This window comes from Medicago sativa, chromosome 8 (genome assembly GCF_051527215.1).
Source record: "Medicago sativa cultivar Bolivia chromosome 8, Bolivia_mono, whole genome shotgun sequence".
NCBI classification, from domain to species: Eukaryota; Viridiplantae; Streptophyta; class Magnoliopsida; order Fabales; family Fabaceae; genus Medicago; species Medicago sativa.
This window is the reverse complement of record NC_140756.1, coordinates 18491006-18563094: the sequence shown is the minus strand read 5'-3', so window position 1 is coordinate 18563094 and position 72089 is coordinate 18491006. Positions and strand designations below refer to the sequence as shown.

Genomic DNA, 72089 nt, shown 5'->3' with positions numbered 1-72089 from the left:
GCCAGTGTAATTAATGTGTCTGTTCTGTGTGTTAATATTACCAAATTGTCCTTTGTTTGTATGTGTCTAAAATTTGACTTTTCATATTTCAAGATAAGTTAGTAGTATTAATTAGGGGTATGTTTAGGAAAAAATAATAAATGCATCTAGTAATTTGAAAAGGGGTTTACATTTAGGGACAAAAATAAAGTCAAATGGGTGCTTAGATATAGGGACGGAGGGAGTATAATTTAGCTATTTTTTATTTTGTTTTGTGTTTTATTTATGGTTATTGTTGAACATCTCGTTGATCCAAAGTCAAACAATCTCAAAGCTTTTGTTGATGTTTTGATTGATTTGAAACCAACTATTGATTCTAAACAGAACATTGTTAAACTCAATGTTTCTAAACAAACGAGCTGAGCTGGTCAGGCTAGGCTTTAAATAGGCTAGGTCATAGGTCTCTGCCAGACAGTCTAGCAAGTAAATATTGAAGGTGAGAAAAACACAAGAAGGGGGGTTGAATTGTGTTTTGAAAAAATTCTTCGTTTCTCCTAAAAACTGAACACACTGATCAGAAGCTAGGTGAGACAGCTTCTGAAGTGATAATCAGAATCTAAATGCAGCGGAATAAAACAGAGAGAGAGAAGAAGAACGACACAAAGCAATTATACTGGTTCCTTCCACAATCCGGAAGTAGTCCAGTCCCCCTTGCACTTCCAAGGAGATTTCACTATGAGTAATATCTGATTACAAATGCTCAAGCACACAAGCAAGAGACTTCCTTTGCTCAAGAACACAATCAAGAGACTTCCTGCTCAAGCACAACTGCAAGAGACTTCCTAACTAAACAAAATTACACAGAAAATTGTTTAAGGTTGAACACTTGATATACAATCAGAGGTGCTCACAATACAAATCAGATACAGACTCAATGGACTTAAGAATTTCTAAGATATGACTTTGAGACACAGAAATTCTAAGTGAATGCAGAACAATTTCAGCAGAGGTTTGGTACTTGTGAAAATCTTGTGAGTCTTTCGTTCAGCGTTCTTGCATTACCAAATCTCTAGGTCTTCACTCCTTTATATAGAGGTGTGAAAGAGACGTTGTGAAATTGCCAGCGCACCAAAGAGTCGTTATTGAAGCTTGATCTTTCACCAATGATCTTTTGCCTGATTTGGTTGTTGTCCTATGAAGAACCAATTTGAAATCCATTCCTTATCCAAAGGAACATCTATGCAGGCGAAGTTGTATTCTGGAGCTGTTTTCTTGTCTTGTAGCGTGGACACAAAACAGAGTAGTGGAGAACGTGGTTGTACAATTCGTACAAAGTACAATGTCAACGCTTTCATCCAAATTGCAAGCACAAGCCTTCAAACACCTTTGAAATGACCGTTGCAAATTTCACTAATTCTTTGTTTGTGTTTTCGAATCCAATAGACAGCTTTTGCATTGATAATTCTTCAATTCTTGAATCTTTTGCAAATCCAGTTGAGATTCAGCTTCTGGTGAAATGACTTCTGATGAGGCAGCTTCTGATGATGCAGCTTCTGATGATGCAGCTTCTGATGATGCAGCTTCTGATGAAGCAACTTCTGCAGCTTCTGATGGTGCAACTTCTGATAATGTGGCTTCTGGACCTCTTGTCTTTAGAAGCACTGTTCTTCAGGAGCAGCTTTACTTCAGGAGCGCCATTTCTTTCAGGAGCAGCTTGACTTCAGGAGCGCTTTGCCTTCAGAATCATCTAAGCTTCATTTTCTTTTGCTCTTTATTTGCTCATTCAGAACCAATGATGATGTAACTTTATAATTATGGTCCTGTACACTTGAACAAATATTAGCTAGTCCAATTTACAATTTTTAATACCTTGTTATCATCAAAACTCTTTAAGGTTCATTGTTAAACACATTTTGTTCCAACAATCTCCCCCTTTTTGATGATGACAAACAAAAGTATTTAAAATTGATCAATTGTTGTTAATCTAATTAACAAGTTGACTTTGGGGTTCTGAGGTTTGTAAGCTCAAAGTCTGAGGTTTGTAAGCTCAAACTCCCCCTGAGTCTGATAGTCTTTAAGGTGAGGTTTGTAAGCTCCCCCTAAGTTCTATCCAGGTTAATTAAATTCATTTTTCGCACAATAAAAATATCAGAGCTTTTTTTAAAAAAAATTGAATCATTGAAAGAATTAACTTATAGAAAAGAAGAATGGTTCAATTAATTTTACTTGAATTTTGATACTTCTTCGTTCGTTCATAGCTTATACCAATAAGGTCAAAATGATAGAAGTTTTTCAAAAATTTCAAATGCCATTAATGGGGCTCAGAGCCTTTAAATACTTGTCACATATACTCCCCCTTTTGTCATTATCAAAAAAAATGAGATAAACAAATAAGCATAAAAGACAAAAAGATTTGAGAAAAACTCAAACAAGAGAGAGTATACAAGAAATAAATTGAATAAAACAGATCAAAATATATGAGCATGAATATCCAATTATCAGAAGCAGCTAAGCAGTCAGAAGCAGTAAGCATTCAGAAGCATAAAAAAATAAAACAAGATGGTTTCAGAAGCAAAGACTAAAAATTTAAAACAAACAACAAACAAAAGATAACACTAAGGTGTGCAACTAATGGTTGGTTTGTTGTTGTTTCTTCATCTCCTCCATTTCTTCAATTTTCTTCTGCAACATTTCTTCAAGCTGTTGTTGCCTCTGGAGAAGAGCCTGTTCCCTTTCTCTAGCCTCTTGCTGCTGCTGTGCCATCTGTTTCTTTAGAAGCTTACACAACCTTGCTTCTCTGGTCAAGTAATCCGTTTCTAAGAAGAAAGGCTGGTTTGCCAGGAGCAGTGTAGAACTTCTTACTCTAAGACTCTGATTCAAATGCTCCATTAGCCTTCTGACTGAAGCTTGCTTGACTCTGATGCATTTAGCCTTGATATCTTCAATAAGCTCAGCTGCCCGGTTCTGAAGAGATGCCCAGGAGTCTTCATATGCACTTGTGAGATCAATTGTCCTTCTTTGATCCACCAGATTATGCAATTGACTAAGGATTGTCAGAAGCTCAGAATTAATATATCCAGATTCCAGGATGTTTGTGGGTGGTTGTTCAAGGGTTTCAAGATCAGAATCACTGATTTCCAGGTCTTGAACAGGGTTAGGAACTGGAATGGTAAGGTGTGTTTGTGTGTTTGAAGATGAAGGCTGGTCAGAAGCAATGTGTGTGGTAGAGGTTGAAGCTTGAACATTGACTTGAGAGATGTCAACATCCATAGGAGTTGGTTCTGGGGAGTGTTCAATTTCAGTTGGTGGTTGTTGTGGTGAAGTTGATGTTTGAGTGTTGAGTTGGGGGTCAATGGTAGCTATTGGTGATTGTGGGGGTGATGTGGGTTTATGTGGTTCAGGTGTGTGTTGATGGGGGTTTTCTGAAACAACATTTTCAGAAGCAGCTGCTTCTGGAGTTGTTTCAGAGGCCTTTTCTGAGGTGAATTCAACATTTTCTGGAGGAATCATGTTGAGGGGTTGAATGTTAAGGGGTTGAGGGTTAAGACGAAAGATAGTATCAATGATTCTTTCTCTCTGCTCAGCCATTTCAGCCAACTTCTCATTAATTATATGACCAACTGGTTCATAAGTAGTTGACTGAGAGGGCTTTGTGTTGGTTTTGGTTGATGTTGACTGGCTTTTTACTGGTTTTTGAAAAAGTTGGGCTAAGGGTATATCATCATCAGAATCTGAAGATGATGATGAGGATTTTGAAGAAGGTGAAGGAGAGTCACTGGATATCTCATGTACTACAGGTTCTGAGTGTGTGAAAATATTACCTGTAGTAGAGGGTTCTGAGCAATCATCTTTAGTAGTGTCAGGAATTTTAAGAAGTTGTGATGCTTCTGTTATTACCCTCTCTTGAAGTTCAGAAGCAATCTCCATAGCTTTTCCAATAGCTTCTGACACATTAGTAGCAGCTTCAGTCTTCTTAGAAACATGAGGAAAGTTCTTGGTCCTCCTTACTGCTTGCTTTCTTTTCTTCTTTGGTATAGCAGGTTGATCAAGAGTAATGCCAACATCCATGATCATCCTGGAATCCATGTCTTCAATGGCTTCTTCAATTGAAGGTACTGATGAACTACCAATCTTGAGCTTGTCAGTAGCAACTTTTGCCTTTTTAGCAGATTGTTCAACCTCTAGATATTGCTCTGCAGTCATCTTTCTTTTTGACTTTCTGCCTCTGGCTCGTGGCAGAGCACCACCATACATTTCCTCTGGAATATCTTCCAATCTGATTCTCTCATTGGTTGCCTCAAAATGTTCCTTGATATAGTACATCTGCACTTCAATGGGATCCTTCTTGCAGATGGGTGGAAAGTCCTTCATAAGATCAGACTTAACAAGTGATTCACTCAAATCTGTATGAAGCTTGGTGACAGCAGGGATCAACTTCATATTCTTGAGGGTTTGTGCATTAATGAACTTTCCAGTTTTAGTATCAAGCAGCTCATCTGTGAAGGCTTCAGCACTGCTTAGCTTGTCCAAGACTCCTCCTTGATAGAATATTTCTGACAAGAGTCTTCCATAAGGTACCCGGGTTCTATTCTGCAGCTGACTCTGTTTCAGACACTCTATCAAGTATTTGAACATATATTTTGGCACGTTCACTTTCTCCTTCTTAATGAAGTGTTGAAGAAAGACCTTTTGTGCCAAATTGGGTTTCTCACTTCCACCACATGGAAGTAAGTCCTCATTCTGAATCTTCAAAAGCAGCTTCTTATCCATGCTTAGATCAGCATACTTTCCTGCTTGTGTTGAGTTGTACAGGGCCAAGTTTACTTTCTCTTTCCAGAGGCGTTCTTCAGCTGTACTTGAGAGATCAATTCCAGAGTATTTTCCAGAGGCCTCTCTACAGAGTACAGCTTCTATCTGCCATTCCGCAATTCTTACTGGAATACCACAAATACTTGACCTGATTTCAATACCTGTAAATGGCTCAAGTCCCATTTCTTCTCTGGTCTTCCCTTCCAGTTCGGGATAAATCAACACCATTTGACTTTCTTTAGTTATAGACGCAGCTTTGTCATAAACCTTAGCCCTCACCCAGAAGTGTCTTACCAATGCTTCGTATGTTGGTCCATTCAACATCTTGAAGTAATGCATAAGTTCCTGCTTTTCGTAGTAGCTTCTGATCCAACACTCATGGAAGGCGAGTGATTCAAAATCCACCGGATTTTCTATTTGAACCTGTAGTTCCCATTCTTCCAATTTCATGCTTCTTCCTTTGTAGTCATATTCAGGGATCATCCGTGAAGTAGATACTGAAACTTCTCGTTGCGAGCTTGATGATGCCATTTGATGATTGACGAAGATTTGAAGAAGATGAAGATTTTAGGGTTCTAAGGTTGAGAGAATGCGCTTACTTCGCAAGAGGTTTGAGAGCAAATGTGTTTGTTGTGAGTGAGTAGTGTGTGAATTGTCAAAGTGTTAAAAGTAAAACGATTGCAATTCAAAAGAGACAAACAAACATAACATTAATGACAAAATTGGGGGCGCGTGAAAAGTACTTTCAAAGCTATTAAATCATCATTGCCCTTTTTAGTTACACACCAACACATACAGGCCACGTAAGAAGTTCACAGAGTAACTACCAAGTTAGTGGGCCAGAAGTTATTTTTTAAAAGGTAACTTCCAACGTTTCCACTAATTCAACTATTCAGAAGCAACAAATCCAGCTTCTGGACTTCAGATGCTGACGTCATCATCAGAAGCGAGTTTTCCTCAGAACCTCAATAAAGAGCTTCTGATGGACTACCGCTTCTGAACTGACTTCAGAACCTAAAACCCTATTCAGGAGCAAGCAAGCATTTTAATCAGATACAAAGTGCATGTTCAAATTTTTCTTTATAAAATCAAATCTTTCAACAGTTAAAGGCTTAGTAAATATATCAGCCCATTGATTTTCAGTATCAATGAATTGTATATCTAAAATTCCTTTTTGAACATAATCTCTGATAAAATGGTGTTTGATTTCAATGTGCTTCGCTCTTGAATGCAAAATTGGATTTTTAGACAAACAAATAGCAGCAGTATTATCACAATAAATGGGAATACTGTTAGCAGTTATCTGATAATCTTCCAACTGATGTTTCATCCAGAGTAGTTGTGTACAACAACTTGCAGCTGAAATGTATTCTGCTTCTGCTGTAGACATAGCAATAGTTGTTTGTCTTTTGCTAGCCCAGGATATAAGATTATCACCCAGAAATTGACAATTGCCACTGGTTGACTTTCTTTCAATCCTATCACCAGCATAATCAGCATCACAGAATCCAATTAGCTTATAATCTAAGGATTTCCTATAAAGGAGTCCAAGATTAGTTGTTCCTTTCAAATACCTGAAGATTCTCTTGACAGCAGTCATATGAGATTCTCTAGGATCTGATTGGAATCTTGCACACAAGCATACACTGAATAAAATATCTGGCCTAGATGCAGTGAGGTATAACAAAGAACCAATCATACCTCTATACAGCTTCTGATCTACTTTAGCTCCTTCATCTTCTTTGCTTAAGTTGCACGTAGGGTGCATTGGAGTGTTCATCACTTTACAATCTTCAAGTTTGAACTTCTTCAGAAGCTCCTTTGTGTACTTTGATTGATGAACATAGACTCCATCTTTGCATTGATTGATTTGAATGCCCAGGAAGAACTTCAGCTCTCCCATCATGCTCATTTCAAATTCATCCTGCATTAACTCAGAAAATTCCTTGCAAAGAGATGCATTAGTAGAACCAAATATTATATCATCAACATATATTTGCACAACAAGAATATCTTTCTCAAGGGTCCTTCTGAAGAGTGTAGTATCAACCTGTCTTCTTTTAAAATCATTTTTGATTAAGAAATTACTTAGTCTATCATACCAAGCTCTGGGAGCTTGTTTCAAGCCATATAGTGATTTCTTCAGTTTAAAAACATGGTCAGGATATTTAATATCCTCAAATCCAGGAGGTTGCTTGACATACACTTCTTCTTCTATGACACCATTTAGAAATGCACTCTTGACATCCATTTGATATAATATTATGCCATGATTAACTGCATAGGAAAGAAGTAACCTGATTGCTTCCAATCTTGCAACTGGAGCAAACGTTTCAGTGTAATCAATGCCTTCTTGTTGACTATACCCTTGTGCAACAAGCCTGGCTTTGTTTCTTGTTACTTCACCTTGCTCATTCAGCTTGTTTCTGAATACCCATTTTGTTCCAATAATGTTCTTGTGCTGAGGTTTGGGTACCAGATCCCACACATCATTTCGTTGAAATTGATTCAACTCTTCTTGCATAGCTAGGATCCATCCATCATCTGAAAGTGCTTCATCAACTGTTGTAGGTTCAATCATTGAGATTAGTCCAATCATTGACTCTTCTTGTCTGAAATGTGATCTTGTTCTTCTTGGACTATCTTTGTTTCCAATGATTAGCTCCTCAGGATGTGAAGACTTGTGTTTGAATGTGTTTCTGGGAGGATCTGATTGATGTGAGCCATCTTGTGCTTCATCAGAAGCAGCTTCATCTTGTGCTTCTGATGTGGGTTCAGCTTCTGGACTATCTTCAGACTCAGCTATCTGATCAGGTTCTGGAGTAGCTTCAGGAACCTGTATCTCTGCAAAACTTTCACCTTGCTTTGAAGTTTTATCTTCAAGCTCCTTGTCATCAAATTTAACGTGCATAGATTCTTCAACACAGAGTGTTTCTGAATTATACACTCTGTATGCCTTTGACCTTTCAGAGTAACCTAAAAAGATTCCTCTTTGGGCCTTGGCATCAAATTTCTTTAGGTAGAGCTTGTTGTTCAGAATGTAACATGTACATCCAAATTGATGAAAGTAAGAGATATTGGGTTTTCTTCCTTTAAAGAGTTCATATGCTGTTTTCTCCAAAATAGGTCTAATATAGATCCTGTTTTGAACATAGCATGCTGTATTCACTGCTTCTGCCCAAAAATGTTTTGGTAAATTGTTTTCATGAATCATGGTTCTGGCCATTTCTTGTAAAGTTCTATTCTTTCTCTCTACAACCCCATTTTGTTGTGGTGTTCTAGGAGAAGAGAATTCATGGAAAATTCCATGTTTTTCACAAAAAGCTTCAAATGGCTCATTTTCAAATTCTCCACCATGATCACTTCTGATTTTCAAAATTTTTGATTCTTTTTCAGATTGAATTTGAGTGCAGAAGCTACTGAATACATCACACGCAACATCTTTACTCTTTATGAATTTCACCCAAGTCCATCTGCTGTAATCATCAACAATGACTAATCCATATCTACTTCCATATAAGGATGCAGTACTCACTGGTCCAAATAAATCAATATGGAGTAATTCTAAAGGTCTTGAGGTTGAAACAATGTCTTTGGTTTTGAAAGATGATTTCACAATTTTCCCTCTCTGACATGCACCACAGAGTGCATCTGAATGATAGTCAATGTCTGGTAGCCCTTTCACAAGTTGTAACTTACTAAGCTTAGAGATTAACCTCCAGTTAGCATGTCCCAACCTTCTGTGCCACATCCATTTCTTATCATTCACTGATAGTAGGCAAACCACCTTCTGATCAGCCAGTTCAGAAAAATTGATTTTATAGACATTGTCAACTCTCTTTCCCTTGAACACAATGGATTTGTCTTCCTTGTTGATTACTGTACAGTTGGGTTTTTCAAAAAGCACATCATAACCATTATCACAAAATTGACTAATGCTCAAAAGGTTATGTTCAAGACCAACTACCAACCATACATTATTAATTGAGGTAGAGGAATTACCAATAGTTCCTGTACCTATGATCTTGCCTGACTGGTTGCCTCCAAATTTCACATTTCCTCCCTCTTTCATTGTTAGGCTGAGGAACATGGACTTGTCTCCTGTCATGTGTCTTGAGCAACCGCTGTCTAGGTACCATGATCTTTGCTTTGGCACTGCTCTTAGACATACCTGCATCATTGACATTTTTAGATTTAGGTACCCATTGTTCTATGGGTCCTGGAAGGTTAGTACTTAAGGCTTTACTCTTCACTTCTTGTACCTTGTGCTGTGAGTTGGGTTGCTTCTGATTAACCATCACCTTAGGTTTTGGTACTTCAGAAGCAGTAACTATCTTCTTCTGAAACTTAGACTTCAGAACCCCAGATTTTGGTTTCACCAGACTCTGAGGAATAGGTTCTGATCTTTTCAGGATCCTGACCTTTGAAGTCTTGGAATCAGATTTGATCATAGCCTTTGACTTAGAGTTCTTTGGCGTTGAAGTAATCTTAGCCTTAGGACTAGAAGCTTCAGGTTCTGATTGAACAACAGTTTCTAACTCAGCCCCTTCTGGTACAAAGAATGTTTTCAGACCTTCCTTGATGCATTCACAACAAGATTTTAGATTGGTTTTCTCAAGTTTCACTTCTGGAAAACCAATTCCTCTGCCATTGTTCTTGTAAATGCTATAAATCATAGAAGCTACTCTGCTTCTGTCAATGCCAGATATAATAAAATCTTCAAGAGCAATTTCATGGTTACTTAAAGGTTTTTCATTACACTTTTCTTGTAGCTTCTGACATAAGAACCTGAGCTGATCTTCATATGTTTTACACATGAAGTCAAAGCCCCTAAGTCCTTGTTCAGAAGCTTTCAGATCCAATAGAGTTGATTTTTGCTGTTGTACCAAATCAGCATATTTTTCTTTTAAATCCTTCAACTCATTGGTTCTTACTTCAAAATGTGTAAGAAGTTCTTTAAGTGACTCAACAAGTTCATCTCTGGGAATTTTGGAATATACCTCGTTTTCATCTTCTGAGTCTGAATCTGATCCAGCTTCTGAAGTTGATGTTGCTACCAACCCAACAGCCACCTTTGCATCTTCATCAGCTTCCTCTTTATCAGATCCAGATTCACTACGCAAATCATCCCAGGTTGCCATTAAACTCTGCTTAATCTGCTTCTTGAGTTTGCTTGGTTTGAATGTAGACCTCTTTGACTTGTCCTTTGACTTTTCTCTTTGAAGATCAGGGCATTCAGCAATGAAGTGTCCAGGCTTCTTACAGTTGAAGCATCCCTTCTGATCTTCTTTCTTTGAGCTTCTGGAGTTACCCCTTCTGGAGAGAAACTTTCTGTTCTTCTTGGCCAGATATTGAAGTCTGTTTGAGAGCATGGCCATTTCAGCAGCATCTGGTTCAGAATCTGAACTTGACTGTTCTTCCTCTTCAGATTCAACTACTTTGAGAGCTTTTGATGACTTGCCTTTGGATGGAAGAGCTATTGATTTACTCTTCTTAGTAGACTCATGTTCATTAAGACTTAACTCATGAACTTTGAGGGAACTAACAAGATCTTCGACACTTAAAGTGTTTAAATCTTTAGCTTCCTCAATGGCAGTCACCTTTGGTCTCCATCTGGCAGGTAAGCTTCTGAGTATCTTGCTTACATGATCAGAAGCAACATAGCTCTTCTTTAGAATCTGTAGCCCAGAAACTAAGGTTTGAAACCTTGAGTACATTTCCTCAATAGTTTCATCATCCTTCATCTTGAATAACTCATACTGATGTACAAGCAGGAGAGCCTTTGCTTCTTTGACCTTCTTGCTCCCTTCATAATTTGAACAGAGAGAAGCAAACATAGCTTTAGCAGTGGATTTGTCACTCATCTTCATGTATTCTGCTTTGGGTATGGCAGTGACAAGAGCTCCTCTGATAATATGATGCTTCTTGTAAAGTTTCCTCAGTTCTGGAGTATGTTTCTTTCTATCCACAGCAGCTCCTTCTTCATCAAGGACTAAATCACCAACACCATCTTCCAGAATATCCCATAATTCTTCATCTAGGCTCATGATGTAACTGTAAAAGTTGGTCTTCCACCAAGAGAACTCTTCAGCATCTCCATTGAACTTTGGAACTTTTCCAACACTGGATTTCTTACTATCACTATAATCATGTGAGACATGTTTATAGCTAGTATCACTAGGACCAGTAGGAGGAGGAGTAGACATGTTTTTCTCAGATCTTTGACTGTTGCACGGTTAAGTGATACACAACAGACCAAGGCTCTAGATACCAATTGAAGGTGAGAAAAACACAAGAAGGGGGGTTGAATTGTGTTTTGAAAAAATTCTTCGTTTCTCCTAAAAACTGAACACACTGATCAGAAGCTAGGTGAGACAGCTTCTGAAGTGATAATCAGAATCTAAATGCAGCGGAATAAAACAGAGAGAGAGAAGAAGAACGACACAAAGCAATTATACTGGTTCCTTCCACAATCCGGAAGTAGTCCAGTCCCCCTTGCACTTCCAAGGAGATTTCACTATGAGTAATATCTGATTACAAATGCTCAAGCACACAAGCAAGAGACTTCCTTTGCTCAAGAACACAATCAAGAGACTTCCTGCTCAAGCACAACTGCAAGAGACTTCCTAACTAAACAAAATTACACAGAAAATTGTTTAAGGTTGAACACTTGATATACAATCAGAGGTGCTCACAATACAAATCAGATACAGACTCAATGGACTTAAGAATTTCTAAGATATGACTTTGAGACACAGAAATTCTAAGTGAATGCAGAACAATTTCAGCAGAGGTTTGGTACTTGTGAAAATCTTGTGAGTCTTTCGTTCAGCGTTCTTGCATTACCAAATCTCTAGGTCTTCACTCCTTTATATAGAGGTGTGAAAGAGACGTTGTGAAATTGCCAGCGCACCAAAGAGTCGTTATTGAAGCTTGATCTTTCACCAATGATCTTTTGCCTGATTTGGTTGTTGTCCTATGAAGAACCAATTTGAAATCCATTCCTTATCCAAAGGAACATCTATGCAGGCGAAGCTGTATTCTGGAGCTGTTTTCTTGTCTTGTAGCGTGGACACAAAACAGAGTAGTGGAGAACGTGGTTGTACAATTCGTACAAAGTACAATGTCAACGCTTTCATCCAAATTGCAAGCACAAGCCTTCAAACACCTTTGAAATGACCGTTGCAAATTTCACTAATTCTTTGTTTGTGTTTTCGAATCCAATAGACAGCTTTTGCATTGATAATTCTTCAATTCTTGAATCTTTTGCAAATCCAGTTGAGATTCAGCTTCTGGTGAAATGACTTCTGATGAGGCAGCTTCTGATGATGCAGCTTCTGATGATGCAGCTTCTGATGAAGCAACTTCTGCAGCTTCTGATGGTGCAGCTTCTGATGATGTGGCTTCTGGACCTCTTGTCTTCAGAAGCACTGTTCTTCAGGAGCAGCTTTACTTCAGGAGCGCCATTTCTTTCAGGAGCAGCTTGACTTCAGGAGCGCTTTGCCTTCAGAATCATCTAAGCTTCATTTTCTTTTGCTCTTTATTTGCTCATTCAGAACCAATGATGATGTAACTTTATAATTATGGTCCTGTACACTTGAACAAATATTAGCTAGTCCAATTTACAATTTTTAATACCTTGTTATCATCAAAACTCTTTAAGGTTCATTGTTAAACACATTTTGTTCCAACAAATATATGAATTATCAAGTCTTTAGGGAGAAGCAAATTTGAAATCCCTTTGAAATTATTTGAGTTTTGATTCATATTCTTCATAACAAATGAATTTCTCTATGGATTTGACTGCATATATAGTTATATTTGAGTTAAAAAGAGAGCTAAAACGATGAAAAGCATGCAGTCTATGATTTATAGGGTTTGAATTGAATAACAAGGGTTGTGAGAGAAAAATAAAATAAAAAGAAGAGATAATCGAGAATGAAAACAACTAGTGATAAAAATTGATAATCATGTTATATTAATGGCACAAACAAGGAATGAATGAATTGAGAATAATCGTATATATTAAAATATGGGAGATGAATGAATAAGTGATAACATCATTGAATGACTGAGTGATACCTAAAGAAGAAGAAATAGAAGAAGCCCTCAACTCAGCCGCCGTACTCGCGTCTCTCTTTCTCGTTTTCTTCACGATTGCTTTTCGGTTTTTAGGGCAAATAACCCCTTTTTTTTCTGAGAGGAGGGCAACAACCCCTTATTTATTTATTTATTTTATCTAAGAAAATTGTTCGATAGGACCCTTCATTTACTCACAGGCCCCTCAAAAACTCAATGCCCCTTTTTGATCGTAACTCGATCGTAACTCTCAATCCTACTTTTATTTTTATTTAAATTTTCATTTATGAAAGGATCGAAACTTACGAGCCGATCTGTTTGGGGTTAGCACCCAAACCTTTCCTCCATCAGGCTCGAACAAAATTTACATGACTCTAACCATGATTTGACAAGCAATTTCACATTCAACAACAAAAACCAACAATCATAATTCAACAACGATAATTAACACTCATAATTCAACAACAATAATTTAACAACAGAAATTGACAACAAAATTTAACCAAACTCTACTGACACTTGCAGTTTGAACAAACCTACAGATATATCACTCTTCAGACACCATCCAGGAAAATATGACGCTTACGTCATTATCATCTTTAAGAATATTTGGATAATGAACCACAATACCTTTGTTGTTATCATCAATCAGATCTATGTGTGGGACTTGAACAGCAATATGAGACACAATTTGATTTTCACAAGCATCATGAAAGAAACAGTTAAGTTGTCTCTCCAACTCAGTCAACTTGTCAGTGGAAACTACATACATCACCACCGTCTTTTTCAAATATGACATGAGCTTTGATTGGAGGCATGCTTGAGATATGTGGAGAGAAATTATCAAAAGAAAATAAAAGTTTGTGAGTTCTAAATTTGATAGAAACATATATGATTATAAAAACGTTAGTGAAATATTGGCAACAAAATTTGTTGATGCACTATGCACCACATAAAAAACGAATAAGATAATGGACATTTTAGAACATTTAATGGTGATAAGCATTCATTTGAGCATATATTTATATAAGTCATATCATATCTAGTGAAATCGCTTCTTGATCTCCACTATCCACCAGAATCATATTGTTTGCATTTGTTACTTTAGATGGTCGGTCACCGTTTTGAATTTGCATATGAGTTCTTCAAACAAAAATGTCTCTCCACAAATTGATCCTCTCTTTTTTTTTTTTTATTGTTTCTACTCCACACATGTGGGAGGTACTTTCAACATGATATGCACTACAAGAAAAATGCTTATTTTATACCAAAATCAATATAATTTTCAGCAAGGCTTTGTGCACTCTGTCGGGGGAAATAAAACAAAACACAATTAATGGCCTAAATTATAGCTCTTCGAAAGGGTTTTCAACCAGAACTTCAATAATGAGTAAAAACTTCCTAGTTCCTATCAATGAAAATTTTGCTATAGGAAATTTTAAAAGTTATTAAAAGATATGTTAAAACACAGCTATAAATCATGATAAACTCAGCTAGGAAATCAATTTAAAAATTGGTTGGCATTTATGGAAATACATATTAAATCTCAATCTTTGTGAAGATATTTTTATAAAGAGCATTTTTATATCCCGCAACAGCATATCTCGCGAATTTCACACGAATGCCTATTTGCATTACATTGTTTATAGGAAGAGAAATGCATTGGTAACCATACAAGGTAGGAGTCGGTTGAAAAGTCAAGAAATCAAATAACAACCCTTATCATGATTTTTTTAATGAAACACTTGTCATGGTTGCTGCATGCATATCACCTCATCGTGTGCAAAGCTCAAATAAATTAAAGTGGCAAATAATATGGTGTCACATCATTAGTTACCCATTGCAGTGCCATGTCTAGCGAGAAATAGCAACCCGAGAGTCTCGAATGACATGACACTGCAACAACGGTGTAAGTCTCTCTCTCTCTCTAGCCTTCCATTATTTGTCTCTTGTTTTCTTCCATAACCGCTTAACATCCCATGGTAGCTACTGGTGTGTGCATGTTTTCATGACACAATTTTCAAACCCAAGTATCAACCCACTCATCAAATCCGCCTCAGCCTGTCATGCAACACATTTCCGCCACCAACACAAACGACCCAAACCCATCTTTCCTTTCTCTTTCTTCAGGAAGTGATTACACACCATTTCCTTCGACTTAGTTTCACACCCTCCATATCTCTTTTCTATTTCACACCCTTATAGAATTTGCTTGTGGAACAAAGATGTTGAAGTGTTTGAGGTAGAGTTTTGAGAAATCATATTCGAATTAAAAGAACCCACTGCCATGGAAGAAGACTAAACAAAGATGTTGGATTTTAAAGAGATGGTGGATGGGTTGTTAAAATGGGTTGTCTAGATTGGGTAACATTGTCGGTGATGTTTTTCCTTGTGCTTTATGTTTGTTTTTTAATATTTATTTTAAAAAGAAATAGAAAAAACTTAAAAACATGATGGTATTTGTTGTTCGCGAGAGATTCGTGATTGAAATCTTCGCTGGATATAGCAATATCTTTAAAAAATCAGCACTGCTATTCATAGCGAAACAAAAGATCCCAAGCCTCTCGCGAAAGAATTGATGCCGTTAGATATGGATGGGTGGAAATCATGGAGGGTTAGATATAAAACAGAGAGAGTGCTTCAGTTAAAAAAATAAAAATAAAACTTCCAAAGCGGTCGTAATGATTTCGGGATAAAGTTTCTCGCGAGAAGAAGCATTTTCGATAAAAAATATCAACCCAGGGATATGGCATTCTACGTGGTCATCGTCTACAATATAAACATATTATAACTTCTATGATAATTATAAAGTAAAATCTGTAGTCAGAATTTAGTTTGTATCTTCATCCATGTGAGTAAAGATACCTACTATACAAAGTCCATGCTATAAATACAATCAATCGTAGAACAATCCTCTTTTCTTTAGATTGGTCTAAATTTCTCTGATATGTCATAATTTAGATTTTTTTTAGTCCTTAAATTAAATAAAATTTGTGGGGTTTTAGTTTTACTTAAACCTATTTGACTACAAAGTGTTAGTTTTTATTTTCAGATCAATTGAAGCATTGACTATGGATCCCTTGCTGTACCAAAGTAGTTGTTACAAAGCCTTTGGAATTTGTTGATTTATGGCCTGTAACTCTAAATAAATGATTTGTCTACTATTGTAGGCTATAAGTAGACCTCATTTCTGAGGGGGAAAAACATCACTTCATACTTGTAAACTTACTTCAAAGTTGAAATCAATATCCTCCATTTTTCTTAAGCTTTTGTTCTTTACTTGCATTTCTTTACTTTCTTGTCTTTTATTTTATGTTCTCTACATTTCCAGCAATTTATATTTCAGTTCTTTATTGCTCTCATTACGTCATTTACTTTATTGTTATTTAGTTTCATGTTTTTATTTTATAATTCATTGTCTACTATGATCATGTGTGAGTAGACTTTTCTAGTCTTAGGATTGTTGGAATAATCTAATGATGTAATCCTAATCAAACCCAAGTTTTAACTATATTTTTATATGAATTTATGTTCTAATCAAAATCACTCCCTCCTTTGTACAATAATTTCCTTGCCATAATCCATCACAATCACTCCTTCCTTTGTTATGCAGTAAATACCATTGCCACCACTATAAATAGGTTGCTTTAAAAAGCACCGCTTAAGGGGAGCTTCTTTTCTAGCTATCTCTTTCCATGAGTTATCTATTCCAATTCTTAACACATGGAAAACATACCATAAAACACCTGAAACCAGAAGCACATCTACAAGGAAAAGCTTGAATTTGGAGGTACGAGGAACACGTGTTATAGTATGTTGACGGCTATATAAACATGTTGTCGAGAAATGTGAAAATTAGGAATTCTAAGCCATCACTTAAGGATGGGATTCACAGCGAAAACTTGTCCATACTTACTTGAAAGCAACCAAATACCATCACAAGTACTAGTTATATGTCCCATTTTTTGACGTGTTCCCAAATCAGTCCTTTCAAATTGGTCATTCACGTCATCTTTAAATTCCAAGAAATAAGAACTACTTTTTTTTGTGCAATTTTCAATGTAAAGACCAGGTTTAGAACGTGCACGACTTTCCCACATTTTAACAAAAAGGGAGCTTGCAATAGTAGCAGCCCAAGGTTTGCAAACATACTTTGCAGAGTTAAGCAGACAATTAAGAGGAACCAAAGTAAATATATTAAACATCAAGTCTTGAGGGAGAAGTGGGCTTGAAATCACTTTACAATGCTTAGTACTATTTGAGTTTGGGTTCTTCATTTTCTTCTTGTCGGCATGACCATGTGACTTAGAGCTTGAATCAAAGCAATTGCGATTCTTTATGGATTAAACTCTTTGTTTCTACGTCTATCCATTTCTTTGGCTTTAATGTACATAATATCCCAGCAAACTCGTTAGTTAAACCATCAGTTATATGAACTTGCTTATGATTGTACCCACTTTTTAATTTTATACATTAAAGAAGGACCAAAAACAAGCAAATTGTACATACGTTAGCGTTATAACGGTACTACCTGGTGATTACAAATATTGAGAATGATCATCATATCATATAATATAACAATAACATTGAAGAAGAAGAAATAGAAGAAGCATTAGGAAAGATGATGATACCTTCGATTACCGCCTTCACAGATCGCAACTTGAGTGCACAGAGAATTGCATAAGGATTCTATTTTGTGTTTTATGTGTGCTGCTCCACGGTAGGGTTTAAGCCCGTTAATTTTCTTGCCTTTGTTTTTTCAAATTCAAAATGTTATTTTTCTTGCCCTATTCGGATTTTAAAATTCAAAATGTTTCAACTTCTCTTTTTTAGAGGTTTTGTGAATTAGAGCTTTCGAGATTTACCTCCTGAACCATCCGGTAGTTATATACAAAAAGTTATTTTTTTCCTAAGTTTTATTTCGCTATTGTTTAGTGTTTTAATGCATTTTTTACACATTTTATTTATTTTTATATATACATAGATATGGTTGAACCTGTTTTTGTTCGAAAATCAGATACAAATGTCTATTCCATTGATGTTGTAGAATATTTAGTTCCTAAAGATAAAAAGAAATATGAAGATCGAGAAGAGATGATTAATTGGTGCCGTTGTCAAAATAAAGGCATGATTTACGCTTATAATAGATAGATCCGATAGTGGTTCCGGGCGTAGAAAATTGAAGCTTTTTTTGGGTTGTGAAAGAAGTGACGAGCATAAAGGAACAAAGAAGAAGTTCAAATAAGAAGACATAGGTTCAAGGAAATGTGGATGTCTCTTTAGGTTACGCTGTTTAAGGGTTTGGAAGACAAGAACTATTTTTCATTTATAGAACGGTCGGTGGGTCAAAAACTGTTTAAGGTATATATTTTTGCACATCCTGAATCTGTTAAATTGTTTGACACATTCTCTACTGTATTGTTGATGGATTCCACTTATAAAACCAATCAATACAAAATGTCATTGTTTGAGATTGTTAGGGTGACAGATACTAGACACGCCTTCAATCTGAAGTATTATGAGAGACATATCCAAGGGTGTGCACCTAGAATGGTTGAGAAAATATAGGATCGAAAAGCATGATTGCATTTCGAAGATCATCTCAATGTTGGAAATCAAACTGTGATTGAAATGTAGAATCTAGACCTTGAGTATCCACATAGTCCATAATGACATCCCTTATGGATTATCCTAATAGGTTCAGTCACTTTATATATATAACAAAATTTTATTGCTGTGTATTTTTCTCGGGTTTTTTCTTTCACATATAGAAACTTATTAGTGAATAGTTGTAATATCAAGGATAGACTATCAACTGCAAACCTGATTTGCTGGTGCAAATAGCAATCTGGAACATTTTAAATCATATGTATGTATTTATTTATTTCTATAATAAGAAATGAAACAGAGCACAAGATTTATCTCAAGTTCAAGTATAAGTCATAATTAATTAGAATCAGCTAAGTTAAATATATAAAAATAAAAGCCAGACTAACTCAACAAAAATGCATCAAGTGTTTCCAAATCAAAATAGAAACATATAAATACTTGTTTTTCAGCTAAGAGAAATATAAAATATGAATACTACTATATAATCATATGCTATAACAAGAATATTAGCTATGGCGGAGTACTTGACAATGAAACTAGACTATTAGCGTGAAGCCATACTTTAAAATCTCCCACGTCAATGTCCTCAATCTTTGTCAATTGTCTGGTCTTCATATTGTAACCAAAATGCATGTTTTTAATGCCTTTAATTGTTTTGAATATTTGATTTTGATATGGAGCCACTCGAAAGATGATTTGATCGTCGGTCCACAAACGGAATGCCTCAAACGAAATAAGTTTATGGCCAGAAGCAGTCACACAATCAAAAAGTTTCATCTGATGATAAAAAGACCATTTTCTTGAATCAAAATCCAAAATGTGGATATTATATGTTTTATTACCAGGATCTTTACACACAATGCAAGAAAGGCGATTTTCCATCCATAAATATGTTGGATCCTTACCACTCACCTGGGGAAGTGGATATTCTCGTAGAATAATTTCCTTGTCAACATTCATCACAATCACTTCTTTGTTCGTTATCCAGTAAAGATCATTGCCTCCATTGTAAAGTAGTTGGCATAAAGAAAGTTGTTGAAAGAGTTCTTCTTTTCTGGCTATCTCTCTCCACGAGTTATCTATTCCAATTTTTAGCACATGGATAACATACCAAAAAGTATTGGAAATATGAAGGAGATCTACAAAGAAAAGCTTGAATTTGATAGTGCCAGGAACATGTGCTATTGCACATTGAGGTCTAAAGCTAAATGTATGTCGCCCATAAATGGGAAAAGGAGGAATTCTAAGACAACACTTGAGGAGGGGATTCACAACGAAAATATTATTAATAAATGAATTCCAAAGCAACAATATGCCATCACAAGTACCGATTATATCTCCCATTTCTTGAGGTGTTCCCAAATTAGTCCTTTCAAATTGGCCATTCACCCCATCTTTAAGTTCCAAAACATAAGAACTACTGTGTGTTGTGCGATTTTCAACGTAAAGACCTGGTTTAGAACGTGCACGACTTTCGCACATTTCAACAAAAAAGGAGCTGGCAATAGTAGCAGCCCATGGTTTGCAAACATACCTTGCAGAGTTAACCAGAGAATTAAGAGGAACCAAAGTAAGGATATGAAACATCAAGTCTTCATAAAGCAACACCTTTGAAATCACTTCACAATTCTTAGCGGCGTGATCATGTGAGTTAGAGACTGAATCAGAGCAAATTCCCTTCTTCTTGGATATATTTTTCTTGCTTCTACGTCTACCCATTTTTAATTAATTAATGTTATCCTGCGACGATCACTGCATATAGTATATTAAAAAAGTTAAAAGGGAATTAAAATAAAGTTTCACACAAAAAAAAAAAAAAAACATGAGAATAAGATGCATGCTATGAAAGATGAACAAACTAAATAACAACGTTGAAGGAATTGAGTTGCTGCCCTAGCCGCCGGACTCCCGTCTCTTTATCTCATGATCGTAACTTCACTCTATTTTAATTTATTTTATTTAAGTGAAATGTGTGTTTGTGTTGCTTTGTGGTTAACCTCAAGCCGATTTTTCTTACTTTATGGTTTTGTAACTTTACCCTCATAATTAACAAAGAAATTTGTTGGTAATAAAGAAATTAAAAAAAGGTTGCTCAATAAGGGGCCAATGGCATGGTCTCTTTAGGCATGGTCTAGGCGGACTTGTTTATTAAAAAAGTTAGACTTAGTTTCTTCAAAAATTTATTTAAGTAAATAGGTCAGACATAAACTATCAAAAAAGCATGCAAAGTCTGATATATCGACATTTTAATGCATATCTGTTAAAACTTGGATCAGATCCTAATGTGCATGGCGTTCACACATTTTAACAAAAAGTAGTAGCGGCCCAAGATTGACATACATACCTTGCAGATAGGAGTAGAAATGGGATAGACTGGGCCGAACTTTGTAAGGTCTAAGCCTGACCTACTTCAAAAATTATAGGTATGAGTCTAACTTATTACTCGTGAAAGACTCATTTTTAAGTTCTCCCTTGACCTTTTGAAACGTTTGATGAAGTATGAAAGCCTATTTTATGTTAAGACCTAACAATATCTATAAGCTTACTACTAAATAGATCAAATCTTATGAAGGTTTAAAGCACACTAAGAGGTCTACTGCTAAATAACGAAACATTACGAAGGTCTAATTACACTAATATACATGCTACTAAATAACAAAATCATATAAAGACTTGAATTTATAATAAAATTTCAACAATATCAATAGTTGAAGAGATATTATATATAACAAGCTTAATAGGTTTTTTGTAAGCCTAAGTCTGACCTATTTAATTAAGTAGGATTTATAAAAAAAAAACTTGAGTCTAGCCTTCTTCTTAAACAAGCTGAGTCAGGTCATGCTTTAAATAGGCTATTCATAGGCCTCAGTCGGGTGGCTGGCTCTTCCCACCCCTACTTGCGGTGTTAAAGAGACACTTAAAGAACCAAAGTAAATATATGAAAAAGCCTTTAGGGAGAAGCAACTTTGAACTCCCTTAAGAATTATTTGAGTTTTCATTCATATTCTTCATAGCAAATGGATTTCTCTATGGATTTGACTGCATATATAGTTATATTTGAGTTAAAAAGACAGCTAAAACAATGAAAAGCATGTAGTCTATGATTTATAGGGTTTGAATATAGGAAAATAGCTGAATGCTTTTCATTGATAATATGAGTACATTATATACATCAATTTGCTATCATTCTCTTAATGACTAATGAATAGAAAATGAATACAAAATGAATGACTAATTAATACAAATGAATACCTATTAATATTCTTTTAATAATAAAATTACATGACTAAATAACACATATTCTATCACTCCCCTGCAGTTGATGCGGGAGGTTGTCGGATGCTGAGATTGTCCCTAAAATCTTGAAATAAAACCAACGGGAGACCCTTAGTGAAGATATCTGCAATTTGATAGCGGGATGGAACATGTAGGACGCGGATGTCTCCACGAGCTACTTTTTCACGAACAAAATGAATGTCCATTTCGATATGTTTTTTGCGCTGGTGCTGGACGGGATTTTCGGATAGATATATGGCACTAACATTATCACAATAAACTAAAGTAGCCTTGTGAATGGGGACATGTAATTCCAAAAGCAAGTTTCGTAACCAACAAGATTCAGAAACCACATTGGCAACTCCTCGATATTCTGCTTCAGCACTTGAACGAGATAAAGTAGGCTGTCGTTCGGAAGACCATGAGAGTAAGTTGTCACCAAGAAATACACAGTAACCAGAGGTGGATCGTCTGGTATCTGGGCAACCTCCCCAATCTGCATCTGTGTAAGCAATCAATGAAGATGTAGAAGAAGAGTAAAGTTGCATCCCATACTTACGTGTGCCTTGAATATATCTCAGGATGCGTCGAAGGGCGTGCATGTGATCATCCATCGGATTGTGCATAAATAAACATATTTGTTGCACTGCATAAGAAATATCAGGCCTTGTGAAGGTGAGGTACTGCAGGGCGCCAGCAAGGCTGCGATATAGAGATGGGTCTTCAAATGGGGTGCTACTTTTGGCGCTCATCTTTGGTTTAGTATTAACCGGTGTAGGACATGGTTTACAAGAAGCCATTCCAGCACGTTCAATAATTTCTTCTGCATACTTTTTTTGAGACAAAAATAATCCACCAGGACGACGTGTGACAGCAATATCCAAAAAATAATTCAACAATCCCAAATCTTTCATAGCAAACTCAGAGCTAAGGAGTGATATGATAGACTTTCGAAGGTCATCAGAGGAAGCAGTAAGAATGATATCATCTACATACAGTAGGAGGTAGGCCAAATGAATACCTTTTTGATAGATGAAGAGAGAGTTGTCAGACTTATTTTGAGAGAATCCAATAGAAGAAACATAATCGGCAAATCGTTTGTACCATGCTCGAGGGGCTTGTTTGAGCCTATACAATGATTTTCGCAGAAGACATACATGATGTGGACGCTCAAGGTCCTTGAAACCTAATGGTTGATGCATGTATATAGTTTCTTTAAGTTCCCCGTGCAAAAATGCATTCTTCACATCAAGTTGATGGATTGCCCATGCTTTGGATAAAGCAAGACTAAGAACGGTTCGAATGGTTTCCGGTTTAACAACTGGGCTGAACGTTTCTCCACAATCTACACCAACCTGTTGACCTGCACCATCACCTACAAGTCGGGCTTTATGCCGCTCAAAAGAACCATCAGATTTTTCTTTATGCCTAAAAATCCACATATAACGAATAACATTAACATCATGAGGACGGGGCACTAAATCCCACGTCTTATTTTTAATAAGAGCATTATATTCGTCAACCATAGCCATTTTCCAATTCGAGTCTTTGAGTGCAGACACTGGGTTACGAGGTAGGGGTGATTTTGTTACATTAGTATGAAGACCATAATATTTTTGATTTGGTTTAAAAATACCATGTTGGCTTCTCGTAACGGGTTTGTCGTCTGAAGTCAATGTTGGTTGGTAAATGGGAGGAAGGTGGTTCATTTTGAGGGGTGTTTTGGTCTGTTTGGTGATGGTGTGTGTTGGTTTGAGAGTTGGGCTGGACTATGTGAGGAGATATTGGGGAACGTTCGTTGTTTGATGTGTTTGATGTGGGGGGCTGAGGTGTGGTTGTGTGAATAGGTTGGGACGGGGAAGGAGCAGGTATGTGTGTGTCAGTCTCTTCTAACAAATGGTTAATCATATATGGTGATAGACCAATGTCAAGAAAGTTGTAAGATGTGGAAGAGGGAGTATGCAACTTTGAGAATGGAAATTCATTTTCATTAAACAAGACATGACGACAAATGATAATTTTATTTGAGGGTATATCATAACATTTGTGTCCACGATGATTTGATGGATATCCTAAAAAGACACATGGGGCTGAACGTGGTTGAAGCTTATGTATGGTAGTGGACGGGAATAAAGGATACCATAAGCAACCAAAAACACGTAAGTGAGAGTAAGCTGGGTCTTTTTGATATAGGATTTTAAGAGGTGATTGGTAATGAAGATTTTTACTTGGTAAAATGTTTAAAAGGTATGTGGCCATTTGCAAAACATGATGCCAAAAAGACGGTGGTAGTGAAGCATGTATTAATAATGTTCTAATGATATTATTAATAGATCGGATTTTTCTTTCAGCTTTACCATTTTGTGATGACGTATGAGGACACGATAAGCGAAAAGAAATTCCTTTTGCTTCACAAAGTTTTTGAAATTTACCATTTACATATTCTCCACCATTGTCACACTGAATGTATTTGATTTCCCGTTGAAATTGAGTTTTGATATATGCTCTTAATTTTTTGAAATGTTGAATAGACTTGAGATTTGTTTGAAATCGGAAATGTCCATAAAAAATTTGAGTAATCATCCAGAAAAAAAAACATAATATTTGTGACCAAAAGAACTCATAACGGGAGAAGTTCATACATCACTATGCAAAATATCAAATGGCATATTTGTAAAATTATGAGAATTAATAAATGGCAATTTAACATGTTTACCAAGAGGACAAGAATTACAAAAAGATGAATTCAAATGCGGAATTTTATTACATTTGATTAATTTATTTTTCCTAAGGGAGTCTAGAACAGGGGCTCCCGGATGACCCAATCGATCATGCCAAATGGAAGAAGACAATGCTGCAAAAATAGGAGACACAACTTTATTGGTGGTGGTGATAGGATATAGCTCGCCTTGACTCTCACATCTCATTATAGGCATCTCAGTCTAAAAATCCTTCACAGAAAAACCAAACGGGTCAAATTCAACAGAAACATGGTTATCTGTAGTGAATTTACGAACAGAAATAAGGTTTTTTTATTAATTTAGGAGCATGTAGAACATGGTCTAATACTAATGGTGGATGAGGGATGGGTAATTTAGCACTACCAAAGCCACGAATAGGAATAGAATGACCATTGCCAACAATTATACCATTATTTTTGCTCAAATTAAAATCAGACGAGAGATTACCATTGGTGGATGTCATATGAGATGTTGCTCCAGTGTCCATGTACCAAGACGGATCGGGTTAAGCCATACTCAGAGTGTGCATCGTCTGTTCTATGTCTGTTGGACTGGGGGGTGCCGCGGCGGTGAAGGCAGCTTGTTGAGGTCTTGAGCCAAGAACGCCTGGTTGCTGAGTATTGTTTGCAACATTGGGCCTTGCCCAATTATATGAAGGATAAGGGCATGGAGGCATGTTCCATGGAGTCCACTATTGCCATGGGTTGAATTGTTGCCAAGGTGGGTTTTCACCACGACCACCATTCCCAGAGAAAAATTGACCTCTGCCACCGCCAGAATTATCAGTACCATTCCGACCACCTCTGCCAGAGTTCCGGGCAGCAGAGTTTTTCTGATTTTTCTTTCCACGATTGTTGTGTGGGTTGTTGTTGTATCGAGGATACTGATTCTGGTTACCTGGGAGGAGGGTTGGGTAACCGTTTCATCAGGAGAGGTTGGTGTTTTGGCAACAAAAACTCCTGGTGATGAGCCGGATTCACGAGCAACTCGTTGAATCATAGTGGACTCCTCGAGTTCCAATCGCGATCTCGCTATTGCGAAAGTAGGTAGCGGGTCATGTTGAATATAAATAACAAAACCGGCATACGAGTCTGTGAGCCCGGAGATCATTTTTAGGACCAATCGAGTGTTAGTGACAGGAGAATCAACATTTGCTAGCTGATCGGCTAAAAGCTTCAGGCGAGTGCAATAGGCTTTGGTGGATGGGAAGTCTTCAAGATTGGTGTTGGTGAATTGATTTTCAAGGTGGACAGCCCTCGAATGTTTGTTGTCGTGAAACAACGGAGCAATTCATTTCCAACATTCTTCAGCTGAGTCATTGATCACAAGAACAAAGTTGAGAATGTCTTGTGATACAGTGGCGTAAATCCATTGAAGGACGACTGCATCTAGCCTACTCCAAAGATCAGGATCATTGGTTTTGACATCAGCGGCGATCTGCATAGCCTTCACATCAGTTGGGGGGATGATGTGATCAAGCACATTATGAACACGTGCTTGAACCATGAAGAGGGCAGACCATGAAAGGTAGAGGCTTGAATCGTTGTCCAAGGTTACAGGAATGATAGACTTCACGTTGTTGATGGTGAAGGCCGAGTGAATTTTTGATGATGGTCCCGTTGAGACAGATGTGCCTGTCACGGGAGAGGAATTTGTTGAGAGAGGGGTTGATTCAACTGTTGTGGAGGTAGCCATGGATGGCGGTTGATAGCGGAAGTATAGAGAAGAAGAGGTAGTGATGGGCGGCTAGGAGAAGTAGGAGAGGATCTAAAACCTAGCTGATACCATATAGGAAAATAGCTGAATGCTTTTCATAGATAATATGAGTACATTATATACATCAATTTGCTATCATTCTCTTAATGACTAATGAATAGAAAATGAATACAAAATGAATGACTAATTAATACAAATGAATACCTATTAATATTCTTTTAATAATAAAATTACATGACTAAGTAACACATATTCTATCATTGAATTGAATAACAAGGGTTGTGAAACAAAAATAAAATAAAAAGAAGAGATAATCGAGAATGATATCAACTAGTGATAATCATGTTATATTAATGGCACAAACAAGGAATCAATGAATTGAGAAATGAGAATAATCGTATATATTAAAATATGGGAGATGAATGAATAAGTAATAACATCATTGAAGGATTATGAATGACTTAGTGATACCTAAAGAAGAAGAAACAGAAGAAGTTCTCTACTCGCTGCCGTACTCGCGTTTCTCTATCTCATTCTCTTCACGATTGCTTTTCGGTTTGAAAATTGATGTTCACACATTAGAGAAGGCTGGGACACACATGTAAAATACGCTTTTGCCCCCTCGGCAGTTAACTGCCGAGGAATTTGAATTCCGGCTGCAGTTAACTGCCGAGGAATTCCTCGGTAGTTAACTGCCGAGGATTATGTTTCGTCAGATGAAACAGGAAACCTGCTCCCCCTACACACTATTTTCATCAACCTCCATACCATTTCATCCATTCCTCCCCAAATTCAATAATTTTTTTCCATCAAATCTTTCCCCCAAATGATTCAAGCATCAAGAATAGGAGCTATCAACACACTTTAGACGTAAAAAAACAGGTATTGAGCATTTTAATCGATTTATTTTTTGGTTATTGTATGGGTATCTACGTCAGTTACGTAGAACTCTGGCATGGGGAATCTCGGTAGTTTACTGCCGAGGAAAACCTCGGTACCTTACTACCGATGAAAACCTCGGTAGTTAACTACCGAGGAACACTTAGGAAAAAAATTTGGTGCGAAAAAATGGCAGCTACTGCCATTTTTTCAAAAAAAAATTTTCTTTGTTTTTTTTTTTTGTTTTTTTTTGTTTTAGTTCATTATGGCATTGATGTTTATGCATTAGTTAGTTGTTAATTCATATTTATGTGTTGTTTAATTATAGTAATGACCGAGAACGCGGAAGATGTTTCGGAAGAGACAAAACGTAATTTTGTCCAAATTTCCGGAGATGTCAAGCCGCCTAAGGTTGAAGTCAAACCAAACATTGAACAAGCTTCTAAATATGTTAGCCCCGGTGTCTTCCCACTTCAAGCCCACGAAGTGGACACGGCTAGGTTTTTTTTCTGACGACATTAAGTTTCAAGATAGAGAAGAATTGCTTGGGTGGGTACGTTGTCAAGCAAATAAGGCGGGATTTACAAGTGTTACACAAAGATCAAGCTTGATCCATCCAATATTGCGCCTAGTGTGTGAAAGGAGTGGAGCTCACAAAGTGCCTAAAAAAAAACCAAAGCATGCGACAACGGGTTCAAGAAAATGCGGGTGCTTGTTCATGATTAGTGGATATCAAAGTACGCAAACAAAGGAATGGGGATTGAACATTCTTAATGGAGTTCACAACCATGCCATGGAGCCGGCTTTAGAAGGACACATTCTTGCCGGTAGATTAAAGGAGGATGACAAGAAGATTGTACATGACTTGACCAAGAGCAAGATGCTTCCAAGAAATATTTTGATACACTTGAAGAACAAAAGACCACATTGCATGACAAATGTGAAGCAAGTGTACAATGAACGTCAAAAAATATGGAAGGCAAATAGAGGTGACAAGAAGCCGTTGCAATATCTAATCTCGAAGTTGGAGGAGCACAACTATACTTATTGTTTTATCTTGGTTTTCGGGTGTCAAACATTGATTACGTTTGAACCTTTTAAACCGGTGATATCTTATTTTTTCTTGGGAAGGGAAAAAGTAAGCAAAACCCTTGAGAATCGAGGTCCGGGAGTTGTTTTCGCTACGGGAAGGTGTTAGGCACCCATAACGACTATAGTAACCTATAGGAACCGTCTTTAATTTCTACGCGCGCGCTTTATTTTTAAATGCTATTTTGAAAGATGTTATTGAACCTAAGAGTTTCTAAGTGAAGAATTGGAGGGAGAAGAATGTTTTTGAATTTTTATTTTAGTTGAATTGAAGGAATTTTGTTCCTTGCCTACGTACCCGTTTAAGGGATCAAATCCACCGTAGTTCTTTTTCAAAAATGTTTTTGTTTTTGTTGGTTGATTTTAAGTTTGAAAAAATGGAGTTTGAAGAATAGAAAGAGGCCTCAAGGGCATGAGATTAGGAAATAGTGAGGTTGGATTAGTGAATTGCAAAAGAAGTCAAAGTTTGATTATTTTCATTGAAATTTGATTAAGAAAATGGAGAAGAAAATACAATGGGATATTGGATCCCAAGGTTTATTTGGAAAAGGTTTGAGTGAAGTTGTTCACATTTGTTAGGAAAATTGGGTTTTTTCTAAGTATAAGTCCTAGGCATTCATCTAAACATACAATCCTAAACATACATCTAAACATGCATATTCTAGCTATATAGTGATGTGTGTGCATGTGTCGGTGCTTGTGTCGGTGTACATCATTAGAGTCCATTGTCCTTTACATCATACCCTAGATACATTCTATGGCCTCTTTGCCAAGAAATTAAAAGCATGAAAGAATATTACAAAATTTCCTAAGTGTTTACATTCTAACTTTTGGTACAAATTAAGTTGCAAGAAAGAAAATAGAGATGAAAATGGGATGCAATGATGATGCTTATGGTGAATATGCAAGATGCTATGGAATATGAGACATGAAACAAAAGGAGTTAGTAGCACAAATGAAATAGAAACAACACACTAAAGGCATAGTAAAGTAAAAGTAACTTGAAAATGAAGTAACAAGAGAAATTAACTAAAAGTGATGAAAGATACTTGACATTCTTTTAAAAACATTCTAAGGTGTAGTTAAAGCCTAAATCCTCATGACATTAGAGAAGTTTTAAGTGACTTGGTTCAAGAAAAAAAACATGAGAACTAAGATCATTAAATATACCAAAGAATACAAAAATTGCAAGTTTTTCTTTATCCCCTTCAATTCACAAGTATGCTTCACATTATTTAACAAACACAAAATTCACAATGGCTAACTCAAAGACAGCAGGTATACATCACATTTAAAAGGCAAATTTAATCCAAAAATTACATGATCAAGGCCACCATTATGTACCAAGAATCCAAGTTCAAAATCACATCACAAATTACACAAAAGTCTTACAAAACAAAGCAAAGATGACAAAAACAAACACATATATTTTTGAAGTGGGTCTTAACATGCAATTATTTTCCAAACGATAGGTCTCAAGCATCGAAACTACTCACACAAAAACTCACACAAACTTTTAGAGGTTCTTTATTAACAAAACTTTAGCAAGAATCAAAACAATGAATTAACAAAGAGCACGAAACATTTTCCATAGAATTTTATCAAGATTAACATACGAATGGTATCAAGATTCAATCAAAATAACGAGTAAGACATTCACAAGTTTTTTTGGAATTTTTTCATGGTGTTTTAAAACCGACAGTGGTGTAAACATCAATTAATGGGGGGTGCGCCTAGTAAAAAAATGTGCAACAAACCAAAATCAGCAAATAAGGCCCAGGCTTACCAATAAGAACAGGATCGTTCTTCATCCTTCTTCCTTCAGACTCCTTCGTCGCTTTCAATCACAGATCAAGCTTCCTTGTTAGTTCGACCAAATCGATTTCACTGCTTAAATATTCATGTTACCGTAAGCGTTTTCCATCAGTCCTCGCAGCCTCACGAAGATTCTTAGTTGATCACGCAGCTGAGTAATATTTGCAGCGATGAATTCTACCGTCTTCGAGTTGTTGAAGAACGTGAAGCCATGAATCGAGAGTGCAGCTCCTTCTTTGTTGTTTGCAGGTATTCGTCTTGCTGTGTTTATCGTTCCTCTCCTTCTTGCTTTTCCCAATTTCGCCTCAGAATTGATGTGGCCTTTCGCCGTCGAACCTTCGCGACTTTGATGCGAACTCGTCCTGGTGTTGCCGTGGTCTGAACTGTTGTGCACCAATTCTGGAAAAGATGATATAGGGATTGAAATTGATGCGTGTTTACGAGCCTTGAGGATGAGGATGATGATTGCGATGGCGAATTCGAGAGAAGCGTTTACGTCATGAATTGGAGAATTGAGATGAATAGGTAATTGGAAATGGATAGGTTCTGGTTCTGAATCTTCTTCTTCTTGCTGCCGTTTTCAGTTCTGTTATGTTGTAGCTCCAAATCAGTTTCGGAACGCGCCGTTGTGGTTGATAGGATCGGTTCATGTGATGACGGTTACGGCATGATTCGAATTCACAGCTTCGTGGTGGATATTGCGGCGGCGACGGTGATGAATTCGGTATGAAAGAGCAGGTTGTTGTTGGCGCAATTGGTAGGAAATTATGACTTGAGAAGAACTAGTCTAGGCAATCGGTGAAGGAGGTTGTGAAGTTGAATGTTGCGGCGGTGGTTGAAGATTTGGCTAGGAATTGATGAATTTTGATGGAGGGAAAAGGTAGTTAAGGTGATTTTGGGTGATTAAAGGTGGTTAAAGGTGGTGGAGGAAATTAGTTAGGGTGGTGATGGAGGTGGAGAAAGGTTGTTAGGGTGGTTAGAGTGGTGGAGAGAAGTTAGTTAGAGGTTGTTGAAGATGAGAGAGAAATGGGAGAGAAAATAATTAAAAAATGATTTTTTGTGGAGTTTTGTGAAAAATGATTGAATCCCCCAAAACTTTGGCTAAGACTTTGACTTATATAGGCTAAGTCATTGACCTTGGACCAATAGGATAGAGACATGTGGCACTAGACTTGTAACAAACTTTTAAAGACCAATAACATTTGGACACGTGGCACTTGGACTCTAACAAACTAAAAAGGGATTAAAATGTAAATAACGAAAGTGCGCGGACTAAAATGAAAATTAAAACTAAAATTGAATTGAAAAAGTAAAAAATGAAAATTAACGTAAAATGAGACGATTAAAAACAACGAAGCAGATTAAAACGAATCAGAAATATTATGTGAAATGACCAAAACGCCCTTAGGGACTAAAATGACTAAAAACGACTCAAATGCAATTTTAAAATGATTTTTTAACAAGGGATTAAAGCAAGAGTTTATACAAGCGAATTAAAATACTCAGAGACAATTTTTAGAATTTAAACAGGGTTTTAACACATGAAAAGACTAAAATGCCCCCTAGGGGCAAAACTGACTCAAAATGACTTTAAATGCAATTTTTAAAATGGGTTTTGACATAGAATGAAACAGAGACTTATTCAAACTACTTGAAAGGACTCAAACAAATCTTTAAAAGACTGAAAGAACTTTTGACATAGGAAATGACTAAAATGCCCCTAGGGGCTAAACTGACTAAAAAATGACTCAACTGATACTTTCTGAAATGAATTTTGACATGAGATTGAAACAAGGAAAGACTCAAACAATTTTCAAAGATTAAAATGAGTTGAATGCAGGAAATGACTAAAATACCCTTTTTCATGAATTTTTGCAAATAACATTGAAATAAAATGCAGAGAAAAATGTAATTGACCAGAGACATATCAAATGACTTATAATGCAAGAAAAGAAGAATTAAACAAGTATTTTTAGGTCCAAAATTAGGGTATAACAGCTGCCCCTATTTAAGTTTCTTTGTCCGGAGAGTCAAGAGACGAAGTCTTTGAGTTGACGGGACGAAGATACTTAAATATTAACATTTGCACTGCTTTTGGACATAAAAATACACTTTCAGATTTTCAAACAAACACGAATGCCATGCAACATTTCATTTATGAATGCAAGACAATCGAACCGGAATCTACGGGCTGTGTCACACCACCAAGGGATTTATAGACATCAAGGTAGAAAGAACGGGCAACAAATAGACAGATACAGATTTTCAAACAAACACGAATGCCATGCAACATTTCATTTATGAATGCAAGACAAACGAACCGGAATCTACGGGCTGTGTCACACCACCAAGGGATTTATAGACATCAAGGTAGAAAGAACGGGCAACAACTAGACAGGTACAAGCTGTTCTTTGGATCGAACTTGCCACTTGACCGAGAGACACAAACAAGAGACGGGTACAAGCTGTTCTTTGGATCGAACTTGCCACTTGACCGAGAGATACAAACAAGAGACAGGTACAAGCTGTTCTTTGGATCGAACTTGCCACTTGACCGGAAACATAGACAAAAGGTAGATACAAGCTGTTCTTTGGATCGAACTTGCCACTTGATCGGAAACATAGACAAAAGGTAGATACAAGCTGTTCTTTGGATCGAACTTGCCACTTGATCAATACCACGACATGTAAGTTGGTGCAAACTGTTCTTTGGATCGAACTTGCCGTTTGACCGATAACAAAACATAAGCAAAGGGTTCAAACTGTTCTTTGGATCGAACTTGCCGTTTGACCGGAAACATAGACATATACGCAGGTACAAGTGGTTCTTTTTGAATTGAACCTGGCACTTGACCAGTAACAAGATACAAATTGAGAGTCTGGTTTAACAAGATACCAATTGAGGGTAAATTGTCATTGACCCGATTTGCAAATAGACATGACCATTTTTGTTGGCCCAAAAGTAAATTGACATTGATTTGAACTGAATTGACAGTTGAAATTGACATCAGCATTGACATTGACATTGACATTGGCATTGACATTGACATTGACATTGATATTGACATTGGCATTGACATTGGCATTGACATTGACATTTGACATTAACATTGACATTGACATTGACATTGGCATTGGCATTTGACATTAACATTGACATTGACATTGACATTAGCATTTGACATTAACATTGACATTGACATTGACATTGGCATTGGCATTTGACATTAACATTGACATTGACATTGGCATTTGACATTAACATTGACATTCGACATTAACATTGACATTGACATTGGCATTTGACATTAACATTGACATTGACATTGGCATTTGACATTAACATTGACATTGACATTGAGTTTGACAGTTGACAGTTGGATATTGACATTTGACATTGACATTTGACATTTAACATTGACATTTGACATTGACATTTGACATTGACATTTGACATTTGACATTTGACATTTGCATTTGACATTGACATTGACATTTGACATTTGACATTGACATTGGAGTTTGACATTGGAAATTGTCATTGAAATTGGAATTGAAATTGGAATTTGACGTTGACATTGGAGTTTGACATTGGAAATTGTCATTGAAATTGGAATTTGACATTGCTTCGAATTTGACAGCTGACATGATTGGAATTGAGATTGCTTCGAATTTGACATTTGACATGATTTGAAATTGAGATTGGAAATTGCTTCGAATTTGACAGTTTGACATCGAAATTGGAAATTGCTTCGAATTTGACAGTTTTGACATTGAATTGGATTTGACAGTTGGAATTGAAATTGGAATGGACTTTGACTTTGACAGTCGAAACTTGGATTGGATTTGACAGTTGAGAGTTGGATATGCAACATGTATGCATGGTATAGCAAGATTGTTGGATGTATGGGCACATAAAATGCATGATTATGCATGTATGAATGCTTGAAATGCATGATTGGTTGGCAACTTGGCAGAGAAATTTCACAAAGGCAGACAAGACATTGGAAGATTGGGCACGTAGTGGCTCGTGCTGCGACATATTCACAGGGGAAAACCTCTTTGGAGAGACCGTCGTTGAGAGACGTATTGAATCCATGGCTGAGGGCAATAAACTTGTAGAGGGGGGACCCTTGGAAGGTTCTTGGATACAGGTCGCCGTTGCTAGGCGTGTCAGTGCTGGGTAAACATTGGATGTTCGCATCTGTGGTCAATGCTTTTTCAATATTTCATTTTTTTCATTTTTTTCAATTTCAGACCCCATTTTTGCCTGAACCGCCCTTTCGGGTTTTCGATTCACCGGGGAATAAATTCTTTTCATTGCCCCATTTTTGCCTGAATTGCCTTCATAGGTTGTCAATCAGCGGGGTGCTCATTTTTGCCTAAGCCGCCCTTTCGGGTTTTCAACTTAGCGAGCTTTCATTTGTATTTTTTCCATTTTTTTTCATTCTGTTTTTTCATTCTTGCCATTGACCACAGATCATCCTGGGGAGTAACCTGCTTGTAATATGTATTGAAATAGACATTGATATTCATTCATTCATGCATGTTTCATTGAAATGTACCCTGTTGCTCAGGTTTGCTTTCAAAATAGACAGAAAAAGATTGTTTAGTTTTCAAAAATGTTTGTTTCAGACACTGACATTATCAAATAGAAAGAAAATATTTTGTATAAAGCATTGAAAGTAGAAAGAAAAGTAGAGTTTCAAACAATAGAAAGGCTCAAATTGATGTAGAAGAGTGAAAGTCAGCCAAGGGCATGACTCCACGGATTTACAAAGCTTGGAAAATGGTAATTTTATTGGTTGGTGATACATTGAACACGATGACCGCTACATTTCATAGAAATTTTGAATTCACAAGTACAGAAGCCTCTGATGAAGAAGATTATTGACAGTTGCAGATGCCCCAAGGGGTGATGATGATTTGCCAGATATAGTTACTTGTCTTTTATTGTCAACCTCATTTTTGCATGAACCGCCCTTTCGGGTTTTCGGCTCATCGAGGCGCTCATTCTTGCCTGAGTTGCGTACAATCTCAGCGAGCTTTTTCATATTCATTTTTTTTTGTCCCTAACTTTTGCCTGGATCGCCCTTTCGGGTTTTCGATCCACCGGGAAGCGCATTTTTGCCTAGGCCGCCCTTTCGGGTTTTCGACCTACCACGCTGTTCTTTTCTTTCTAGACAAAGTATTTCTTGACTATATCGGCATTAACAGGATTTGGAAGCTCAACACCATCCATGTGTGTAAGAATCAAAGCACCACCAGAGAAAGCCTTCTTGACAACATAAGGACCTTCATAGTTAGGTGTCCACTTGCCCCTTGGGTCGGGTTGCTGACTTATTCTTCTTTTCAATACAAGTTCGCCTTCCTTGAATTCTCGAGGTCGGACTTTCTTGTCGAAAGCATTCTTCATTCGAACTTGATACAACTGTCCATGAGCCAAAGCATTCATACGTTTCTCTTCAATCAGATTTAATTGATCATACCGACTTTGACACCACTCAGCCTCAGTTAATTTTGCTTCCATGATCACTCGGAGAGATGGAATCTCCACTTCCAGAGGGAGAACTGCTTCCATACCATATACCAGAGAGAAAGGGGTTGCCCCGGTTGAGCTGCGCACTGTAGTACGGTAACCATGCAAGGCAAAAGGTAGCATTTCATGCCAGTCTTTGTAAGTAGTGACCATCTTCTGAACAATCTTCTTGATGTTCTTGTTAGCGGCCTCAACTGCACCATTCATCTGAGGTCTATACGGAGAAGAGTTGTGATGTTCAATCTTGAATTCTTCACATAAAGCTTGCATCATGCTATTGTTCAGATTGGAACCATTGTCAGTGATGATCTTGTTGGGAACACCATATCGACAGATGATGTTATTCTTGATAAACTTGACAACCACTTGCTTGGTCACATTGGCATAGGAGGCAGCTTCAACCCACTTGGTGAAATAGTCAATTGCCACTAGAATGAAACGGTGTCCATTGGACGCTTTTGGTTCAATTCTTCCGATCATGTCAATGTCCCACATAGAGAAGGGCCACGGGGAAGAGATAACATTGAGAGCATGTGGAGGCACATGAATCTTATCAGCATAAACTTGACATTTGTGGCATCTTTTGGCATGTCTGTTGCAGTCACGTTCCATAGTGATCCAGTAATAGCCGGCTCTTAACAGCTTTCTTGACATGGTGTGACCCGAAGCATGGGTCCCAAAGGTACCATCATGTACATCATGCATCAACTTCTCAGCTTCTTGTTTGTCAACACATCTCAACAAGACCATATCATAGTTCCTCTTGTATAGGATTTCTCCGTCCAGAAGGAATTTGCTAGCCCATCGTCTCAGAGTCTTTTTATCCCTGTTGGAAGCACCAGCTGGATACTCACGATTCTGCAAGAATTGCTTGATGTTGTAATACCAAGGCTTTTTATCATTCACATCTTCATCAGCCTGATCTGGCATATTTTCAATAGTAAACACGTGAGCAGGTCTGTCAAGACGTTGTACTTTGATTACAGGCACATCATTCCAGTGATTGACACGAAACATAGAAGACAAAGTAGCGAGAGCATCAGCCATCTGGTTTTCATCCCGGGGGATGTGGTGCAACTCAACCTTGGTAAAGTATGTCAACAGACGTCTTGCATAGTCACGGTATGGGATCAGCTTCTCATGATGAGTCTCCCATTCACCCTTTATCTGATTAATAACAAGTGCAGAATCTCCATAGATGTCAAGGTGCTTAATTCTCAGATCAAGGGCTTCTTCGATGCCCAAGATGCATGCTTCATATTCAGCTATGTTGTTTGTGCAGTCAAAGGTTATTCGAGCGGTGAAAGGAATGTGGTGCCCCTGCGGAGTTACAATGATGGCCCCAATTCCTTTACCATAAGCATTAACAGCACCATCAAACACCAATCCCCATTTGCTATTGGGATCCGGCCCTTCATTGATCAATGGTTCTTCACAGTCTTTTGCTTTCAGATACATAATCTCTTCATCAGGGAAATCAAACTTAATTGGCTTGGTAATCATCAAGAGGTTGGCAAGCAAGATGCTCAGCAAGGACACTTCCTTTGATTGCTTTCTGAGCTTTGTATACAATATCATATTCAGACAACAACATTTGCCAACGTGCGATCTTTCCAGTAACAGCGGGCTTTTCAAAGATGTACTTGATTGGATCCATTCGAGATATCAACCAAGTTGTATGATTCACCATATAATGACGCAGGCGTTTGGCAGCCCAGGCTAAAGCACAACATGTCTTTTCAAGCATCGTATACCGAGTCTCACAGTCGGTGAATTTCTTGCTCAGATAGTAGATAGCATGCTCTTTCTTGCCAGTCTCATCTTGTTGACCGAGAATACAACCAACTGAATCATCTAACACTGACAGATACATGATCAAAGGCCTTCCTTCCACTAGCGGGACAAGGATAGGTGGCTCTAACAGGTATTCTTTAATGCTATCAAAAGCTTCCTGACATTCATCATTCCATACAACCGGCTGATTCTTTCTGAGTAATTTAAAAATTGGACCGCAAGTAGTAGTCATGTGAGATATGAATCTTGAAATGTAATTCAGACGTCCGAGGAAACCTCTGACTTGCTTCTCAGTTTGAGGGGCTGGCATCTCTCTGATGGCTCGGACTTTGTCAGGATCAACTTCAATGCCTCTTTGACTGACAATGAAGCCTAGCAACTTTCCAGATCTTACACCAAATGTACACTTGTTAGGATTCAACCGCAGCTTGTACTTTCTCAATCTTTCAAACATCTTTTTCAAATACACAACATGCTGCTCTTCATCACTTGACTTCACAATCATATCATCGACATATACCTCAATCTCTTTGTGAATCATATCATGAAACAGAGTTGTCATACCCCTTTGATAGGTAGCACCAGCATTTATCAAGCCAAACGGCATTACTTTATAACAGAACGTTCCCCACGGAGTGATGAAGGACGTCTTTTCTCTATCTTCAGGAGACATTCGTATCTGATTATAGCCAGAGAAACCATCCATGAAAGAGAACACTTTGGATTGAGCAGTACTGTCAACAAGCACATCAATATGAGGCAATGGAAAGTTATCTTTCGGACTGGCTTTGTTCAGATCTCTGTAATCAACACACATTCGAACTTTCCCATCTTTCTTTGGTACTGGTACGATGTTGGCAATCCACTCAGGGTATTCAGCTGTCATGAGGAAACCCGCATCAATTTGCTTTTGCACCTCGGCCTTGATCTTAAGAGCCATGTCTGGACGAGACCTTCTCAATTTCTGTTTGACAGGAGGACATTCAGGTCTGGTCGGTATCCGATGTTCCACAATCTTGGGATCTAGACCCGGCATATCTTCATAGGACCATGCAAAGACATCTGGATAATCATGGAGGAGTTGAATGATCTTCTTTTTCACTTCTGGCTCAAGTGCAACACCGATCTTGATCTCTCGCTTGTTCTCTTCAGTACCCAGGTTGATAAGCTCAATCTCTTCCTGGTGAGGCTGAATGGCTCTTCTTTCTTGCTCAAGCAGTCGAGTGATCTCATACGGTATCTCTTCATAATCATTATCCTCATCTTCAGCTTCATATACAGGGAATTCAAAATTTGGAGGAACCATAGGGTCACTGTGTTCAACGGGTTTATTATGGTTCAATCTGCATAATATGATTGGGATGATTTTAAAAAAATGTTTTTCATGCAGATTTTTGAAATTAATAAGAAAAATACAGATGTTTTGGTTTTTTCTGGCATTACCATTATTTCCAAGAAAAAAGGCACTAAAAAAGTGAAAAAACAAAGAGTCGTGAGAAAAACGACAACTTTTTATTGATTAACGGCAATGCCGAAACAAACACGCCCTTACAAAGATATCACTTTCGCCTTGGGCAGAGCGAAAGGATTGTTATTTTGAAAACAAGAAACATGAGCAACAAAACACACTACATGGAAGCATGCATGACTAAAGGAACATCAATGGCTTCCCAATTTCTCACAGTGCCTCCTGGTACAACAAATGTAGGCACATGGTTTCTTTCAGCAGCATCTTCGGTAATAGCATTGATGAACCCAGCACTGTAGAAAGTTCCCTTTGAAACAGCAGATGTCGGGGAGAATCCAAGGCCTTCTTTACGCTTGTTTTCCAAGATCTGAATCACCTTGCCCCAGCCAGCAGCTTGCCCTGCTTGAACAGCCTTCTGGGCGTCTTTCAGTGAAGCCATGCTAGCACTAGCCCTTCGGGGTTCTGCACCCTCAACGGTCAATCCTTGAAACGACGTCCCTTCAGCGGACCCTGCTTCAACACAAGAGAACGATGATACCTGGCTAGCTAGATATGCTTCCTCACCATGCACAGTGACAATCTTACCATTCCTCATGAACTTGAGCTTCTGATGCAAAGTGGAAGTTACCGCTCCAGCGTCGTGGATCCACGGTCTTCCGAGGAGACAGCTGTAAGAGGCATTGATATCCATGACTTGGAAAGTTATTTGAAATGTTTCGGGACCAACGGTGATTGGCAGGTCCACTTCCCCGAGAACATCCTTGCGGGATCCATCAAAAGCTTTAACCAGATAGCTGCTACCCCTCAGGGAAATTCCATGATGGCTCAATTGTCTTAGCGTGGATTCGGGCATTACATTCAGAGATGATCCAGTGTCTACCAATACGTTGGATATCAGGTCAGATCCACAATGTACTGAGATATGTAGAGCCAAGTTGTGGCGTTTCCCTGCTTCGGGGAGCTCATCGTCACCGAACCCCAAGTTGTTGCAGGCAGTAATATTACTCACTATCCCATCAAACTGATCCACAGAGACCTCGTGGTCAACATAAGCTTGCTCGAGTATCTTCATTAACACTTTCCTATGAGCCTCAGAGCTCATGAGCAGAGACAGGATGGATATCTTTAACGGAGTTTGCAGCAGCTGGTCAACAATCTTATAATCGCTCTTTTTAATAAGCCTCAAAATCTCGTCCAGATCAGACTCTTTAATGGGCTGGCCCGAGGGGCTGGCATTCTCTTCCTCAAGGTTAGCCATGTTTCTTCTCTTGTTCAATCTTGTCTGATGAACTCTATCTGGTTGGTAAATCTTGCGAGCACGAGCCACTTTTCAGACTGCGGCTGAAGAACCAGGAGACAATGAGCACGGGAAGCCATTTGTGACTGATGAATGATGCATATGATGCATGATATGCAAATGCGAAAAGACTCTTTTTTGTCAGAGGACTTTGTCAAAGTGGTTGTGAACAACACGGAGAAACACGGTTTTATTTGAAGATCTTGAGCAAAACTAGAAGTTTAGTTGAGATGGTATCACTTGGTGTTTACATCCGTGACGTTCAAAAGATGACTTGTCTAAGTCCTCTGATAAATGCATGGAAAAAAGTATATGCATGTATGCATGTATGCATGAATGCATGATTATGTTCAAGTTCGGAGAAAACATAGTGGGTTGAGATTCAAAGTCGAGGAGTCATGGGTGGACACGGTGTCCGGTGAAACTAGGGCTTTAGGATAATAGTAACCGGGTTCTAAAAAGGTTCCCAAGTTGCAACCTCTCCGACGTATCTCATGGTGCCACGAGACGACACTCGCTCCATGATTATACGTGGAAGGTCTAACTTGAGTGTAGTATCGCGTGACGACTAAAACTCGAGACAACACCCGGTTTAGCCTCCGCACTACATCCTAGAAAATGGCCATGGATGGGTTTGGTTATCTACGGTTCATAGCGTCATAGAACAATTAGAAGCAAAGTGCCTAAACGCGACAACTCGCGCCGACAACATCACCCCCAAAATGCCTCAGCTATGTGGGATTGATCGCATAATCCAAAACACGAGGCAACCCCCGGAATGAATTGTCGATTATATCCCCCCTAAATCCTAAGTTCACTCAGCCCGGGTGCAGGACTTTTGATATTCTCACCCCACACGTTTGCAAGAATTTAAACATTTATTCACATAAGAAAGCAAGTAAAAGAAACAAGTAAAAAATAGCGCAAGCGTGGAAATAAAGACTAGGCGTAACTCTCGAATCTCCCCAGTGAAGTCGCCAGCTGTTTTATCTTGGTTTTCGGGTGTCAAACATTGATTACGTTTGAACCTTTTAAACCGGTGATATCTCATTTTTTCTTGGGAAGGGAAAAAGTAAGCAAAACCCTTGAGAATCGAGGTCCGGGAGTTGTTTTCGCTACGGGAAGGTGTTAGGCACCCATAACGACTATAGTAACCTATAGGAACCGTCTTTAATTTCTACGCGCGCGCTTTATTTTTAAATGCTATTTTGAAATGATATTTACACCTAAGAATTACTAAATGAAGAATTGGAGGGAGAAGAATGTTTTTGAATTTTTATTTTAGTTGAATTGAAGGAATTTTGTTCCTTGCCTACGTACCCGATTAAGGGATCAAATCCACCGTAGTTCTCTTCCAAAAATGTTTTTGTTTTTGTTGGTTGATTTTAAGTTTGAAAATGGAGTTTGAAGAATAAGAGAGAGGCCTCGAGGGCATGAGATTTATGAAATTGTGAGGTTGGATTAGTTATTTGCAAAATATGGTCTAAGTATGATTAAAATTCTTTAAGATTTGATTAAGAAAATGAAAAGGAAAATTCAATGGGGTTTTGGACCCCAAGGCTTTTATACTTAGAAAAATCATTTTCCCAAAAAAATATGAACAAACTTCACTCAAAACATTTTTCATAATAAACCTTGGGGTCCAAAACCCCATTGAATTTTCCTTTTCATTTTCTTAATCAAATCTTAAAGAATTTTAATCATACTTAGACCATATTTTGCAAATAACTAATCCAACCTCACAATTTCATAAATCTCATGCCCTCGAGGCCTCTCTCTTATTCTTCAAACTCCATTTTCAAACTTAAAATCAACCAACAAAAACAAAAACATTTTTGGAAGAGAACTACGGTGGATTTGATCCCTTAATCGGGTACGTAGGCAAGGAACAAAATTCCTTCAATTCAACTAAAATAAAAATTCAAAAACATTCTTCTCCCTCCAATTCTTCATTTAGTAATTCTTAGGTGTAAATATCATTTCAAAATAGCATTTAAAAATAAAGCGCGCGCGTAGAAATTAAAGACGGTTCCTATAGGTTACTATAGTCGTTATGGGTGCCTAACACCTTCCCGTAGCGAAAACAACTCCCGGACCTCGATTCTCAAGGGTTTTGCTTACTTTTTCCCTTCCCAAGAAAAAATGAGATATCACCGGTTTAAAAGGTTCAAACGTAATCAATGTTTGACACCCGAAAACCAAGATAAAACACTTATTACTCAAGAACACATGGTGAAAGTAATACAATCGAAGATATCTTTTGGGCTCATCCAACATCCGTTAAGTTGTTTAACAATTTTCCAACGGTTTTGGTTATGGACTCCACCTACAAAACCAACTTGTATAAGATGCCAACGTTTGAGGTAGTTGGGGTAACTTCAACCGATTTGACATATTCGGTTGGGTTTGGATTCTTGATGCATGAGAAAGAGGAAAACTTTGTTTGGGTTTTAAAAATGTTGCGTAAACTTCTTACTTCAAAGATGAATATGCCTAAGGTGATTGTTACCGACAGAGATGGGTCTTTGATGAAAGCGGTTGGAATTGTTTTCCCGGAAAGTTATGGTATGAATTGTTACTTTCATGTGCAAGCAAATGTTAAACAAAGGTGCGTCTTAGATTGTAAATATCCTATAGGAAAGAGGTGAGTAATCGCGATGTTGTCAAGAAGATCATGAGGGCATGGAAAGATATGGTTGAATCGTCCACTCAAGAGTTATATGCAAATGCATTAGTGGAGTTCCAAGATGCTTGTAGTGATTTCCCACCTTTCCTAGCCTATGCCATGACCACCTTGAATGAAGTGAAGGAGAAAATAGTGAGGGTATGGACAGACCGTGTGTTGCATCTTGGTTGTAGATCCACCAATAGGGTAGAATCGGCTCATGCTTTGGTGAAGAAATATTTGGACAATAGTGTGGGTGATTTGGGTACTTGTTGGGAGAAAATACATAACATGTTGTTGCTTCAACACACTGCGATACAAACAGCCTTTGGTCAGAGCGTTACCGTGTTGGAACATAGATTCAAAGATGTCACTTTGTACTCCGGCTTAGGTGGTCATGTGTCTAGATATGCTTTGGACAACATTGCTATGGAAGAGTCACGTTGTAGGGAAACGTTGTGCATGAACAAGGAAATTTGTGGTTGTGTTCAAAGGACATCTTACGGTTTACCATGTGCATGCGAAATTGCAACTAAACTCCTTGAAGAAAAACCAATTTTATTGGATGAGATACACCACCATTGGCAAAGGTTACGCATGGGAGAAGAAAGTAATGAACTTGGTTTTTCGGTGGATGATGAGTTGAAGGGTATTGTAGAACGTCTCAAGAAACTCCCTTTCCAAATGAAGCTTGAAGTCAAGGAGGCTTTGCGGCAATTGGCATTTCCTGAAACCACCATGATGTCTCCACCACCACAAAAAGCAACAACCAAGGGAGCCAAGAAAAAATTGGACATTGCGAGGTCTAAAGGAAGAATTACATCCACTAGCCGGATCCCTTCTTCTTGGGAGGTTGTTGATTCCCAAAATCCGGATAGTCAACCGTCACCTTCACCAACAACATCATCATATAAAAGGAAAAAAGGTGCTCGTCTTGGTAAAGCACCAATTTCCCCACATCCACCACCTTCTCGGTATCCAAAGCCTAAGGTTATCCCGGTTATGAGACCTATTGATTATATGCCACGCTTCATGCTTCCATTTATTGAAAAAGTGGTGGATGTTATTGGCGATGGACATTGTGGATTTCGGGCTATAGCCGAGTTCATGGGCTTAACCGAACAAAATCATCTCATGATTCGTACACATCTTATTCAAGAATTAAAAGATCATAGAGATGATTATGTTGAAGTATTTGCGGGTGAGGATCGTTATAACTAATTTTAAATGGCTTACATCCTCCCGCAAATACAAAAAGTTGTGCACATCTTGTTGATAAGTGGTTGACTTTTCCGGACATGGGGCACATTGTTGCCAATTATTACAAAAGGTGTGTGGTTGTGTTGACAAATCTTGAACTTGGTAACTCGGAATCTTTTTTTCCACTAAGAGGGCCACCACCGCTGGGTAAGCAAAAAACTCCCATCATGTGCCTTGGGGTAATTCCTAATCACTTTGTGCTTATTTACTTGAGGAATGGTTGTCCACTACCTCCATCATCTACGGAGTGGCACAATCACAAGAAACAAGATGCGGTGACTTGGGAAGATGAGTATTTGGATCAACATGAGTTGTTCCGAAAGCTCATGGCTATTGAAAGTGGAAACAAACCGCCAAAACCACAAAAGGAATCAAACAAAGCGGCGCCTATTTTGTTGGACACTCCCGAAAAACCAAAGCAACAATTTGAAGTTATTGCGGAAGATGAGGAAGATTTTATGTCACTTGATCTTCTCCAATCACTTGGCAATTAACAAGGGATTTTTTGTCGGTGTTAGTCCTTTTTTTTGGTAGAAATTACACCGACGTATATTTTGGGGTCAAAATTGTAATGCCAATTTTTTGTGGCCAATATATAAGTAACATTATTGTAATTGATATTGATATATATGATAATATGACTTTTATTTACTTGAAACTAGTGTAATACTTATTTATAGCTTATTAATGTTTACGCATTTGATTTATTCGTTATTACATTCCATTTAATTTTGTTCTAATCTATGATTATTTTGTTAAAGCTTTTGTCAAGTGAAACATGTCAGAGGTTGCAAGAATTGAAGGTCGTGTTAGGTATTGCTCGTTTAAAAAGACGGTTAAGGTTATGATAACACCGACGAACTCTATTGATGATTTGAAGACACAACTTAACACTTATTTTGAGCATCTTGGTAAAAATCAATATACACGTCACTTGTCTGCTCTAATGCCAATGATAGACCTAGGAGAAGATAGAGATGAATTCGCATGGAAAACGGCAAGCTATATGCCTTGGCTTATTAAAGACGATAGCGACGTCGGATTTATGTTTAGGAATATGGTGGAAAATAATGTATTATATATATATGTTCGTTCCATATGCAATTGTAATGAATGTAAGTAGGGATTTAATTTAATGATGTGTAATGATGTGTAATGACTTGTAATGTGTTGTTTGATTATGGACACTATGTTCCGTTTTGATGAATTTCAAACTTTTGTGTGGTTTGAACCAAATGTCGGTTTGATTTAATTATGGACATATGTAAAAGATATTGTATTTTTCTTGTTTATGACCGAGTTTCATTGTTGTATAATTTGAATTGCCTATGGAAATGCTCTGGTGAAATTACAGGTCAAAACTGGCCTAAAAACGGCTTGGTAAGGGTTAGCATTAATGCAGGACCTACTGTCTGCATAAATGCTTTCCTCGGCAGTTAACTACCGAGGAATTCCTCGGCAGTTAACTGCAGCCGGAATTCAAATTCCTCGGCAGTTAACTGCCGAGGGGGCAAAAGCGTATTTTACATGTGTGTCCCAGCCTTCTCTAATGTGTGAACAGCAATTTTCTTTCGGTTTTGAGGGCAATGACCCCTTATTTATTTATATATTTATATATAGAGAATTGTTCAATAGGCCACTTTTATTTAGAAAATTGCTTTTACTCTTTTTATTGCGGTAACGCGTGTAAATTACGAACAATTTTTTTAAAGAAATTTAGATTTGCATTAAAAATTAGTTAGATTTTGATTATAACTATATGTATGGATGTCGACGTTTAAACTTTTCTTATCATTTTTAATGAAACCAACAACTTATCATTATTATATAAAAATATATTTAATTGGAATAATGAAAAATTTAGTCTTTTTTTTTTTTTTTGAAGAAATAAAAATGGAATTATATTAACAACGGCGTTGAAAAATCCACAGTACAAGGTGTACTAGAGGATCCAACCCGACAAAACAGTTACACAGTATATATACAAGAGAGATGTCAATCGATACCCAGACACAGTAAAGGGTTCGACCATCAATTCTGAGAACCGTACACAAAAGTGGTTTTATTTGCTTTTAACCACCACAACGAATGAAATTTAATTTTATCTAGAAGATGCTCAATAAATGTTTCTGAGTTATTGAACAATCTGTTGTTCCGCTCATTCCACACCAGCCAAATGCAAAGAAGCTATAATAATTGTAAGAATGAACGACGAGCCTTCGAATGACCTAAATAATGAGTAAATTGATGAAAAATTTAGTCTAAAATCTCTCACTTCCTTTATATATTGTTGCTAGTTTGTTATAGATATCATTGTTCTTATTATAGTGAGATGGTTCCTATTTTAATGGTATTTACCTAATTTTTAAAATACTTTAAATGAAGGGTAAAATTGAAAAGGGAAAAAGTCAGCTCAAATCCATTTTTTTTTTCTTCAGCATTGTATATACATCGACACGCTAACACTCACATTAATGAGTCGTTTTTCAAGATGAGCCAAATGCTCAATCCAAAAGACTAATCCATTAAATAGGAGAACATCATAACTTAAATACCACATTGAACATTTTTATCTACTCGATCTAAACTCCTAACATAATCTACCAAATTTTGGGGAGTGGAACAACCTCAAGTGATAAACTATTATGGACAAAATGGATTTTTAATTTCTCCTCTCTTTTATTTTTATTGTTATAAATAATTTCCTCAGTCTTTGTGTGTGTAGTGTGTACGTGTGTGTGTGAGAGAGAGTAGACTCATCAGGCATAAGTTGAATCATATCCCATTAATAAAGCATGTTTTAGGCCATAGATTGGTCGTGGAGTTTAGTATAAAATAAGTAGGGACCCAAGCCAACACGGCTTAATAGTTCGGATGTGTTAGTTTATGTGTTTCTGACTTTTAATTGAAATTTTTATGTTAATTATTTAATTAGCTAGCACTTATGAAAACGACCTCCCTTTTTGAAAAGTAATTTCAAATAAAAACACTCTCGAATGTAATTAATAACGTAATTCATTTTCGATTACTATAAATGGTGGCTGTTGATGTCATGTTCGTAGTGCAGACAAGTGCTTGCCTTTGCTCTTTTTATGTCATAGACAAAATGGAAAACTCTGTTCTTTATCTTTATGTTGTTAATGGCGGGACGGTTGCTTCCTTATGCATTCTTTTCCCACGTTTTAATTTTGTCATGTTGTTTTGTGAGTTCTTTTATAAATCTCTCCCTTGGCAAGCTTGTTTTGCATCTCAGACATGATTTATCTAAAATATAACAATATTTGCAAACTTCCAAAGTGATAAGTATAACAAATAATGCAATCTCAATCATATTCCATCATAATCAATTGGAATTGTATTACTCATTATGGCTAACTCGCCCGTTTAAGTATCTTATTTTCTATTCCTCTTCTTACTCGTCTTCACTCTCCTACTAAATTGGACATAATCTTCTTATTTGATTATCTTGTGTTTTACTCCTTTCTTTTCTCCTATTAACTAATAACTTAATTTTATGCTAAATTCCACTATTTTATTTCCTTTTAAAAAGTTAGAACTAAATCTTTTGCTCAATTTTATTCCTCGACGTGGGTCAATTTTTATTTATCTTAATCCTTGCGTTATTAATCTGTTATTTAAGTTTTCACTAAACTGTTAGTTTAGTTCATAAAGTATATGGTACATAGAAGGAGTTCCCAAGAAAGAGAGGTGTGTTGCTTAGACCGCATAAATACCAAGACTTTCCTTATCATAATCCCTCTCATGCGACCTTTTTAGAATACGACACCTTACTTTTGCCATGGGGTATATAGTGTAATTAAAGTGGGTTCTAGGTAATTTTGCTAGTGACAATTTTGTAATATAGGAGTGTGGCTTTACTAGTATAATAATAATACACACGAGCAGTGGCAGCTACATCTAATTCAATGGTAGTGACAATATTCTATATGGCAAGGTAGTATTGGCAGTATTTTGAAATTAAAAATATTTGCTAGAAACACTCTCATTATAGCACCATCTCTAACACTCATTTTTTTATTAGGTAAAACCCATGTGAGCCTCACAATTTTATGTGGGATCCATTTTTAATATGTGGTATTCACATTGATTTCATCAAATAAAAGAGTGGATGTTAGACAGAGAGTTAGAAAGAGAGTATCCATAACACTTCTATTTGAAATTTATAAATAGTTATGCATAATACATACACATTAATCACACTTTTTTTGAACAAGTAGTCTACAAATTAGAAATTTACCTCTTAAGATGAATATGTGGGAAATGTGGGGTTCGAACTATAACCCTACAAATATAATGCAATCTCCCTACCAACTGAGTTAAACTCACGAGATTACAATACATTTTTTTAAATGCCTAAAAGAAGTAAGGATCGGTGGTGGAAGATGATGGTGGTTTGGTGACAGATGAAAATAATCGGTTATCACAAAATGGCAACCGACCCTTTTTTTTCCTTTTCAAAATGGGCTGAATCAGGTCAAACGAAAGTGGTTTGGGCTTTTTCGGTGGTTTGTAGTTCTGGGTCAGATGAACTAGTTGTTATACACACCCTATGTGATAAAAAAAAATATCATTCAAGTTGAAAAGAAAATTCTATCGGGTAGCTGTCATATCAAAGATGTTGTATGGTACGGAGTGCTCGACGGTTAATAACCAACACGAGAATAAAGTCAGCATAGCGGAGATGAGGATGTTGCATTGGATGTCTAGTAAGAATAGAAAGGATATAATTATAAATATCACTATTAGACAGAGATGGGTTAACGTCTTTTATGGTAGAAAAGATGGTAAAAAAAATAGGCTTAAGTGGTTTGAACATGTAGAGAGAAGACTCGTAGATGTTGTAGTAAGAAAAATAGATCACATGGTGGAGAGTCAAATCAAAAAAGGTAGAGGAAGACTTAGAAAAACTTCAAGAGAAACTATTAGTAAAGATTTAGAAATTAATGATTTGGATCAAAATAAGGTTTATGATAAAACATTATAGTGTAATTTAATGAATTTAACAAACTCCATTTAATAGGATAAGACTTGACTGTTGTTGCTATTGTTTGTTACTCGACTAATTATAGCTAATATAGTATACCATACCTTAATAAACACACAAAACTCATAAATATTCACACACACAGCAGAAAGAGAACAAGGAAGATATTTTCAAATTATTTTTTGAACAATAAACACTTTCAAATAATTGAAAAGCATGGCATGCAAAGTCCAATTAAATGGAATAGGGCTCTAATTGAAAAGACAACCAAAGAATTAATATTTCGTGGAATCAAATTACAGTCCAAAATAATTAACTTAAACATTATTCATTCACTTCATAAATAGAAGTTCAGAGAATGATTGGAGTCATTGTGACCGAAATTACATCATTAACAAAATGTATCATATGGTTTGGCCAACCTTATAATCTAAGAGAATATAGAAATTCAAGAGTAAGTCCACCACATCTATCAATAAAAATAGAGAAAGCAAAGAATAATGAGTTACATAATATGCTAGTTCAGAACAATAACATACACTCATCTAGTCCCACTCATAAATTAAAGAATTATAACAGTAAATGACATACACTCAACTGCAAACCTGATTTGCTGGTGCAAATTATAGCAATCTGGAACATTTTAAATCATATGTATGTATTTATTTATTTCTAGGATAAGAAATGAAACAGAGCACAAGATTTATCTCAAGTGCAAGCATGTCATAATTAATTAGAATAAGCAGAGTTAAAGATATAATAATAAAATCCAAACAAACTCAACAAAAATGCATCAAGTGTTTCCAAATCAAAATAGAAACATAAATACTTTGTTTTTCAGCTAAGAGAAATATAAAATATAAATACTTATACTACTACATTATCATATGCTAAAACAAGAATATTAGCTATGTTGGAGTACCGGACAATGAAACTAGGCGGTTAGTGTGAAGCCATACTTTAAAATCTCCCACGTCAATGTCCTCAATCTTTGTCAATTGTCTGGTCTTCACATTGTAACCAAAATGCATGTTTTCAATGCCTTGAAATATATTGCTTATTTGATTTTGATTTAAAGCTACTTGAAATATGATTTGATCGTCGATCCACAAACAAAATTCCTCAGACAAAATAAGCTCATGACCACAAGAAGCCACACAATCAAAAAGTTCCATCTGATGATAAAATGACCATTTTCTTGAATCAAAATCCAAAATGTAGATATTATATGTTTTACAATCAGGATCTTTACACACAATGCAAGAAAGGCGATTTTCCATCCATAAATATGTTGGATCCTCACCACTCGGCACCTGGGGAAGTGGATATTCTCGTAGAATAATTTCCTTGTCAACATCCATCACAATCACTTCTTTGTTCGTTATCCAGTAAAGATCATTGCTTCCATTGTAAAGTGGTTGCCATAAATAATGAAAGGGATGTTCTTTTCTAGCTATCTCTTTCCATGAGTTATCTATTCCGATTCTTAGCACATAGAAAACATACGAAAAAGCATAGGAACTATAAAAGATATCTACAAAGAAAAGCTTGAATTTGATAGTGCCAGGAACACATGCTATTGCACATCGAGGTCTAAGGCCAAATATATGTTTCTCAGAAATGGGAAAAGGAGGAATTCTAAGCCAGCACTTGAGGAGGGGGTTCGCGACAAAAATATCATCATCAACAAAATTCCAAAGCAACAATATGCCATTACAAGTACCCATTATATCTCCCATTTTTTGAAGTGTTCCCAAATTAGTCCTTTCAAATTGGCCATTCACACCATCTTTAAATTCCAAAAAATAAGAACTACTTTGTGTTGTGCGATTTTCAACGTAAAGACCAGGTTTAGAACGTGCCTGACTTTCACACGTTTCAACAAAAAGGGAGCTGGCAATAGTAGCAGCCCAAGTTTTGCAAACATACCTTGCTGAGTTAATCAGACAGTTAAGATGAACCAAAGTAAGGATATGAAACATCAAGTCTTCCGGAAGCAACACCTTTGAAATCACTTTACAACTCTTAGCGACGTGATCATGTGAGTTAGAGACTGAATTAGAGCAAATTCCCTTCTTCTTGGATATATTTTTCTTGCTTCTACGTCTACCCATCTTTAATTAATTAATGTTATCCTGTGACGATCACTGCATATAGTATATTAAAAAAGTTAAAAGGAATTTAAAATAAAGTTTCACACAAAAAAAAACTTGAGAATAAGATGCATGCTATGAAAGATGAACAAAATAAATAACAACGTTGAAGGAATTGAGTTGCTGCCCTAGCCGCCGGACTCACGTCTCTCTATCTAATGATCGTAACTTCACTCTATTTTAATTTATTAATTTTGTTCGAGCCTGTTTTCTGGCAACCGATTTCCCCTTGTATTATTTTTTTCCCACCCAAGCTTATTAGTGCACCTCGCACGGGCTTGTTGGTTAATAATATTTTGCCAATTCAAAAAAAAAATTATTAATTAAGTGAAATGTGTGTTTGTGTTGCTTTGTGGTTAACCTCAAGCCCATTTTTCTTACTTTATGGTTTTGTAACTTTACCCTCACAATTAACAAAGAAAATTGTTGGTAATAAAGAAATTAAAATAAGATTGCTCAATAAGGGGCCAATGGCATGGTCTCTTTAGGCATGGTCTAGACGGACTTGTTTATTAAAAAAGTTAGACTTGGTTTCTTCAAAAATTTATTTAAGTAAATAGGTCAAACATAAACTATTAAAAAAGCATACAAAGTCTGATATATCGACATTTTAATGCATATCTGTTAAAACTTGGATCAGATCCTAATGTGCATGGCGTTCATGGCGTTCACACATTTCAACAAAAAGGGATCTGACAATAGTAGCGGCCCAAGATTGACATACATACCTTGCATATAGGAGTGGAAATGGGATAGGCTGGGCCGAACTTTGTAAGGGCTAAGCCTGACCTACTTCAAAAATTATAGGTCTTAGTCTAACTTATTACTCGTCATAGACTCATTTTTAAGTTCTCCCTTGACCTTTTTAAACTTTTGATGAAGTATGAAAGCCTATTTTACGTTAAGACCTAACAATATCTATAAGCTTACTACTAAATAGATCAAATCTTATGAAGGCTTAAAGCACACTAAGAGGTCTACTGCTAAATAACGAAACATTACGAAGGTCTAATCACACTAATATACATGCTACTAAATAACCAAATCATATAAAGACTTGAATTTATAATAAAATTTCAACAATATCACTAATTGAAAAGATATTATATATAACAAGCTTAATAGGTTTTTTGTAAGCCTACGTCTAACCTATTTAATTAAGTAGGATTTATAAAAAAAAAGCTTGAGTCTAGCCTTCTTCTTAAACAAGCTGAGTCAAGTCATTCTTTAAATAGGCTATTCATAGGCCTCAGTTGGGAGGCCGCCTCTTCCCACCCCTACTTGCGGTGTTAAAGAGACACTTAAAGAACCAAAGTAAATATATGAAAAAGTCTTTAGGGAGAAGCAACTTTGAATTCCCTTAAGAATTATTTGAGTTTTCATTCATATTCTTCATAGCAAATGGATTTCTCTATGGATTTGACTGCATATATAGTTATATTTGAGTTAAAAAGATAGCTAAAACGATGAAAAGCATGCAGTCTATGATTTATAGGGTTTGAATTGAATAACAAGGGTTGTGAGACAAAAATAAAATAAAAAGAAGAGATAATCGAGAATGATAACAACTAGTGATAATCATGTTATATTAATGGCACAAACAACTATAATGAATGAATTGAGAATAATCGTATATATTAAAATATGGGAGATGAATGAATAAGTAATAACATCATTGAAGGATTATGAATACCTAAAGAAGAAGAAACAGAAGAAGTTCTCTACTCGCTGCCGTACTCGCGTTTCTCTATCTCGTTCTCTTCACGATTGCTTTTCGGTTTTGAGGGCAATGACCCCTTATTTATTTATGAGTAGTGCTACATGGTGCGAAAGTTTTTTCGCGTAAAACACACGAGCGTGTAATTGAAGTCCCAAATCCAACACTTGTGTGCTATTTCTTTCAGAGAAGTTGGTCTTCTAATAGTCTCGTCAATGCAAGAAAAAACTAATTCCCAATGACAATTCTTTGTGAATTAAACAAAGAATAAAAGAGATAAATTTATAAAGGAAAATGTTAACGAGTGCTCCCGAACATTCTTTAAGACTTTTAAATGATAACTTTTTTGAAAATTTGTGTAACTAATGCATTGAAAATTGTAATATTTGACTTTTTTTAAAATAATTTCTTTTTTTAAAACTCTTAAAGAGAGTCTTAGAGACACTCGTTAACCAGATCCATTTATAAATATATCTTAATGTCTAATTATATTCCAGGATATTGCAATGAACCGCAAGGAAAGAAGGGGTGGCAAAGGCGGTGGCTTACGAAATTTCATCAAAACTAATTGATTTTGTCATGTTAAAGTGGTCAAAGGCTTGTTTCTTTTGTCAGCATAAAGGAAAACAATTGATAAACTTGAAACCACGTTATTTTACTCATTCGTGCGTTTCCCACGAAATTGTTGTCGTACCAAGTAGCATTTTTCTTTATTTATATATTTACATATAGAGAATTGTTCAATAGGCCACTTTATTTAGAAAATTGCTTTTACTCTTTTTACTGCGGTAACGCGTGTAAATTTACGAACAATTTTTTTAATGAAATTTAGATTTGCATTAAAAATTAGTAAGATTTTGATTATAATTATATGTATGGATGTCGGTGACGTTTAAACTTTTCTTATCATTTTTAATGAAATCAACAACTTATCATTATTATATAAAAATATATTTAATTGGAATAAATTTGCGAACAATTTTTTTAATGAAATTTAGATTTGCATTAAAAATTAGTAAGATTTTGATTATAATTATATGTATGGATGTCGGTGACGTTTAAACTTTTCTTATCATTTTTAATGAAATAAACAACTTATCATTATTATATAAAAATATATTTAATTGGAATAATGGAAAATTTAGTCTAAAATCTCTCACTTCCTTTATATATTGTTGTGTTGTTAGTTTGTTATATAAAAATATATTTAATTGGAATAAATTTGCGAACAATTTTTTTAATGAAATTTAGATTTGCATTAAAAATTAGTAAGATTTTGATTATAATTATATGTATGGATGTCGGTGACGTTTAAACTTTTCTTATCATTTTTAATGAAATCAACAACTTATCATTATTATATAAAAATATATTTAATTGGAATAATGGAAAATTTAGTCTAAAATCTCTCACTTCCTTTATATATTGTTGTGTTGTTAGTTTGTTATCTCTCACTTCCTTTATATATTGTTGTGTTGTTAGTTTGTTATCTCTCACTTCCTTTATATATTGTTGTGTTGTTAGTTTGTTATAGATATCATTTGTTCTTTTATTTTTTGGTGGTGGTCGGGGTTCGAACCCCAGACCTTGCATATTTTATGCATTGTCCATACCAACTGAGCTAAGCTCGCGAGGACAAATATCATTGTTCTTATTATAGTGAGATGGTTCCTATTTTAATGGTATTTAGCTGATTTTTAAAATACTTTAAATGAAGGATAAAATTGAAAAGGGGAAAAAGTCAGCTCAAATTCATTAATTTTCTTTATATATAGTATATATTTACTTTTATGTCTTTATTTTATAATCCCTTGTCTACTATGATGATCATGTGTGAGTAGACTTTACTAGTCTTGGGATTGTTGGAGTAATCTTATTATGAAATCCTAATCAAACCCAAGTTTAGACTCTATTTTATATGAATTTACGTACTGATATAATCTCATTGTTATTAAATTTTATATCAAATATCAAACAAAGTACCAAGAGATGAAGTTTGATATTGTTATTTAATCATATTTCAAATATCAAATGAAGTACCGAAATGTGAAGTTTGATATTAGATCAAATGAGGTTAGACAATATAATCAAAACCCGAGAATAATTTTGAGAGTTTTGGAACAATAATGTTGCACTCAAAGGGTCTCAATGATGATCAACCATGAGAATAAGTTTGATTATTGATTTGAGATACATTCATGTATTCTCAAAGGAAACATGGAATACCAAATGAACACATTGTCATTAGGAATGAACTCGTTATAAAATATATATAAAAAAAATATGAAATGTCAAGGATTTATCATTATGATTAAAACCACAATTCTTAGACACTTTATAATTCCTGACATTTAATCAATCAAAACATTCCTCATAATCAAATTATTTCCTTTCAGCTTATCAAAACAAAAAATTAAAATGGAAATTACTTAAACTCCCTATGAGATCAATAATTTTTACTATTCGGTAAAACCGTACACGGGTTTATCAATAACTTAAATGAAATTCCAACCTTTAAATGTATCCTATATGATTTGTAAGCATGTTGTCCTATGGGTGTGTTTGGATGAGAAAATTTAGAAATTTTAAAGAATTTAGAATTCTAGGCAATTTAAATGATTCAATTAAATTACTTTCATTTCTCAATACTTTTGTTTGGATGGAGTAATAAAAAATTTCATTTTCATATATTTGGGCAACTTTTATAAATTTTAATTTTTTTGGACCAAATTTGAAAATTGAAATTACGGGTCAATTTGTAAATTTCAAAAATTTTGAGGTGTCAAATTATAGTTTTTGAAAAATTTGAGGGGTCAATTTATAATTTTTTGGAAATTTATAGGGGTCAAATTGAAAATTTTGAATAATTTGAGGACAAAATGCAAAATTTGAAAAATTATAACAATGAAGAATTTCAAAATTCTTAACTTTTAGGTGTCGTTTGAAATTCTCTAAATTTAACTTAAACAAAATACTTGATAAATTTTCATCATTTTGAAAACTCTCCAAATTATTATCCAAGCAATGAAATTCACCTCAAAATATTTAAATTCCCTCAAAACATTACATTCCTTCAAAATATTCCTCCATCCAATCACACTCCAAGAGAATATAAAAATTCAGGAGCAAGTCAATCATATCTATCTAACAAATTAAAGGCCAAATGAGAAATCAAGGTATACTGCGTTACAGTAGTTGACACTAATAAAAGAATCAATACTAACACATTGAACTACATCATACATTCTTCCCCTGAATACAAATTGACAACATATAATCAATATACATCAAATATAAAGTCATTAATTTTCAATAACCCCATGAATATAGTTCATAATAATTTCAGGTCATGACTGAAAAATCCAATTTTTCAACCAACAATAGATTAAACAACAAAGGGAAAAAATAAAAAGGCAGAATGGTAGAGAAAATAGACGATCAGAAAGCATAATCCCATTTCCAAGCATCATATTAATGCTAGAAAACCAAATCGTCATCGAAATGCTGTCGCCTGACCTTGAGTATCCACTGTCCACATAGTTCACAATGACCTTCCTTGTCTTGATAGATTGAGTCATTTTCCAGAAGAAGCGTAACACTTAGCTATGTCGGAGTACTTGGCAATGAAACTAAACTGTTAATGTGAGACCATACCTCAAAATCACCCACATCAATGCCCTCGATCATTGTCAATTGTCTAGTTTTGACATTGTAACCAAAATGAATGTTTTTCTGGCCGGGAGATATATCTCCTATTAGATTCTTACTAAGAGCTACTTAAAAGATAATTTGATCGTTGATCCACAAACGAAATGCTACAAACAAAATCTGAAGCTCTTGACCACAAGCAGACACATAATCAAAAGGTCCTATCTCATGATAAAGAGACCATTTTCCTGAATCAAGATCCAAAATGAATATTTGATATGTTCTATAGAATCTTTAGAGGCGACGCAAGAAAGGCGGTTTCCCATCCATAAATATTTTAGAATTAGACTGTTCGGCAACTGGGGAAGCGGATATCCTCGTATAATAATTTCCCTGTCGACATCCGTGACAATCACTTCCTTTTTTGTTATCCAATAAATATCATTGCCTCCACTATAAAGTGTTTGCCATAAATAATGTAGTTGAAGGGGAGTTTCTTTTCTACCTATCACGTTCCATGAACTATCTATTCCAATTCTTTGCACATAGAAAACATACCAAAAAGAATCATGAATCTCACGGACATCTACAAAGAAAAGCTTGAAGTTGTCAGTGCGAGGAACACGTACTATAGTACATCGACAATTAACTTGCATATATTTTTGAGAATTGGGAAAAGGAGGAATTCTAAGCCAACACTTGAGGAGGGGGTTCACGACGAAAATCTGTTTATTAATATTCGAAAGTAGCAATAAGCCTTCACAAGTACCGATTATATCTCCCATCGTTTGAGGTGTTCCCAAGAAATAAGTCCTTTCAAATTGGCCGTTCGAATCATTAAATTCCAAGAAATAAGAATTGCCGCGTGTCATGAGATTTTGAATATAAAGACCAGGTTTAGAACGTGCAAGTTGAGAACGTTCACGGTGTTCACACTCTTCAACAAAATGAGAGTTACGGATAGTAGCAGCCCAAGATTTGCATACATACCTTGTAGAGTGTAGTATAGAGTTAAGAGGGACCAAAGTAAGGATATGAAACCTCAAGTCTTCAAGGAGAAAAAGATTTGAAATCATTTTACAACTATTCGAGTTTTGGTTCTTGATATTCTTCTTGGCACCACGATGAGAGTTAGAGTTAGAGTTAGAGTATGAACGATTGAAAACGTTCTTCTCTATGGATTGACTGCATATAGCATAATCCGAGCAAACCATCAATTATAAAAGTAAGAGTTAAATATCTTTTAATCCCTAGAACTACGATTACAAAATTCAGAAAATCAAAGATATTATGATACAAGATATGAATGGATGATACCTAAAGGATATCCGGTGATCGGCACCGTCCATGATCTGTCCATCTGTACGCAGTGCTATCTCGCTTACCTTCGCTTTCTTTCTGCTACTCATTCTTTAAATCCCTATAACTATAAAGAATGAACAATAACAATGAAGAAAGAATGAATGAAAACAATGAAGAATGAATAATTGCGATGAAGAATGAATAATAGCAATGAAGAATAAATGAATTATAACAATGAAGAATGATACCTACAGATATGAGAGAAACCTAAAGAACCTCTCAACTCTCTCACGATCGCTTTCTTTCACTGCACGGCAGCATTCACTCACCACAAAGAAAACTAGGGCATTCACTCATCACTTATTACTTTTATACGTGTGTTGCTTTGCGGTTGGGCTCAAGCTTATTGTTATTTTTTGGATGAATTTTTACTATTATACTCTACAATTAACTAATAAGTATATATCTTTACAACATTATTCCTTCCAAAAAATATCTTTACAACATTATTTTTCATAATTTCGATAATCATATTTGAGATATTGTTAGATACCGAACTTATACACCTCTCTTAATCGGAATTTGAACTTTAACTTTGCTTAAAAATCAATTGAGAATTAAAATCAATTTTACTCCACTTGATATAATTTTACTTGAGAATTAAAATCAATTCTCATATGAAATTAAATTTAAAAAAAAAATAGCAGTTTAAGAAATGCGATTTTTTTTTTATTACGTCAAGAAAATTAAATAAAATTGATAAAAATTCTTAATATATGTGTAGTTGGTTACTGTTGATTTTTCCTCCTCGAGAATTTCACATCGGTAAAAATAATTTCAATTTTTTTCCATATCTAAAAATTTCAACACTTTTCACTTCCCCATTCTCAGACATGTTTCATCACATTGACTAATGGTCTATGGGGCTAGCGTAATGGTACGAGCTTAGAAAGCCTCATCCAATTATCCTCCGAAAATTGCTCTCCACCCAGCAACTTTTACTCGCACCCTGCACTGCTTCCAAATATACCCTTGCGTTAGTTAAGTCACGCAGCGTGACTTAACTAACGCGCGTTGTAAGCAATGCGTGACTTAAGTCACGCACGTTGTAAGCAATGCGTGACTTAAGTCACGCACGTTGTAAGCCATGCGTGAGTTAAGTCACGCACGTTGGCCGGTGGTCAGAACTGAAGAACAAACGTTTTTTTGGTCTGTGGTCAATGTTTCAACATTCAATCCACACGTTTTCTACCAAATTTTACACGTTTTTTGACCACATTAATGGTATTTACCACATATACTACCATTTCTACCTATAAATACATCTACATATTTCCCTAATTCCTCACACCATCTCACTTTCTCCCCCTCATCACTCTCTCCCTCTATTTCTCTTCTTTCTTTTTCTTTTCAATATTCTCTTTGGGGTAAAAGGTGATCAATTTTCGTCGGGCTAAAATAGTGAGTAGCCGACTTGGGGAAATGATCGACCCTTGGGATAATTTTAAACCTGTTTTTTAACCGCAGAAACTTTTTACCGTGGGTAAAAAGAACTTCGTGTGGTAAAAAAAACAGCTTTAAATTTAGCTCAAGGGTTGATGATGTATTTTCCCCAAGAAAGCTGCTCACTATTTTACCCCACGAAGATTGTTCACTTTTTACCCCAAGAAGGATAAACTAAGTAGATTTAGTGAATAAGTAGATTACTTTTTATCATATGAATTATTGTAATGTAATTTATGAATTATTAATAAAATGAGAGATTATTTATGCCTCAATTTTGTTCCTTTGTTTTATATTTGTTGTATTTACCTTTATTTATATTTGTATTGTATTTACCTTTATTTATATTTGAATTAATTTAAAGAATAATATTGAATCAATAATTTAGAATAAAATTAAGAATTTGTATTGTATTTACCTTTATTTATATTTGAATTAATTTAAAGAATAATATTGAATCAATAATTTAGAATAAAATTAAGAAAATAATTGAGATTAATGTAAACAAAATAATTTCAAAATAAAGTTAATAAAATAATTTTGAATAAAGTTAATAAAGTTAAGAAAATAACATAATTTGAATAAAGTTAAAATAAACAAAATAATTTCGAATAAGTTAATAAAAATAATTTGAAAAAGTATCCTTGCGCCACTTAACTTGTGTTGCGTAAGTTAACTTGCCCAGAAACTTACACTTGCGCAAGTTAACTAGCGCATGGGCATTTTCGGCATGGCTGCAGGGTGCGAGTAAAAGTTGTTGGGTGGAGAGCAAAATTCTTATCCTCCAAGTCGTCGAAAGAGAAAGCACATCACGAACATGACACAATAGACCCAATATTGGGAGTAGACCCTAGTCAATCTTAGTTGACCACCTTGTATTATAACATGATGCAACACATGATCATGTCTCCTGCATCACCTCAGAAGATATTACGTCTCAGACCCGAAGTGCACCGCATGATAATACCTCTTCTATTCTCTCAAGAACAACCTTGGTCATGCATTCTGATAAGCCAAACACCAATGTGCTTCACTGCCTTAAACGCCAACTAACTATCACACAATTACTTAACATGGAGCTCATGCAAATCGGATAAACTTTTCCTCCTATCTCAGTGTAAGTTAGTATAAAAAAACCGGAGGTTGCTAGCTTCACATGCATTTCAAGGCACGAATCTAGGTTGGGGATATTAGGGGCACTAACTTCAAATAATTTCAAAGCATGACATGCAAAGACCAATTAAATAGAATATCAAGGGCTCGTAATAGAGTCCATTGAATAACTTTCATAAATGAAAATACAATGAAAGAATAAATATTGCAATGGAAACAAATTACAGTCCAAAATAACTTCTTTTTTTTTTACAAAAACAAAACGATATTCATTCAAATCGATAGAGTACATCAGATACAAACATCGCTAAAAACGTAAAGGGTGAATCTGCGAACAAACTCACAGTACCCAAGTTAATAGCATACAACGGCAAAATGCCTACAAGTAATATGATAAAACCTAAGTCACCGAAACACCCATGCTTCCGGATCTGCAACGTTGACGCACAAATCATTGGTTGAATTTGTAATTGACTGATGTAGATCTTTCAATAGGAATTAAACAAACATCGCGACAAGACGCGAAATCAAACGCCGCACAAGACGACGAACAACACAACGCCGCACTTAGACGACGAAATCACAAAAAACACAAAAGAAAAAACTTGATATATGTGAAAACCACTTATTTAGATTGAAAGAAAAGGGGAAAAAAGATGTAGAGGGGTGATTCTAGGTCAAAAAATGACCTAAAACCATCCCTCCTCGATGAACGAAGGAGAAAGAAAGTTTAGAGAGAAGTTAGAGTTTCTCTCACTAGAAAACTAGGGCCAGTCCAAAATAACTTATTCATTTACTCCATAAATATTCACTCCATAAATAATGGTACGGTTGCGGAGTGTACATTGATGCATAATATTTTGCATCTAATGAAATTGGATTTGAAAGTTCGGGTGTGTCATTCTTACCACGTACCTAATGTTTGTGGAGATATATTGGCTAATATGACACGTTACAGAGGAGACTTTGCGATTGTTTATGACCATTGTTCTAGTCATATTTGAAATTATATGTTAGTTGATCTTGTTGGAATTTCTACTCTTTGAATGATTGTTGTTTAGCTTTCTCTTTTCTCGATTTTGACCCCCTATTCTTCCAAAAAAAAATCTTGGGACCAAAAATTAAAATAAAGAGTTAAAATAAAGAGAACCATTAGAAGGGGAAATACTTGTGTGACATTAATGTCACGGTGACATTAAATCTGGGTCACACATTGGGTAACATTAGATGTGTTGTGTGGCTCAGATGCAATGGCAATGACAATGTGTGGCCCAGATGCAATGGCACGGTGACATTAATGTCACCAAAGTGCCACCCAGATGGAGAGTTAAGTTGGTCTTGTAAAAAAAATAGAGTTAAGTTGGAATATTTTAGGCAAGGTAATTATAGTAGTTGGATATTAGTTTAGTTATTGTTTAACTGAGATTTTTTATATGTAGTATCCTCCGTCCCAGTCTTTTGTAAAAACAATATTATCCTAAAATAATTGACTTATTTCACTTTTCAATGCAATATTAAATATTTTTTCCACTATAACTCTAATTAATATTACTTTCATCGCTCCTAATTCAACACATTCTACTTTGCATTTATGATAATGGTAAATGCACAAATATTTGTCAAGAACACTTAAAACTATTTTCTCTCTCATTCACTAATATATTTTTTTAAGGGTTAATTATGTTTCTAGTCCCTATAAAATAGCGACATTGTAAGTTTAGTCCCTACTTAATTTTAATAGCATTTTTAGTCCCTAATTTTGTTTTTCTGCACTGATCATTAGTCCCTACTCAATTCAAATTTGTTTAATTTATGCTTAAACTCTTAAATTTTTGAACAATTTTTTGCAGACATGTTTAGAACATTATTAAAAGTTCGTCCGCAAAAAATTATTGCAAATTTGATTTCTACATCCAGATTTTATTACTTTTTATCTTTAACTTTTGTCGTTTTAAAAAATTCATATTTAATTCATTTCATGTCAGAAAATTCTAAATTTTAGTAAACGAACCTTTCATAGTGTTCTAATCTTGTCTCAAAAAAATCGTTCAAAAATTTAAGAGTTTAAGGATAATTAATCAAACTTTGTTTTAGCAGGGACTAAAATTATAAGTAAATTTTTTTTATAGGGACTAAAAATGCTATTAAAATTAAGTAGGGACTAAACTTACAAGGTCGCTATTTTATAGGGACTAGAAACATAATTAACCTTTTTTTAATAAGTGTGAAATCAGTAAAAGACTCATTGAAATTAGGACGAACAAAGTAGTATCTTTGAGAGTCGGGACAAGTAACCAAAATGAATGAAAAGTTATTTTATTTTCCTTTATCTAACATGTCTTATTCTCTACTTTCTTTCTTTTTCGGTAATTAGTTTCCTTTAGTTTCAGGTAAAATAGATTTAGCTTTCTAAATTTGATGATTTAATTTTATCCAGTGATAGGAGGATTAATTAGTTCACTTAATAAATTATTGGTTAAATATTAATTTTTTTAATTGTTATGTTTTTAGTACTTTATTAAAGAAGTTAAAATTATGTCACATAGATGATTTTGATCTATTTAGAATATTATATATTGAATGTAAGACAATTATATGTACATAGTGAAATAAGTTTTGCATTATGTAATAAGTTAGCTTTTATAATCAATAAATTAAATAAAATATGAAATTTCTTATTAATTTTTTTTTATAAGGCCAGAGCAAAATGACATCAGACAGAGAGGTTTCCAACTAAGTTGGTATCCTACTCTAATCCTTGTCAAATGCCCATAAATTTTATTAAAAAAAAGGAAAAAATACATAAAAACTGGGGGGACATAAACCTAACCCAGTAAAACCACACAAGAGTGTAAGTCGACTCCAAACGGGTGATACAAAAATTAAAACAACACACCAGTGTATCAACCTCTAATTAATCCTAAAACTAATTAAAGGTCTTTGATGCAGTGATTGAACCCTCGGTCAACACGAAGGTGGTTCATGTACCATCAGCTCCCTGCAACAATGACAGTAAGTTAAACGACCCTTTCGAGCCTCACAGTCCAATCAAACAAAGTGAATGACGGTTCTTAGTCTGACGTATGAATCGTTTGCCAACACAGAAACAATTCAAGATCCATCAACTCCCTGCAAAAACAGCAACAAGCTCTACACGACTCTTTCGAGGCCATGAGTCCAACATCATACATAATTTCTTATTTATACATGATGAAAAGAATATTTGTACATTCTTTGAAAAGAAATATTTGTACATGATGCAAACATCATTTTATTTATATAGGTTAGACAAAATCATGCGTTCAACTGAATTTGTGCTTGAATCATTAAAAGGCAAACTGCAAAAAGATTATCCAAGAGAAATCTCTCTTAGCCAATCAGGAAAAAAAAGATGCTACATGGACAAAAAAGGACAAGTGCGCTGCCTCATAAGTCATACCGACACCATGGTCCATGTAAATAAAAAACAAGAGTATCGTTAACGTGGTAACAAGTGTTTTTTAGACATTTTTTAAGATTGTCAAATAAAAAAATTATCTATTTAGAAACTTAAATATCTCAATTTTCAATATCTTAAATACATTTATTTTCATAAAATTTTACTATTTTAAACTTTTTAAAAAGGTTATTAGGATAATCATTAACATTTTTCAAATAGAAAATGGGTAACAAACAATCATTTTATACCCTAAATGTGTAAGAAGTAGTCACAAAAGTCCCCCTTAATATATTAAAATTTCAAATTAGTCATTAATTGTACACTTTGTTAGTCAAAATAGTCTTTGCTAAAATAATCTCAATACTCATAATAACTCTTTTCATATAAGGACCAAAATGATAATATGTAAGTCTTTATAAGGTATATTGAAGGACTAATGTAGCAATATTTTAACTAACAATGTGCATACTCAAGACTATTTTAAAATTTTGATACATTGAAAACTATTGTAATTACTTGTTACATATTCAGAGACCAAAATGACTATTACTCTGCTAAAAAATACCGACAATTTGCTCGGCAATAGCTAGTGTTGTGGAACCATCATTTGGTCATGCGGTATGGACACGGCACGATGCTTCTTTTTTTCTTTCATTTTTCATACAACAGTGGCCAACTATTGTTATTTTTCATATTATTAATATATTATTGTCGTCCATTTCTTGCTCCTTCCATTAGCATCACCAAACTCAGTAACGTTTCAAGTTTGTTCTGGATTCACATGCTTTCTTTTTTCATTTGAAGAATGGCCGAGCAAATTCCATATGGTGTTGCTACTAGCCTCATAAATAGGTGACATAATTTTCATCTACCTTATATGGTTTTTTTGTTTATTTATAACTTTTTTTCGAGAAAATAAGAAACTTATGTTTTCTATGGACAGGTTAGGGTCTGCTGCCTTGCGTGAATTTGGACGGATTAATGGAGTTACGAATGAACTGGAAAGGCTTAAAAACACGGTTGAATCTATTAGAGTTGTGCTCCTTGATGCTGAAGAGAAACAAGAAGCACAAAATCATGCTGTTCGAAATTGGATAAGAAGGCTCAAAGATGTGCTTCATCCTGCAGATGACTTGCTAGATGAATTTGTTATTGAAGATATGAGGAACAAAATGGATGAAACTCATAAGAACAAAGTAACAAAGGTACTTCATTCTTTATCTCCAAACAAAATTTCTTTTCGTCGTAAAATGGCACATGAGATTGAAAAAATACAAAAAAGTTTTAATGATGTAGTGAAAGATATGTCTGGGTTGAATCTAAACTCAAACGTCGTGGTGGTTCAACAAACTAATAGTGTAAGGAGGGAAACTAGTTCTTTTGTGTTAGAATCAGATATCATTGGAAGAGAAGATGATATAAAGAAGATTATAAGCTTGTTGAGACAACCACATGAAAATCAAAATGTCTCTTTGATTGCTATTGTTGGATTTGGTGGTTTGGGAAAGACAACTCTTGCTCAGATGATTTATAGTGATGTGGAAGTGCAAAACTTCTTTGAAAAGAGGATGTGGGTATGTGTCTCTGAAAACTTTGAAGTCAAAACTATTGTGAAGAACATGTTGGAGTCATTAACCAAGAACAAAATTGTTGATGCATTATCATTGGACAACTTGCAAACTAAGCTTCGTGACCATTTAACCGGTAAGAGATACTTGTTAGTTCTAGATGACATTTGGAATGAGAGTTATGAAAAATGGGCTCAATTGAGGACATATTTGATGTGTGGGGCTCAAGGAAGTAAGGTTGTGGTGACGACTCGTAGTGCAATTGTGGCACAAACCATGGGTGTAACTGTCCCTTATGTTTTGAATGGTTTGATTCCAGAAGAATCTTGGAGTTTATTAAAGAAAATTGCATCCTGGGATGATACCATTGGAGTGAATAGGACGATTGAATCAATTGGTAGGAAGATAGCGGAAAAGTGCAAAGGAGTTCCATTAGCAATTAGATCGTTGGGAGGCATATTACAAAGTAAAAGTGAAGAAAGGGAATTGATCGATGTCCTACAAGGTAATTTTTGGAACTTGTGTGAGGATAAAGATAGCATCATGCCGGTCCTAAAATTGAGTTACCATAACTTGTCGCCTCAACAAAGACAATGTTTTGCTTATTGCTCTTTATATCCTAAGGATTGGGAATTTGAGAAGGATGAGTTGATTCGAATGTGGATGGCACATGGTTATCTTGATTGTTCAGTTGAAGGGAAGAGCATGGAAGATGTTGGTAACCAATTTGTTAATATTTTCTTGATGAAATCATTCTTCCAAGATGCAAAATTGAATAAAGATGGTGATATAAATGGTTTTAGAATGCATGATTTGATGCACGATCTTGCAACACAAGTAGCTGGAAATGATTGTTGTTACTTTGATAGTAAGGCTAAAAGATGTCCAGGAAGACCTGTGCATGTATCATTCGAATTTGAAGCCATTTGTTTGTTGGAATCAATGGACGTTAGTCGACTTCGAACTTTGATTATGTTTGGTTCCCATTACACTATTTTGGATGGAGAGGAACTATCAGTTATTTCAAATTTCAAAAACTTACGCGTCTTGAAGCTGAGTTCTTCTTTGAGCAAGCTATCGGGTTCCGTTGACAAATTGAAGCATTTAAGATATCTGAATTTATTAAGGTGTCATGGACTAGAAAGTCTTCCCAAATTTTTAGGCAGTCTAGTTTGTTTACAGACCATAAAAGTTTCATCGGATGAAGTTGTACTTTCTACAAAAGTTGTCTCAAAATTAATCAATTTGAGGCACCTTGAGATTAATAATTGGACCTTCAAAGAAAAGACACCAGATGGATTTCGAAAATTGAGCATACAACAATATGATGGTTCTATGTTTTCCAAATGGCTTTCTCCACTCACAAATATAATTGAAATATCTCTTGATTGTTGTCGAGGTTTACAATATCTCCCACCACTGGAACGTCTTCCATTCCTTAAGTCACTTGAGTTAGGTTACCTCGATGAATTGGAGTGCATATATTACGAAGAGCCTATTCTTCACGAATCATTCTTCCCATCTTTGGAGAGTCTAAAATTTATGGGTTGTAATATTCTGAGAGGATGGAGGAGGATGGGAGATGATTTCAGCGATATTAATTCTTCACATCATCTCTTGTTGCCTCAGTTTCCTCGTCTATCTATATTGGAAATTGGTGGGTGCTGGATGTTGACCTCCATGCCTATTTTTCCAGACATTAAGACGAGACTATCATTGACAGAGTGCAATGTGCAGATATTGGAAGCAACGCTAAATATATCGATGTCACAATATTCGATTGGCTTGCCTCCTCTTTCCATGCTCAAATCTATGGAAATTGGCGAAGTTAGTTCGGATGTGAAAAAACTCCCAAAAGATTGGTTGCAAAATCTCACTTCTCTTGAGAATCTTGATTTTTGCTTTGTTTCAAGTGAACAATTTCAAGTAGTTGAAATGTGGTTTAAAGATGGCCTCAATTGCCTTCCTTCTCTCCAAACAATCACCTTTAAAAGTTGTTCTCACCTGTAACAGGAAGTGTTTTGGCATGAGGAAGACAATGGGGAACCGAAACAACAACTCTTTTATGAGTCAGGCTATTCTGTACGGGAACGAAACAAACGATGGGCAAAGTTACAATTTAGAATAATATAAATAAATTTGGATTTTAGAATACATTGTATTTCTTTGTAACAAATAATATTACGCCTCTTTTATTCTTTGTTTCTATGAAAATTGGACCCTATTCTTTTACGCTTCTTTCATTGTGATTGCCAATAATTTTTTCTGTTTTTATTCAGTAAATATAGCCTCATTATAGAAAGCTAGTCAAAATAGCCTCATTGTACTCCTTTTGCTGGTGGGCAATAAAACTAAAAACATGTCTCAGACATAAATAGATAAGATGATGGGAATGAAACAATTTTTCAAAATGGTTTTCAAGCATAACTTCAATTAAGGGAAAAAATATTTCCTATTAGTGAATCCATGAAGCTCAAGGTTTGATCAGTTCCAATATGGCCTAAAAGGCTAAAAAAAAAGGCTTAAAGTGCCAAAAAAATCGAGCTTATAATCCAATTCACAGCTAATTCTCAGTTACAACTGCTTCCGCGTGATCATCACTGGAGGCAAAAACTGTATTTATGGCAACAAAAATGAAGAATATCAATCTGTATGAAGATATGAAGGATAAAAAACATGTCTGTCTACCCAGTATGGCTGGAGCCTAAAAGGTTTTAAATGAATGCACTTCTGCTATATCACCATTCGACATTATATGCAGCATATATATAAAACCTTTCTATAATACACACATATTACAACTTCTATGATAATTAGAAAATAAAATATGCTGTCACAACAAAGTTTGTACATTCATCAATGTTGGTAAATATACCTACAATGCAAAGTCCATCTACATATACAGCCAATCTCTTTCAAAATATAATCCTTCATATTGGCCTAAATTTCTCAATATTATTAAAGTTCCAACCTTTAAATTTATCCTATGGTTTGAGCAGCCTTATACTGTAAGAGAATATAGAAATTCAAGGGTATGTCTATCACAAAGTCAAAACAGAGAAAGCACAAAATAATGAGTTACATAATATGTTGGTTCAGAACAATGGCATAATCTAATCTAGTCCCACTTAGGAATTATAGAATCAGAACAGTAAATAAATTACTGAAAAGTATAAAAGGATCTATGACGGACTATTATCACATGACATGACACTGACATCGACAATTTTAGAAAATGGAAGCAATTAAATGAAACCATGTATGTCTTGTCCGACACTGGACACACCTTTAATATGAAGTGTCGGCAAGGACAGATGCAAGGGCGGGCACACAGGGCTCCCTCCCAACCCCTCACCCCCACCCAAAACAGAGCATAGAATTCAAAAAATAACCGCCACCAAACATGCTTAAGCCCTTTATTTGCTACACTTAATTAAGCCTTCAAACTTAAGAAATCTGCAGTAGTGAAAAATCTGGCATGTGTATGTGCCAATAGCAAACATAATAAAAGAAACTGAACTACATCGTAAATACTTCCCCTACATACATAGTGACAACATAGAATCTAGCAGAGGAACAACAAATAAAAGATCAGCAACACAATATACATCAAATATAAAGTCATCAAGGATAGAGTAACAATATTTCCAGGAATCTTAGCTATGCCGGAGTACTTGGCAATGAAACTAGATTGTTAGTGTGAAGCCATACTTCAATATTTCCCTCATCGATGTCCTTAATCTTAGTCAATTGCCTGGTCTTCACATTGTAACCAAAATGTATCCTCTTAATGCCTGAAAGTATATTTCCTATTCGATCTTGATGTAGAGAAAACCGAAAGATAATTTGATCATTGATCCAAAAACGAAATACCACACTCATAACATCAATATCAGGACCACAAGCACCCCTATAAACAAAAGGTTCCATCTCGTGGTAAAGAGACCATTTTCCTGAATCATAATCCAAAATGTAGATTTCATATGTTGTAAGTGTAGCCACAATGCAAGAAAGACTATTTCCCATCCATAAATATTTTCGATACGGACCATGCGGCAAATGGAAAACTGGATAATCTCGTAAAATAATTTCCTTGTCAACATCCAACACAATCACTTCCTTAATTGACATCCAGTAAAGATCAATGCCTCCACTGTAATGCGGTGCCAGTGTCAGAAAAAAACAGCATCTGTCATCTATTCTATGAGATTCTTTTCTAGCTATCTCTTTCCATGAGTTATCTATTCCAATTCTTAGCACATAGAAAACATACCAGAAAGCACCCGAAACCTTGAGGACATCCACAAGAAAAAGCTTGAATTTTCCAGTGCGAGGAACACGTGCTATAGTACATTGATGGTTAACTTCTATACATTTCACAGAACTAGGAAAAGGAGGAATTCTAAGCCAACACTTGAGGATGGGGTTGACAACGAAAGTTTCTCTACTATCATTCGAAAGGAGCAATATGCCATCACAAGTAGCAATTAAATCCCCCATTCTTGGAGGTGTTCCCAAATCAGTCCTTTCAAATTGGCCATTCACATCATCTTTAAATTCCAAGAAATAAGAACTACTTTGTGTTGTGCGATTTTCAACGTAAAGACCACGTTTAGAACGTGCACGACTTCTGCACATTTCAACAAAAAGGGAGCTGGCAATAGTAGCAGCCCAAGCTTTACAAACATACCTTGCAGAGTTAATCAGGCAGTTAAGAGGAACCAACCTAAGGATATCAAACATCAAGTGTTCAGGAAGCAACAACATTGAAATCACTTCACAACTCTTGTCGGCATGATCATTTGACTGTGACTTTGATTCAGAATCAGAGCAATTTCCCTTCTCTGTGGATTTCATTATCTGACTTCTACATCTACCCATTGTTAATTATGCTTAAACCACTGCATAAGGCCCAACAAATATGTTACTTAAACCGTCCATTATATAAATAAGAGTTAAAATGTGTTTTTCGTCCTAATAAATAAGGATGAAAAGAATGCAGTTTGTAATTGAGAAAAATGGGCCGTGAGCTATGAAGCACAGACACCCTCAGATCAAGTGTGTCTTGGGTGTCCGACACCGACACGACACTGACACGTATGGTTACACTGAATTATGTCATTTTCTCAAATTATTATCTGTATCGGCATGTCTGTGTCGAGTTTGGTGTATGTGTTCGTGCTTCATAGGTTGTGAGACTAAAATAAATAAATAAAATATAGATAATTACAAGAAGGAATTAAAAAGAGAGATAATGCATATTTTATGCAGGGGGACACCCCCACTTATTCATCTTTAAGGTGGATTTCTCTAGCCGATAGGCTACTTGACAAAAAAAAAAAAAAAAAAGATTTGAAATAATAAAGCAAATAAAGAAATTGTTAGGTTTTTACGTGAATTTGATTAATGGAATTAACAGTGGTGATAAATATTGAAAACCATATACATTATGATATGAGAAATGAATTAACAATAACAATGAGTGATGCCTGATGATGAGGAATAATGGGGCTGCAAGAAGCTCACCCGCTGACGCCGTCCCGGAAACAGCAATGGGCACTTTTGTGTTGCTTTACGCCGGGCGCAATATATAGTACCGGAGACCTCACTTAGAGCATCCACATTGGTGGGATCTTTACCATTTAAGATCCGGTACCTAATAGATACACTCGTTGTGGAAAAAAAAATTGGGGGTCTCTTGAGACTCAGGGTCTTACTTAAGACTCCCAATCTTAAATGGACCCCACACCGGTTTTCAATAAAATAATCATTATTTGAGTTTCTTTTGTTACTTTTCATTAATAGATAATTATTGGTAGGATCCATTAGACCTTTTGATAGAAGATCTACGTTGGAGTTGTTCAGTACTTATTATGTACTATTATTAAAAAATAATAAAAAAGTGATTTGTCCATGTGGAACCCGTTTAAGACCTCAAATGTGAGGGTCTCCATTATGGATGGTCTCATGAGCTTAGGATCGTCGCGTCCTTCTCTTCTATATAGAGATATTGTCTAGCTGATGTTATTTATAGTTTTTTTTTGTTTTTTTTATGCTTTACTTTTTCCTTTTGATCAAATAAAAAGATAAAATAAGTAAGTATGCTTTGAACACGTTCATATTGCTTAAGCTCACCATGTGGCAAGTGTCGATGACACATCTTGTGGTTGCACTTTATCCATCTAGAGAATCGACAAACGTCGTCAAATGAACGTGTTTGATAATGACTGTCAGAAGGTGAGAAGGTAACATCATCCACCTCTATACATTCGAAGAAGGTCAAGTAGCTACTTGGTGTTGTAGATGGGGAAAGAACGGTGGTTGATATGGCTTGTTCTTCGCATGTCAGAGATGAAGTGTCGTTGATATCGTCTCTGAACGTAGAGGACGATGTCGTCTCAATTAAGAGTTTGGGTTGCAGAATGAAGAGCCACGACATCAGTGTTTTTTTAGTACGAGATGTTTGAGAACTGGCCATTGAGAATGTAACAAAAACAGTTACAGCGGAACTGGAATGGTTACAATGATGGATTTGGAAGGAAATTCGAGGGAAACAATAAAAGCTATCCTTCCTTCCAGTGTCAATTTACTAATAAGAGTCACCAGAGTAAACATGTAACGGTGA

The 72089-nt window shown here is 35.8% G+C and overlaps 4 protein-coding genes and 3 pseudogenes across 5 annotated transcripts; 1 reads left to right on the top strand and 6 right to left on the bottom strand.

Annotated features, from left to right (window-relative positions):
- Positions 1-16410: 16410 nt before the first annotated feature.
- LOC146897514 (uncharacterized) lies at positions 16411-17239 on the bottom strand (annotated as a pseudogene).
- A 1748-nt stretch (positions 17240-18987) lies between these two features.
- Positions 18988-26733, bottom strand: LOC146897512 (uncharacterized). Its single transcript, XM_085736430.1, has 2 exons — positions 26682-26733; positions 18988-20229 (listed from the first exon to the last, which is right to left on the bottom strand). The coding sequence occupies exon 2, from the start codon at positions 20194-20196 to the stop codon at positions 18988-18990; it is 1209 nt and encodes a 402-aa protein (XP_085592556.1). The 5' UTR covers positions 20197-20229; positions 26682-26733.
- LOC146897513 (uncharacterized) lies at positions 25032-26465 on the bottom strand (annotated as a pseudogene).
- Positions 26734-49750: 23017 nt separating the features above from the next.
- On the bottom strand, positions 49751-51152 carry LOC146897511 (uncharacterized). Its single transcript, XM_085733399.1, has one exon. The coding sequence runs from the start codon at positions 51133-51135 to the stop codon at positions 49930-49932; it is 1206 nt and encodes a 401-aa protein (XP_085589525.1). The 5' UTR covers positions 51136-51152; the 3' UTR covers positions 49751-49929.
- A 5265-nt stretch (positions 51153-56417) lies between these two features.
- Positions 56418-57948, bottom strand: LOC146897510 (uncharacterized; annotated as a pseudogene).
- Positions 57949-64620: 6672 nt separating this feature from the next.
- Positions 64621-67696, top strand: LOC146897509 (putative disease resistance protein RGA1). Of its 2 annotated transcripts, XM_085731707.1 has the most exons (3): positions 64621-64748; positions 64840-65101; positions 65179-67696. In XM_085731707.1, the coding sequence occupies exon 3, from the start codon at positions 65201-65203 to the stop codon at positions 67472-67474; it is 2274 nt and encodes a 757-aa protein (XP_085587833.1). In that variant the 5' UTR covers positions 64621-64748; positions 64840-65101; positions 65179-65200; the 3' UTR covers positions 67475-67696. The 2 variants fall into 2 exon arrangements, with proteins under 2 accessions (XP_085587833.1, XP_085587832.1); XM_085731706.1 differs by having other exon boundaries at positions 64840-67696.
- Positions 67697-68926: 1230 nt separating this feature from the next.
- Positions 68927-70362, bottom strand: LOC146897508 (uncharacterized). Its single transcript, XM_085731708.1, has one exon. It carries the CDS (start codon positions 70343-70345, stop codon positions 69125-69127), a length of 1221 nt encoding a protein of 406 aa, XP_085587834.1. The 5' UTR covers positions 70346-70362; the 3' UTR covers positions 68927-69124.
- Positions 70363-72089: the final 1727 nt, after the last annotated feature.

What these genes read in the sequence shown, in the direction of transcription:
- LOC146897512 (XM_085736430.1), bottom strand. Translation starts at nt 20,196, where the DNA reads ATGGGTAGACGTAGAAGCAAGAAAAATATATCCAAGAAGAAGGGAATT.
- LOC146897509 (XM_085731706.1), top strand. Translation starts at nt 64,702, where the DNA reads ATGGCCGAGCAAATTCCATATGGTGTTGCTACTAGCCTCATAAATAG. An exon ending in GCTACTAGCCTCATAAATAG is followed by an intron (nt 64,749 to 64,839) that starts GTGACATAATTT and finishes TTCTATGGACAG; the next exon opens with GTTAGGGTCTGCTGCCTTGC.
- LOC146897511 (XM_085733399.1), bottom strand. Translation starts at nt 51,135, where the DNA reads ATGGGTAGACGTAGAAGCAAGAAAAATATATCCAAGAAGAAGGGAATT.
- LOC146897508 (XM_085731708.1), bottom strand. Translation starts at nt 70,345, where the DNA reads ATGGGTAGATGTAGAAGTCAGATAATGAAATCCACAGAGAAGGGAAAT.